Genomic DNA, 72,089 nt, shown 5'->3' on the forward strand with positions numbered 1-72,089 from the left:
TGTGTGCTCTCCGAACTGCAGCCATTTCGGCAGCAGCTGTAGGAGGCCACACATCTCTGTGTAAAAAAACCTCGATTACATTCTACTCTCGTCTCGCCGTAATTGATAGTGCATCAATTTATTACACGGAGATTTTACAAAGATGGATCTCCGCATCAAGCCTGATCGCCTGCAGCTGCATCCTCAAGCAGACAACGCCAAAAAGGACTTTGCACATTGGCTAGCTTGCTTTGAAGCATACATCGGATCTGCGACAGACCCAATCCCAGAAGCACAGAAGCTCCAGATTCTGTACATGTGGCTGAGCTCCGATGTCTTTCCCCTCATCCAGGACGCGCCTACCTACGCAGAGGCCATGGCGCTACTGAAGGAGAACTACGCTCAGCAGACCAACAAGATCGACGACAGGCACCTCCTGTCCATGCGGCACCAACTTCCCGGTGTAAGGTTTTCGGGCAATTCGGCCCTTTTTGGACTGCCCAAGAATAAAACCCAGAGACTGTAAACTGGACACTTTTCAGCCAAGGGAACGTAACCAAATTTCCCAGCAGGCTTGGTCCGCTGAGCCGAGTAGGGGCATAGGTATTTACAAACCCCCCCCCAGGAGCTACAAGGAAGAAGGAGCCAGACAACTAGATAAGATTAAAACACAGACAAAGGGGCACGGGAATACACAAGGGGCCTGCCTGCAAGCAGGACAATGGGATGGTCATAGCCCCATGCAGATGTAAATGACTATGCCTCCACCAGAGCAGAATCCAATCAACACCCCATCAACATAGCAGCGATCTCCAGAGCAGATGGAAGACTTTGAAAATCTTCACAAGGGAGCTCAACCTCGTTATCTCAAAAAGCAGACTGGAGGCGGACCTAGGGGAGGTACTCCTATCTTGACAGGTCTGACCGGCTCAAAGGGGGCAGGACCAGCGGGAACTTTAAACCTTATGGATTCAATGCAAAAGGGGCTGGCCGAACACAGGAAAAAGCCAGGTAAAACGGATATAAAAGGGGCTGTGTTTCGATTGAGGGGCTCTTGGCTTGACCTCTCCACCTTTGACTTGACCTCCTGCAGCCTGTGACTGTAAGTACCCTGCAGCAGCTTGCAAAACTCCCTTGACCTTGATAGTGGTTGAGGCTTTGGGGAAGGGGACTTGATTTGTGTTCTGTGCCATTGCTAAAACTGTGTAACAATAAGATTTTACGTTGTGTCCGTTATAGTACTTTCTGAATAGACTTAGTTTGTGTTCGAGTTTAAGATTTTATTATAATTTCTTCTGTTTGATGATTTTGACCTGGGTTTTGCAATAAACCTTGATTTGCTGATAATTGGAGTCGTTTAAATTCTTCAATCTCTCACCAGTGATCTCTGACCAAGTCATTGTTAAGATATTCCTCACCTTAATTCCGGGTTCGAGAATCTAGGGTCATCTTGAACGATTCACTCAGGACAGGCTGCTGGTTAGGTAATAAACAGCAGTGTCCTATTCTCTCTCTTGGGAAAGCTACTTCAGCGAAGTAGGAACCGGGTGGGTGTTGCACCACCGGCAAGAGAGAGAATCACCTGGGCATTGGTGGGGGTCTGGATATCTGTGTGATATAAGCCTCAGGCTTCCAGTTAGGGATAAACGGCAGGCTTGATTCAGTGCTCTCTTCCGTGGAGGTGTCCCAGTGCGGCATCCCCTGGCCTCTGAAGTTTCAGTGCCAGCTGGAGAGAGACACACACAGATACTCAAACCCCAGATATCGGCCCAGTAGTGGAGTAGCAGAGATGGCACCCTCTACAATGGCAACCGGGGCAGGAGCCCGGTGGTTTGGAGTATGTGACTTGGCAGAGGGGGTGAGGGAACGAAGTAAAATGGAGGAGAGAATCTCCTCGTATATGTGGCAAAAGGTCAACCTCACCAAACCTTGGGTCTCAGAACTAATCAATGCGGAGCGACCCGTAATGGCGGCGGCCGCATGGACAGAAAGTAAGGCACACAAAAGGCACTTGGAGAAGGCAGTTTGGCTGGTCTGCTTGTCCCAGCAGGTAGCCAAAACAGAGCGAAGGGTCGAAGAATTAGAGCAGGAGTTGGGAGAAGTTAGGGCCAGCGCAGGGGACAGCGCTAGCGCAGCGGAACGACTGCGGGAGGAATTGGCAGAAATGAAACAGGACAGCCTACAGGAAAGCGAGTCTAACCGGTGCGAGAAGGAATATCTCCACTGCCAGATAGTGGAGGGTAAGACAAAGGAATGGAGGCTCCAGGAACTCTATGCTCGGAGTACAGAGCAGTGTAGGAAGCTGGAGGGGAAGTTCCGGGACATCCAGGCAGCGTACCGAGTGGCTCGCGAGGAAGTAGGGGACTGTGCTCACGGGCCGTGCCAGGCACGGATAACGGAGTTGGAGGAGACCTTGTCCAAGGTCAGGGGACAGGTACACCTGGTAGGTCCAGGGGGGTTCCCAAGGGGCAAGGGGCTCCTCGCAGCGGATGATTCCCCAAAGGCTAAGGGGAATAGACCGCCTCCTGAGGCGCCGGGATTGTGTCCGGGTCGGCAGGGCGGGATCGGACTGCACGTTCAGGGGCAAGTCCAAGGGGGGTCGGCAGGGTACCCCCAGCTGGCGGCGTGGCCGCCTGGTTTCGTATGTGGGTCCCCATGGGATGGGGACAGACCGCTGCCTGGGATGCCGGTGATGGGGCCGGGTCAGCAGGTAGGGTTCGGACCGCCCGGTCAGGGGCAGGTCCAAGGGGGGTCAGTGGTGTATCCCCAGATAGCAGCGTCTCCTATATGGGTAGTTAGCCCGGGGACAGGGGGGCTACCCAACGGGGCAGGAGAGCTGGACGCCGGGGAGGCGGAGGAGCAGGAACCCCAGGTAGGGCAGATGTGCCCTGTCAGGCAGAGAAGGTATGGTCCCCCGGCGGGGCTGGCGAATAGGGGACCGGTTGAGGGCGACATTATCATTCCTCATGGGGCATCCGCGCTCAGGGGGATGGTGGCCCACGTTCCCAGGCTAACTCCAAAAGGGGATCCGTCGCTTCATTTTATGGAGGTGGAGCAGGCTGCCAGCATTAATGACTGCGACGAGGGGGAGCAAATAAGGATGCTCCTGATGACCCTAGATCCCCAACTATGCAGGGCAGTGACCTCCGGGAATGGGGGACGACCTGACACATGGGTGGCAGCACGGACTGCTGTTCTGGAGGCAATGGGCTTGAATCTGGGGAGCCCTTTCATGAGGGTGGGGGAAACCAAGCAGCAGCTAGGGGAATCGCCAAATATGTTCGCAGACAGGCTGTGGACTGTCTATGTGGAGGCGTGTGGGACTCCCGCGGATAGGCAGAATTTAGATGAGAGAACAGCCCACTGGCTGAAGACCCTCGTAGCTAACTGTCTCCCTCACGTTAGGGCAAAGGCCGAACACTGGTTCGACCCGCGGAGTCCGGACCTTAATGAGGCAGAGGTCCTTAGAAAACTCACCCTTGCATATCGCAACGGGGAGAGGGGTGAGGACAAGCCCCTTAAGGGTCAGGTGCATGGAATCACACCAGCACCCCCTAAGAGAGAGTGGAAGCATGAGGGCTCCCGGACCTCCGACAAGAGACCGGTATGCTACGGGTGTGGTAAGGCCGGGCATTTCAAGAGGGAGTGTGAGAACCCTAGCAAGGAGGAGAGGGCTCCCGTAGTAGAGAGTCAGACCCCGGCGGCAGGAGCAGCTGCCCCGGAAACCATCGATTTAAAAAAACTTTTAGCCTTTTTGCAGAGCCTAGCAGCTGGGTCGGGACGGGTGGCAATGGCAACGGGCCAGGACCTGCCCGCACCCACACCACAAGAACCCGTATGACTACCCAGGGAGCAGCCTCAGGAAAAAGGGAGCGCAGGGGTAGTTCTAGCCCCAGACCCTGGTCCGGTCCAGGTGCAGGGTCCCATTCTGGAGGCTGCCTCAGCGGCTATTTGCAGTTTAAATCCCTTAAGGTGGGACCCATGCGAACACCACATCAGTCAATTTAAATTGTTCCACCCCATAAGGGCAAGAAAGAGCAAGGTGGGGGGAAGACTGGGGGTGGTAGTGGAGAAACCCCCCGTAGAATTAACGACGGTGGGGGAGGTCCCTGACTCCACGGTCACACAACCGGTGACAAGGTGCTGTCCCGAAGGGGCAGTCCCAAAGAAACCGACAGTGCTGCAAGCACCCAGCCCAGGGGCAGTAACGATTCCCAAGCCATTACCTGTGGGTCAGGTGGCCTGCCTTAGTATAGAGGCTAGGGAGGCAGAGGAGAGGGAGGTATCACCTTGGGCGTGGGAACCATCCAGGGGACGAAGGAGCAATCGGGTCTCCAAGCCCCCGGTAAGATGGTCCCCAGTAGAAGGGAACGGTGAGGGATGTAGGACATTATCCAGTGCTGCCACAGGTAGCCCAGTCTCCGGAGGGAGCAGAAAGGGATCCCCGAACCCCTTTGGGGAAGGAGAGGCAAGGGGCAGTCCGGACCCCCGGGAGGGGGAGGTCTGGCCCGAGCCGTTGGTCCAAACAGGTGAACAGTCCCAGTATAGCGGGGTCCAGTTTTAATTTGGCCACCCGGAGACGGGTGGCATTGTATATAGCATTCCCCCCCTGTTAGTTCTAATTAATGTTTAGTGGTGTGTGGGTTATTTAGGATCGTGGGATCACAGAAGCGTATAAGTGCAGTGATATAATGATTGAGCAGCAGGCACTAGGACCCTGGTGGAGCCGGGCTGTGGACACAGAACCACAGACAGGCTGCGGCAATTTCATGTCGATTTCCCAACTTCAAAGCGGGAGCTGCTGCTGCCGCTGGATAGGAGCCATGCACTTTAAGGTAGGTAGTTCTGTAGAGGCAAGGATGTGTTTTGTCTGTTTTACAGATGGGGCACCCGACGATGTGGAGCTTGCTGATGATCTTGGCGATGGTGGGACCGGGAGAACTCCGCAGAGGCGAGACAGAAGAGTCCTTCGTCTATGGGTGCTCTGGCGGCAGAGCCCCTCTTGTCACTACCGGACAGGGAAACCAGGTGGCCACAGAGCAGACCCGCTACTCACACCTGGGGAGGTGGCCTGGGTGGCTGGGGTCGAACTCGACCAGGTACTCCAGCCACCAGAGCTTCACCTATGGAGAGGCCTCTGTACTCTGCGAGGAGATACAGGTGGCGACTGACCGGGTTAGGGTGACTGAGGGCAGGCGGGTGTGTTTAACCTGTAAGGGGGACGTTCCTTTGGGGAGATGGTGGTGGCCCAGGAAGCTGAGCCTGGACATGAGGGATCGGTCCTCGGACTGGGAACGCCTGGACAACAACACCTACCGGACCATCACGGGGTCACCGGGTAGGATCACCGTTTGCTGGGATAAGTGGTGGGCTTCTGACCAGGGCATTTATTTGTGTTTATGGGGGTCTACCAAGGCATGTCCACAAGGGGCATCGATCACTTTTGTAAGGTGATGGCAGAACCCAGGGAACGGGATGAATTGACCGCAGTGGGGAGGGATGTGTAACGCCCAGGGAAGGGATGACTGTAAAAGCTACCGAACTGCTGGTTCAGGTAAAGAGACCCCTGCCCACAGTCCAACCAATCAACCCTCACAACTGTCCGATCACCACCAGGGGGGCCTGAGAATGGTTTAGTGTTTGTCCCCACAAAGAAAATGTTGTACCAGGGGGTACATTATGCTGTCGCCTCAGTTGTACTGAACCTCTCAGCTGCAGGTATCGACGATGGAGGAAAAATGAAGAGCCTTCAACGGGAAGAAGCGAAGTGCAGCCCAGAAAAGAGGATCCTTAGTGAAATAAAGAGATTCAAATGTAAATAGTTGTATGGATTCGCGGGTTTCAGTTACTTGATTGTGATATATGTACAGGGACCCTTACGTTTGGGGTTCCGGTGAAATGTGTGTATGTTACTGTGTGTTTGAATTAAGTATGGTCTTGTCTTTCCCTTTCAGTGAAATTAGGGGTAGCCTAGATTAAGGGAACTGTCTTGGGACTTGTAGTTTCGCATGTTGTTGAGGGGGGCCTACGGTCCACACAAAAGGAAATGATTGCCCTTCACCTGTGTCGATACGGTCCAAGCAGGTAGGGACGTATCGAAGGGGCATCTGTAAGGTTTTCGGGCAATTCGGCCCTTTTTGGACTGCCCAAGAATAAAACCCAGAGACTGTAAACTGGACACTTTTCAGCCAAGGGAACGTAACCAAATTTCCCAGCAGGCTTGGTCCGCTGAGCCGAGTAGGGGCATAGGTATTTACAAACCCCCCCCCAGGAGCTACGAGGAAGAAGGAGCCAGACAACTAGATAAGATTAAAACACAGACAAAGGGGCACGGGAATACACAAGGGGCCTGCCTGCAAGCAGGACAATGGGATGGTCATAGCCCCATGCAGATGTAAATGACTATGCCTCCACCAGAGCAGAATCCAATCAACACCCCATCAACATAGCAGCGATCTCCAGAGCAGATGGAAGACTTTGAAAATCTTCACAAGGGAGCTCAACCTCGTTATCTCAAAAAGCAGACTGGAGGCGGACCTAGGGGAGGTACTCCTATCTTGACAGGTCTGACCGGCTCAAAGGGGGCAGGACCAGCGGGAACTTTAAACCTTATGGATTCAATGCAAAAGGGGCTGGCCGAACACAGGAAAAAGCCAGGTAAAACGGATATAAAAGGGGCTGTGTTTCGATTGAGGGGCTCTTGGCTTGACCTCTCCACCTTTGACTTGACCTCCTGCAGCCTGTGACTGTAAGTACCCTGCAGCAGCTTGCAAAACTCCCTTGACCTTGATAGTGGTTGAGGCTTTGGGGAAGGGGACTTGATTTGTGTTCTGTGCCATTGCTAAAACTGTGTAACAATAAGATTTTACGTTATGTCCGTTATAGTACTTTCTGAATAGACTTAGTTTGTGTTCGAGTTTAAGATTTTATTATAATTTCTTCTGTTTGATGATTTTGACCTGGGATTTGCAATAAACCTTGATTTGCTGATAATTGGAGTCGTTTAAATTCTTCAATCTCTCACCAGCGATCTCTGACCAAGTCATTGTTAAGATATTCCTCACCTTAATTCCGGGTTCGAGAATCTAGGGTCATCTTGAACGATTCACTCAGGACAGGCTGCTGGTTAGGTAATAAACAGCAGTGTCCTATTCTCTCTCTTGGGAAAGCTACTTCAGCGAAGTAGGAACCGGGTGGGTGTTGCACCACCGGCAAGAGAGAGAATCACCTGGGCATTGGTGGGGGTCTGGATATCTGTGTGATATAAGCCTCAGGCTTCCGGTTAGGGATAAACGGCAGGCTTGATTCAGTGCTCTCTTCCGTGGAGGTGTCCCAGTGCGGCATCCCCTGGCCTCTGAAGTTTCAGTGCCAGCTGGAGAGAGACACACACAGATACTCAAACCCCAGATATCGGCCCAGTAGTGGAGTAGCAGAGATGGCACCCTCTACACCGGTGAGTCTGTGGAAGATTTCTGGCATGCCCTGCTCGCCCTTGTGAGGGACTGTGATTGCCAGGCCGTTTCAGCCGCTGAACATTCTAACCTGCTAATGAGAGACGCGTTCATTATGGGCATAGGGTCGGCCTACATCCACCAGCGCCTCTTAGAAGGGGATATGCTTGACCTCGCGGCGACCAAGGAAACTAGCGCTCTCGCTCACAGTCGCCTCATGCAATGTACAGGCGTATGCCCCCGACCGCACTGCCCACCCCTCCTGGGCATCGTGGACCCCGCCAGCGGCCACCCTATCATTGACCCCATCAGCGACTGCCCCAGCCATGTGCGGCCCGTGGGCGCCACCATGTTCCCCTCCTCAGGACCCCTGCCAGTCGGGCACCTCATCGGGACGCTCATCGCCTGCAACCGCCGCCGACCCCAGCCGCATCTTGCCTCCGTCACGATCGACCAGTCCCGACCGCACAACCTCGCGACCGCGTCGACAAAGGTGAAGGTCAACGGGCATGAGATATCCTGCCTTCTGGACTCCAGGAGCACTGAGAGCTTCATCCACCCCGATATGGTAAGGCGCTGCTCCCTCGCGGTACACCCCATTAACCAAAGAATCTCCCTGGCCTCTGGATCCCACTGCGTGGCGATCCGGGGGTACTGCATCACCACCCTCACCATCCAGGGCGTAGAGCTCAGCGGCTTCCGGCTCTACGTCCTCCCCAACTTCTGCGCTGCCTTGCTACCCGGCCTGGACGTCCAGTGCAACCTCCAAAGCCTAACCCTGAAATTTGGCGGGCCCCTACCAACCCTTACTGTATGCGGCCTCACGGCTTTTAAGGTCGACCCGCCTTCTCTGTTTGCAAACCTCACCCCGGATTGCAAACCCGTCGCCACCAGGAGCAGATGGTACAGCGCCCAGGACAGGACCTTCATCAGGTCTGATGTCCAGCGGCTGCTGCGGGAAGGTATCATCGAGGCCAGCAGAGACCCTGGAGAGCCCAGGTGGTAGTGGTGAAAACGGGGGAGAAAAACAGGATGATCGTTGACTACAGTCAGACCATCAATCGGTACACGCAGCTCGACACGTACCCCCTCCCACGCATATCTGATATGGTCAATCAGATTGCACAGTACCGGGTCTTCTCGACAGTGGACCTGAAATCTGCCTACCACCAGCTCCCCATTCGCAAGGCGGACCGCCCGTATACCGCGTTTGAAGCAGACGGCTGCCTTTACCATTTCCTTAGGGTTCCCTTCGGCGTCACTAATGGGGTCTCGATCTTCCAACGGAGATGGACCGAATGGTTGACCGGTACGGACTGCGGGCCACTTTCCCGTACCTGGATAATGTCACCATCTGTGGCCACGACCAGCAGGACCACGACGCTAACCTTTCCAAATTTCTCCACACCGCCAAACTCCTTAACCTAACCTACAACAAGGAGAAGTGTGTGTTCAGCAAACCGATTAGCCATCCTCAGTTATGTGGTTCAGAACGGAGTTCTAGGGCCCTACCCCGATCGCATGCGCCCTCTCATGGATCTCCCCCTTCCCCACTGCCCCAAGGCCCACAAACGATGCCTGGGGTTCTTTTCGTACTACGCCCAGTGGGTCCCTTACTATACGGACAAGGCCCACCCACTCATCCACTCCACTGGTTTCCCACTGGCGGCCGATGCTCACTAGGCCTTCAACCGTATCAAGGCCGACATCGCCAAAGCCACGATGCACGCGGTCGACGAGACGCTCCCCTTCCAAGTCGAGAGCGTTGCATCAGACGTCACTCTGGCCACCACCCTGAACCAGGCAGGCAGACCCGTGGCATTTTTTTCCCGCACCCTCCATGCCTCCGAAATTCGGCACTCCTCCGTCGAAAAGAAGGCCCAAGCTATCGTTGAAGCTGTGCGGCACTGGAGGCATTACCTGGCCAGCAGGAGATTCACTCTCCTCACAGACCAACGGTCGGTTGCCTTCATGTTTAACAACACACAGCGGGGTAAGATCAAAAATGATAAGATCTTGCGGTGGAGGATCGCGCTCTCCACCTTTAATTACGAGATTTTGTACCGCCCCGGTAAGCTCAACGAGCCCCCCGATGCCCTATCCCGAGGTACATGTGCCAGCACACAAGTGGACAGACTCCGGACCCTGCACAACGATCTCTGTCACCCAGGGGTCACCCGCTTTTATCACTTCATTAAGGCCCGCAATCTGCCCTACTCCATCGAGGAAGTCAGGGCTGTCTCCAGAGACTGCCAGGTCTGCGCGGAGAGTAAACCGCACTTCTAACGGCCAGATCGTGCGCGCCTGGTGAAGGCCTCCCGCCCCTTTGAACGCCTCAGTGTGGACTTCAAAGGGCCCCTCCACCGACCACAACACCTATTTTCTCAATGTGGTCGGCGAATATTCCAGATTTCCCTTCGCCATCTCATGCCCCGATATGACTTCTGCCATCGTCATCAAAGCCCTCAACACCATCTTCGCTCTGTTTGGTTTCCCCACCTACGTCCACTGCGACCAGGGATCCTCATTTATGAGCGATGAGCTGCGCCAGTACCTGCTCAACAGGGGCATTACCTCAAGCAGGATGACCAGCTACAACCCCCGGGGAAGCGGGCAGGTGGAGCGGGAGAATGGGACGGTCTGGAAGGCCGTCCTGCTGGCCTTCATGAAAATCACAAACAGCAGAGGACCCAGAACTGATCCCTGCGGTACGCCACTGGCAACTGGGATCCAGGCTGAATATTTGCCATCCACCACCGCTCTCTGACTTCTATCGGTTAGCCAGTTCGTTATCCAACTGGCCAAATTTCCCACTATCCCATGCCTCCTTACTTTCTGCAGAAGCCTACCATGGGGAACCTTATCAAATGCCTTACTAAAATCCATGTACACTAGATCCACTGCTTTACCTTCATCCACATGCTTGGTCACCTCCTCAAAGAATTCAATAAAATTTGTAAGGCAAGACCTACCCCTCACAAATCCGTGCTGACTATCCCTAATCAAGCAGTGTCTTTCCAGATGCTCAGAAATCCTATCCTTCAGTACCCTTTCCATTACTTTGCCTACCACCGAAGTAAGACTAACTGGCCTGTAATTCCCAGGGTTATCACTAGTCCCTTTTTTGAACAGGGGCACGACATTCGCCACTCTCCAATCCCCTGGTACCACCCCTGTTGACAGTGAGGACGAAAAGATCATTGCCAACGGCTCTGCAATTTCATCTCTTGCTTCCCATAGAATCCTTGGATATATCCCGTCAGGCCCGGGGGACTTGTCTATCCTCAAGTTTTTCAAAATGCCTAACACATCTTCCTTCCTAACAAGTATTTCCTCGAGCTTACCAGTCTGTTTCACACTGTCCTCTCCAACAATATCGCCCCTCTCATTTGTAAATACAGAAGAAAAGTACTCGTTCAAGACCTCTCCTATCTCTTCAGACTCAATACACAATCTCCCGCTACTGTCCTTGATCGGACCTACCCTCGCTCTAGTCATTCTCATATTTCTCACATATGTGTAAAAGGCCTTGGGGTTTTCCTTGATCCTACCCGCCAAGGATTGTTCATGCCCTCTCTTAGCTCTCCTAATCCCTTTCTTCAGTTCCCTCCTGGCTATCTTGTATCCCTCCAATGCCCTGTCTGAACCTTGTTTCCTCAGCCTTACATAAGTCTCCTTTTTCCTCTTAACAAGACATTCAACCTCTCTTGTCAACCATGGTTCCCTCACTCGACCATCTCTTCCCTGCCTGACAGGGACATACATATCAAGGACACATAGTACCTGTTCCTTGAACAAGTTCCACATTTCACTTGTGTCCTTCCCTGACAGCCTATGTTCCCAACTTATGCACTTCAATTCTTGTCTGACAACATCGTATTTACCCTTCCCCCAATTGTAAACCTTGCCCTGTTGCACGCACCTATCCCTCTCCATTACTAAAGTGAAAGTCACAGAATTGTGGTCACTATCTCCAAAATGCTCCCCCACTAACAAAGCTATCACTTGCCCTGGTTCATTACCAAGTACTAAATCCAATATTGCCCCTTCTCTGGTCGGACAATCTACATACTGTGTTAGAAAAGCTTCCTGGACACACTGCACAAACACCACCCCATCCAAACTATTTGATCTAAAGAGTTTCCACTCAATATTTGGGAAGTTAAAGTCACCCATGACTACTACCCTGTGACTTCGGCACCTTTTCAAAATCTGTTTCCCAATCTGTTCCTCTACATCTCTGCTACCATTGGGGGGCCTATAGAAAACCCTAACAAGGTGACTGCTCCTTTCCTATTTCTGACTTCAACCCATACTACCTCATTAGGGTGATACTCCTCGAACTGCCTTTCTGCAGCTGTTATACTATCTCTAATTAACAATGCCACCCCTCCACCTCTTTTACCACCCTCCCTAATCTTATTGAAACATCTATAACCAGGGACCTCCAACAACCATTTCTGCCCCTCTTCTATCCAAGTTTCCGTGATGGCGACCACATCGTAGTCCCAAGTACCGATTCATGCCTTAAGTTCACCCACCTTATTCCTGATGCTTCTTGCGTTGAAGTATACAAACCTTCAACCCATCTCCGTGCCTGCAAGTACTCTCCTTTGTCAATGTTCCCTTCCCCACTGCCTCATTACACGCTTTGGCGTCCTGAATATCGGCTACCTTAGTTGCTGGACTACAAATCCCGTTCCCATTCCCCTGCCAAATTAGTTTAAACCCTTCCGAAGAGTACTAGAAAACCTCCCTCCCAGGATATTGGTGCCCCTCTGGTTCAGATGCAACCCGTCCTGCTTGTACAGGTCCCACCTTCCCCAGAATGCGCTCCAATTATCCAAATACCTGAAGCCCTCCCTCCTACACCATTCCTGCAGCCACGTGTTCAACTGCACTCTCTCCCTATTCCTAGCCTCGCTATCACGTGGCACCGGCAACAAACCAGAGATGACAACTCTGTCTGTCCTGGCTTTTAACTTCCAGCCTAACTCCCTAAACCTGTTTATTGCCTCCACACCCCTTTTCCTACCTATGTCGTTGGTACCAATGTGCACCACGACTTCTGGCTGCTCCCCCTCCCCCTTAAGGATCCTGAAGACACGGTCCGAGACATCCCTGACCCTGGCACCTGGGAGGCAACATACCTTCCGGGAGTCTCGCTCGCGACCACAGAATCTCCTATCTATTCCCCTAACCATTGAATCTCCTACAACTATTGCTTTTCTATTCTCTCCCCTTCCCTTCTGAGCCCCAGAGCCAGACAGTGCCAGAGACCTGGCCGCTAGGGCCTTCCCCCGGTAGGTCATCCCCCCAACAGCATCCAAAACGGTATACTTGTTTTGAAGGGGAACGGCCACGAGGGATCCCTGCACTGTCTGCCTGTTTGTTTTTTTCCCCCCTGACTGTAACCCAGCTATTCTTGTCCTGTACCTTGGGTGTGGTTACCTCCCTGTAACTCTTCTCAATCACCCCCTCTGCCTCCCGGATGATCCGAAGTTCATCCATCTTCAGCTCCAGTTCCCTAACACGGTCTTTGAGGAGCTGAAGTTGGGTACACTTCCCGCAGGTATAGTCAGCGGGGACACCGGTGGTATCCCTCACCACCCACATGCTACAGGAGGAGCATGCAACTGGCCTAGCCTCCATCCCCTTTTACCTGACAGAATATAGCTGCCCTGTGGACTAATTAGATCTCCGCCCTCCGACTCTGCTCCCAGTCAGCTACATTTTCTGTAAACTCCTGGCTCTCTTCGCACTCTTTGTGGAAATGTAGGAAACAAAATGAAAGGAGCACCTTACTCCCTCCTCACCTAACTCCCTCGGTCACCAAACTCTTACTATAGCTCTCAAAATGCACCAAATTCAGCACTCCCTCGGTCACCAAACTCTTACTATAGCACTCAAAATGCACCAAATTCAGCACTCCCTCGGTCACCAAACTCTTACTATAGCACTCAAAATGTACCAAATTCAGCACTCAGTGCAAACAAAGTCTGCACTGTAGGGGATCACTTTTATACTGTGAATCTAGCCTCTGAAAACTGGCCTAATCCAATTAACTAATTAACAAGCTCCAGCTGCAAGTGCCTACAAGTAGAAGCTTGTTTAAAGCTGATTGAAAATTCACCTTCTTCTAAACCAAACAGAAACTTTTAAGTTAATTAACTTAATAAAAGAAAGACTAAACTTTAGATAAAAATGAAGCCTTATACTCCCTCGGTCACCAAACTCTTACTATAGCACTGAAAATGCACCAAATTCAGCACTCAGTGCAGACATGTCTCATCGTAATTGATAGTGCATCAACGTCCCAGCAGTGGTGCAGTGGTTTAATATCCATAGGCTGCAGAATTTTATTTTAATGCATTTTCAGAATATAGGTATCACTGGCAGGGCAGGCATTTGTTAACCATCTCCAGTTATAGATGTCATAGAGTCATGGATGTTTACAGCATGGAAACAAGCCCTTTGGCCCAGCTTGTCCTTACCGCCCAGTTTCTATCACTAAGCTAGTCCCACTTGCCCGCATTTGGCCCATTTCCCTCTATACCCACCCTTCCCATGTAACTGGCTAACTGTTTTTTAAAGAAAAAAATTGAACCCGCCTCTACCACTGCCTCTGGCAGCTCATTCGAGATGCTCACCACCCTCTGTGTGAAGAAATTTCCCCTCTGGTCTCTTTTGTATCTCTCCCCTCTCACCTTCAACCTATGCCCTCTAGTTCTCGACTCCTCGACCTTTGGGAAATGATGTTGACTATCAGTTGTCCTGACTGAGTTGCTTGCTACACAACTTCAGTGAGCTAGTAAGAGTGAGCCATGTTTGTGTAAGACTGGAATTGCATATAAGCCAGAATGCATAAGGAGGGCAGGTTTTCTTCCCTAAATGACATTACCCAAATAATTTTTTGCACAGACTTCAGTTTAAACTTTCGTCAGCCATCCAAATATCTCCATCTTTGGCCGAACACATTTTTACTGATTGCACCGTTGCAAAGTGCTTTGGTGTTATTGCCCCCTGGGAAGTAGGGGAGTGTGCACCATCCGGTTCCCATTAATTCATAACGAGTATGAACTCTCCATGTACTTGGGGAGGAGCTTTCCCCTAAACAGGGAACGCTCCACAGTATAAAAACCCCAGCTGGGGTGAAGGTCGCGGAAAGGGTGACCCTTTGGGGAGTGGGAGTTTAGTAGTGTATCTTTATTACCCTCTGTCTTTGTATTCTACCGTGTGTTCTATGTGTGTTTCTCGACCATCGTTTTCTGTTTTCTACACTTGGGATAGTTATGTTAAATCTATGTTAAAACGTGATATACAACAGCAAGTTGTTATTTTCTAATCAGTAGCTCACTCTTATGAGGAACCACATTATTTGACTGATAATACTTTCTTTACTTCCAGATTTAAATTGAATTCAAATTCATAAACCACCAGCAGGTGATTTGAACTGAGAGGGCACATGCCAACTTGGTTTAACTTGTCCATCTGAAAGACCTCTGACAGTGCAATATTCCCACAATACTGCAATGGAGTAATGCTAATAAAGCATATTAATCACTGGTTACGCTCCAGCTGGAGAATTGTGTCAGTTTTTGGGCATCCTGCCTCAGGAAGAATGCCAAGGCCTTGGAGATGGTACAAAAGAGATTGATTAAGATGATATCGTGGATGAGGGAATGGAGAAGCCATGACATTTTTCACTAAAAGAGGTCTGATGGGATGTCTTCAAACTATGAGAAGCTTTGATGAAGTAAATGGGGGGAAATAATTATGCTGATTGCTGAGTGGCGAAAAGAGGACATAAATCAAATTGTTTTAATTGAGGATGATAAGACAGCTAATCTAGTTCTGACTGACACCTACTGGAAAATGTATGCATGTGGAAGTCAACTGGAAACGGTAACCAGCTAAGAAGTGATGCCCTGTAAAGTTAAATAGATGTCTGATACTTTTCCCCCTTATTCTTTGATGAGGTAGGGGTGTCACTGGCAAGGTCAGCATTTTTTGCCCATTAAGATGTCCTTAAACTGAGGGCAGTTAAGAGTCAACCACATTGTTATAGGTATTGTGTCACATGCAGGCCAGACCAGGTAAGGGTGACAGATGTCCTTGAACCAGATGGGTTTTTACAGCAATCCACAATAGTTGTCATGGTCACCATTACTGAGACTAGCTTTATAATTACTGATCTTATTAACTGAATTCTAGTTCAGAAGCTGCCATGGTAGGATTTGAACCCATGTCCCCCGAGCATTAGCTGGGCCTTTGGATAACTAGCCCAGTGACATTACCATGCTACCATCTTTCCCCATTTTTCGCTGTTGGGGCACCCACATTGCACGGGATTCTATCTCAAAGCCCCGCCCTGTCATGACCCTTTATCTGCAAGTCCAGACAGCTTTCAAATACAAGAGCATCTGCACCCCAAAGGAAACATTGACAGCTCAAGCTCTCTGATCTCTGTGTTCAATTTCACAATGTTTGTTAACATAAGTTAAGTGGTTTCAATGGTTAGTTGTTTCTGTTTTTTGAAACTTCAAACGGCCTAGATGATTGAGACCATTGCTAGATTGCAGTCCAGACTTTATTTTCAAGGCTAGGAGGAAGTTATCAATGGGTTACTTTTACCAAAGCTATTTATCTACACATACCACTTTGCACTTTGGGGTTCATTGGTTCCAAAAAGTGTACAGTGAATCACTGGGCACAGAGTGTCATAGTTTGGCGACAGATGAATGAGGGGCCTGAGGGGGTGGGTGGAAGAGCATGGGGACATGAGGGGATATAGGCATGGATGGGGCCAAAAGGAGAGAAATGGTATGGAGGTGGAAATGGGGGTCAGCGGCAAATAGTGGCCAGGAGAATGTGAATCCAGTGTTAAAAAAAAATTGAAAGGCATGATAAGCTCTGGAAAGGTGAGTGGCAAGAGAAACCTGGGTCTCAAAACTCTGTCTTTGTACACTGCAGCATATACATAATCGGAGGAGATTGAGCACTTATAGGTCTCTTTCACATTGTCAGAGCAAGTGGACAGTTGTATCACTGAGACATCAGCCATTCTCACATACAGGGCACAATTGAGAAGGATACATCTCTGAGCAACACAACTTCTCACATCATTGTGTGCGGGGATAGGTGATGGAGGTCAAGCTACTCGTAAATAATTCACTCCTCACCCTGCAGGTAAAGAGAGTACACAACTAAAAGAACAAAGAAAGACCAAAGAAAAGTACAGCACAGGAACAGGCCCTTCGGCCCTCCAAGCCTGCGCCGACCATGCTGCCTGTCTAAACTAAAATCTTCTAAACTTCCGGGGTGCGTACCCCTCTATTCCCATCCTATTCATGTATTTGTCAAGATGCCCCTTAAATGTCACTATCGTCCCTGCTTCTACCACCTCCTCTGGTAGTGAGTTCCAGGCACCCACTACACTATGTGTAAAAAACTTGCCTCGTTCATCTCTGAACCTTGCCCCTCACACCTTAAACCTATGCCCCCTAGTAATTGACCCCTCTACCCTGAGAAAAAGTCTGTGACTATCCACTCTGTCTATGTCCCTCATAATCTTGTCGACCTCTATCAGGTCGCCCCCTCAACCTCTGTCGTTCCAGTGAGAACAAACCAAGTTTATTCAACCTCTCCTCATATCTAATGCCCTCCATATCAGGCAACATCCTGGTAAATCTCTTCTGCACCCTCTCTAAAGCCTCCACATCCTTCTGGTAATGTGGCGACCAGAATTGAACACTCTGCTCCAAGTGTGGCCTAACTAAGGTTCTATACAGCTGCAACATGACTTGCTGATTTTTATATTTAATGCCCCGGCCAATGAAGGCACGCATGCCATATGCCTTCTTGACTACCTTCTCCACCTGTGTTGCCCCCTTCAGTGACCTGTGGATCTGTACACCTAGATCACTCTGACTGCCAATACTCTTGAGGGTTCTACCATTCACTGCATATTCCCTACCTGTATGAGACCTTCCAAAATGCATTACCTCACATTTGTCCGGATTAAACTCCATCTCCCATCTCTCTGCCCAAGCCTCCAAACGATCTAAATCCTGCTGTATCCTCTGACAGTCCTCATCGCTATCCGCAATTCCACCAACCTTTGTGTCGTCCGCAAACTTACTAATCAAACCAGTTACATTTTCCTCCAAATCATTTATATATACTACGAACAGCAAAGGTCTCAGCACTGATCCCTGCGGAACACCACTAGCCACAGCTCTCCAATCAGAAAAACACCCTTCCATTGCTACTCACCATTGTTTTCTATGTCCTAGCCAGTTCTGTATCCATCTTGCCAGCTCACCTCTGATCCTGTGTGACTTCACCTTTTGTACTAGTCTGCCATGAGGGACCTTGTCAAAGGCCTTACTGAGGTCCACTGGCCTTACACAACATCCACTGCCCTACCTGCATCAACCATCTTTGTGACCTCTTCGAAAAACTCTATCAAGTTAGTGAGACACAACCTCCCCTTCACAAAACCGTGCTGCCTCTCGCTAATACGTCCACTTGCTTCCAAATGGGAGTAGACCCTGTCTCGAAGAATTCTCTCCAGTAGTTTCCCTACCACTGACGTAAGGCTCACTGGCCTGTAGTTCCCTGCATTATCCTTGCTACCCTTCTTAAACAAAGGAACAACATTGGCTATTTGTAAACTCTTGGTAAATGGGGCGTGCAGACATATATACTCTGACTCTAATGGCGGCGATATTGCTGTAAATTATGAGGGTGCCATCATAGCAAGTCGCCAGTGACACCGAGATGAAGAGCAGGGTCATTTTATTAACTCTATCTTCAGGTGAAGGCATAGCGGAAAGTCCTGCTCAGTGTTCACTATGGCTCTTTGATTCCCTATCATCTATGGATTTGGTTATTCTGAACAGCCCAAGTTCCCATCAATATAGGCCCAGTGAAGGGGAGCTGAATGTCCCAGCACAGTCGTTGGCGTGGGGTGTCCACAGAGCCAGCACTATCACATCATACCTCTGCACCTTTCACCAGCGCAGACACACTCACCTGGGATGGGCATCAATCAATGTCATAATATACACCAATATATCATGGTACAGGCACACACTGATGGACACACAGTGGGACCAATCAACACACACAACACCGCAGCCAATCACCAGTGAGAGCACACACACTATGAAGGCAGGGGGCATCAGAGTTCCCGCTGATTCGAATAGCAGCTAGCTAGGAGCACAGAGCTCACAGCCTGCAACACAGACATTCACCATGTGCTGAGTGCATCAACAGGTTAGGACAAGGCAAAGGTCTTTAATTAAAGCTGATATCGTATTTACCCACAGTTCAAGTATGTTTAAATAGTTAACCTTTTAATAAAATAGTGTTGCACTACTTCAAGTGTTGGTGACCTGTATGTGATCCAGAACACCCAACACATCAGTCAAGATTGGAATATGGAGCATTGTATGAAGCATACAGCAGGAGTGGGCAGAAAGAGAGGAGTCGGCAGAAAGAGGAGAGTGAGGCACAGTTAGCCGACTCCTCTCTTTCTGCCCACTCCTGCTGTATACTTCATACAATGCTCCATATTCCAATCTTGATGAATGCAATGGGATTATTCCGGTCCCTGGATCGCTGCAATTATCTGGATGCATAAAATTCAGTGCCACGGTGATCTTGATGGGTTGCAGGTTTGCTTTGGAGGTGGTGAGCACAAATATCCCAGACCAACAACCTGCCTTACTGGCACTAGCATCCTGTCATTTACAGGTATCTGTATCTTGGGCAGTACACCTGATGTTTTGGGTAGCATCTCCTGCCTCTTGCAGTCCCTTCCTTGGCACCCTGGCATCCTTCTAAGAGGATGCCACTGCTGGAACTCCACCCTGCCACTCTGCCCAATCTTAGATTAGCCTGCTCCCACTAAGGCCCTCAGCTGGTGCTCTGCGGTCTAAATGAAGCCAGCTGCCTCACGTTCCTCTCAGGGTCCTACCTCTCACTGCTTAGAAAATCAAGCCTCTCAGTTCCAGCAATGACAGCTCTATGCTACTGGTTCAGCAGCTCAGTATTATTCTCATCTTCTCAAGTACGTTGACCAGTGCCTCTATTCGCCCTATTGGCTGCCTCCTGTGTTCATAACAGCTGCACTCTGACATCTCCCAGACACTGCATGATCCTCGTGCCTCCTGATTGAAAATTTAAACCTGCTACTCTGAAGCCTTCTAATGAATTCAGCAATGAGCTCGACAACCACTTAACTGGAGGCGTGCTGGTGCTCGCCTTCCATTCCCTTTGAAGATCATGTCACATTCCGAAGGTATCGGGACCCACTGATTTTCACCTGTACCCATGTTCATCTCTCACCAGCAATCGGAAATCCAGCCCATAAAGTCATTACTGAAGGAGGCCACTCAATCCATTGAGACCATGCCATGAAAAAGTGATAGTGATTCATAGAATCATAGAATTTACAGAGCAGAAGCAGGCCATTCAGCCCATCGAGTCTGCACCGGCCCTTGGAAAGAGCACCCCACTCAAGCACCCACCTCCTCCACCCCATCCCCTTAACCCAGTAAGGGCAATTTAGCATGGCCAATCCACCTGACCCGCACATCTTTGGACTGTGGGAGGAAACCGGAGCACCCGGAGGAAACCCACGCACACACGGGGAGAATATGCAGACTCCACACAGACAGTGACCCAAGCTGGGAATCGAACCAGGGACCCTGGTGCTGTGAAGCAACTGTGCTAACCACTGTGCTACCATGCTGCCCATTGTCATATCTTTACTCTTGATTCAAAGCTGGGTCTGTTTTAACCAAAATATTAATTCTTATTGAGCACTTAAGGGTCAATCTACATGGAGAGAAATAAAGTTCAAGTTTCAGATCGGTGACCTTTTGTCAAGAGTTCTCTCTCTCCATGTATGTTTTTGAGTATTTTCAGCATTTTTGGTTCATATTACATGGTAACGTTGCTAGGAGTCTCTGCTGAACTCAAACTGAACAATCCCACACTAAGCCTCTAGTTTCCTCTGCCTGATGTGTAGCTGGGTAGAGCAATGCCAAAATTTTAATGGGAGTTGAATTAGCGTTACCAGAAGATTAGGTAGCTTCCTCCTTAGCATTGCCACCTTCCCCAGTTCCTTAAAACAAGTCATTTTTCAATAAATGGATAATACGTTTTTTTTCAATAAGTCTGTGAAGATATCTGAAATAAACGGTGTAGAGCAGTCATTTTCAAACCAAGGCGGGTGCGGGAGAGCTGCGGGCCCTGTGTCACAGCGTTCCCGATTGCGGGGCCACGTGTCACAGCGTTCCCGATCGCAGGGCCCTGTGTCACAGCGTTCCCGATCGCAGGGCCACGTGTCACAGCGTTCCCGATCGCGGGGCCACGTGTCGCAGCGTTCCCGATCGCAGGGCCACGTGTCGCAGCGTTCCCGATCGCGGGGACACTTGTCACAGCGTTCCCGATCGCGGGGCCACGTGTCGCAGCGTTCCCGATCGCAGGGCAACATGTTGCAGGGTTCCCGATCGCGGGGCCACATGTCGCAGGGTTCCCGATCGCGGGGCCACATGTCGCAGCGTTCCCGATCGCGGGGCCACTTGTCGCAGCGTTCCCGATCGCGAGGCCACGTGTCGCAGCGTTCCCGATTGCGGGACCACGTGTCGCAGGGTTCTCGATCGCGAGGCCACGTGTCGCAGGGTTCCCGATCGCGGGGCCACTTGTCGCAGCGTTCCCGATCGCGAGGCCACGTGTCGCAGCGTTCCCGATCGCGGGGCCACTTGTCGCAGCGTTCCCGATCGCGAGGCCACGTGTCGCAGCGTTCCCGATCGCGGGGCCACTTGTCGCAGCGTTCCCGATCGCGAGGCCACGTGTCGCAGCGTTCCCGATCGCGGGGCCACTTGTCGCAGCGTTCCCGAGGCCACGTGTCGCAGCGTTCCCGATCGCGGGGCCACATGTCGCAGGGTTCCCGATCGCGGGACCACGTGTCGCAGGGTTCCCGATCGTGGTGCCACTTGTCGCAGCGTTCCCGATCGCGGGACCACGTGTCGCAGGGTTCCCGATCGCGGGGCCACATGTCGCAGCGTTCCCGATCGCGGGACCACGTGTCGCAGGGTTCCCGATCGCGGGACCACTTGTCGCAGCGTTCCCGATCGCGGGACCACGTGTCGCAGCGTTCCCGATCGCGGGACCACTTGTCGCAGGGTTCCCGATCGCGGGACCACTTGTCGCAGGGTTCCCGATCGCGGGGCCACATGTCGCAGCGTTCCCGATCGCGGGACCACGTGTCGCAGCGTTCCCGATCGCGGGACCACATGTCGCAGCGTTCCCGATCGCGGGACCACGTGTCGCAGCGTTCCCGATCGCGGGACCACTTGTCGCAGGGTTCCCGATCGCGGGACCACGTGTCGCAGGGTTCCCGATCGCGGGGCCACATGTCGCAGGGATCCTGATCGCGGGGCCACATGTCGCAGCGTTCCCGATCGCGGGACCACTTGTCGCAGGGTTCCCGATCGCGGGGCCACGTGTCGCAGGGTTCCCAATCGCGGGGCCACATGTCGCAGCGTTCCCGATCGCGGGACCACTTGTCGCAGGGTTCCCGATCGCGGGACCACGTGTCGCAGCGTTCCCGATCGCGAGGCCACGTGTCGCAGCGTTCCCGATCGCGGGGCCACTTGTCGCAGCGTTCCCGATCGCGAGGCCACGTGTCGCAGCGTTCCCGATCGCGGGGCCACTTGTCGCAGCGTTCCCGAGGCCACGTGTCGCAGCGTTCCCGATCGCGGGGCCACATGTCGCAGGGTTCCCGATCGCGGGACCACGTGTCGCAGGGTTCCCGATCGTGGTGCCACTTGTCGCAGCGTTCCCGATCGCGGGACCACGTGTCGCAGGGTTCCCGATCGCGGGGCCACATGTCGCAGCGTTCCCGATCGCGGGACCACTTGTCGCAGGGTTCCCGATCGCGGGGCCACTTGTCGCAGCGTTCCCGATCGCGAGGCCACGTGTCGCAGCGTTCCCGATCGCGGGGCCACTTGTCGCAGCGTTCCCGATCGCGAGGCCACGTGTCGCAGCGTTCCCGATCGCGGGGCCACTTGTCGCAGCGTTCCCGATCGCGAGGCCACGTGTCGCAGCGTTCCCGATCGCGGGGCCACTTGTCGCAGCGTTCCCGATCGCGAGGCCACGTGTCGCAGCGTTCCCGATCGCGGGGCCACTTGTCGCAGCGTTCCCGAGGCCACGTGTCGCAGCGTTCCCGATCGCGGGGCCACATGTCGCAGGGTTCCCGATCGCGGGACCACGTGTCGCAGGGTTCCCGATCGTGGTGCCACTTGTCGCAGCGTTCCCGATCGCGGGACCACGTGTCGCAGGGTTCCCGATCGCGGGGCCACATGTCGCAGCGTTCCCGATCGCGGGACCACGTGTCGCAGGGTTCCCGATCGCGGGACCACTTGTCGCAGCGTTCCCGATCGCGGGACCACGTGTCGCAGCGTTCCCGATCGCGGGACCACTTGTCGCAGGGTTCCCGATCGCGGGACCACGTGTCGCAGGGTTCCCGATCGCGGGGCCACATGTCGCAGGGATCCCGATCGCGGGGCCACATGTCGCAGCGTTCCCGATCGCGGGACCACTTGTCGCAGGGTTCCCGATCGCGGGGCCACGTGTCGCAGGGTTCCCAATCGCGGGGCCACATGTCGCAGCGTTCCCGATCGCGGGACCACTTGTCGCAGGGTTCCCGATCGCGGGACCACGTGTCGCAGGGTTCCCGATCGTGGTGCCACTTGTCGCAGCGTTCCCGATCGCGGGACCACGTGTCGCAGGGTTCCCGATCGCGGGGCCACATGTCGCAGCGTTCCCGATCGCGGGACCACGTGTCGCAGGGTTCCCGATCGCGGGACCACTTGTCGCAGCGTTCCCGATCGCGGGACCACGTGTCGCAGCGTTCCCGATCGCGGGACCACTTGTCACAGGGTTCCCGATCGCGGGACCACGTGTCGCAGGGTTCCCGATCGCGGGGCCACATGTCGCAGGGATCCCGATCGCGGGGCCACATGTCGCAGCGTTCCCGATCGCGGGACCACTTGTCGCAGGGTTCCCGATCGCGGGGCCACGTGTCGCAGGGTTCCCAATCGCGGGGCCACATGTCGCAGCGTTCCCGATCGCGGGACCACTTGTCGCAGGGTTCCCGATCGCGGGACCACTTGTCGCAGGGTTCCCGATCGCGGGACCACTTGTCGCAGGGTTCCCGATCGCGGGGCCACATGTCGCAGGGTTCCCGATCGCGGGACCACGTGTCGCAGCGTTCCCGATCGCGGGACCACATGTCGCAGCGTTCCCGATCGCGGGACCACGTGTCGCAGCGTTCCCGATCGCGGGACCACTTGTCGCAGGGTTCCCGATCGCGGGACCACGTGTCGCAGGGTTCCCGATCGCGGGGCCACATGTCGCAGGGATCCCGATCGCGGGGCCACATGTCGCAGCGTTCCCGATCGCGGGACCACTTGTCGCAGGGTTCCCGATCGCGGGGCCACGTGTCGCAGGGTTCCCAATCGCGGGGCCACATGTCGCAGCGTTCCCGATCGCGGGACCACTTGTCGCAGGGTTCCCGATCGCGGGACCACGTGTCGCAGCGTTCCCGATCGCGAGGCCACGTGTCGCAGCGTTCCCGATCGCGGGGCCACTTGTCGCAGCGTTCCCGATCGCGAGGCCACGTGTCGCAGCGTTCCCGATCGCGGGGCCACTTGTCGCAGCGTTCCCGAGGCCACATGTCGCAGCGTTCCCGATCGCGGGGCCACATGTCGCAGGGTTCCCGATCGCGGGACCACGTGTCGCAGGGTTCCCGATCGTGGTGCCACTTGTCGCAGCGTTCCCGATCGCGGGACCACGTGTCGCAGGGTTCCCGATCGCGGGGCCACATGTCGCAGCGTTCCCGATAGCGGGACCACTTGTCGCAGGGTTCCCGATCGCGGGGCCACTTGTCGCAGCGTTCCCGATCGCGAGGCCACGTGTCGCAGCGTTCCCGATCGCGGGGCCACTTGTCGCAGCGTTCCCGATCGCGAGGCCACGTGTCGCAGCGTTCCCGATCGCGGGGCCACTTGTCGCAGCGTTCCCGATCGCGAGGCCACGTGTCGCAGCGTTCCCGATCGCGGGGCCACTTGTCGCAGCGTTCCCGATCGCGAGGCCACGTGTCGCAGCGTTCCCGATCGCGGGGCCACTTGTCGCAGCGTTCCCGAGGCCACGTGTCGCAGCGTTCCCGATCGCGGGGCCACATGTCGCAGGGTTCCCGATCGCGGGACCACGTGTCGCAGCGTTCCCGATCGCGGGACCACGTGTCGCAGCGTTCCCGATCGCGGGACCACTTGTCGCAGGGTTCCCGATCGCGGGACCACGTGTCGCAGGGTTCCCGATCGCGGGGCCACATGTCGCAGGGATCCCGATCGCGGGGCCACATGTCGCAGCGTTCCCGATCGCGGGACCACTTGTCGCAGGGTTCCCGATCGCGGGGCCACGTGTCGCAGGGTTCCCAATCGCGGGGCCACATGTCGCAGCGTTCCCGATCGCGGGACCACTTGTCGCAGGGTTCCCGATCGCGGGACCACGTGTCGCAGGGTTCCCGATCGCGGGGCCACATGTCGCAGAGTTCCCGATCGCGGGACCATGTGCCGCAGCGTTCCCGATCGCGGGACCACGTGTCGCAGGGTTCCCGATCGCGGGGCCACATGTCGCAGCGTTCCCGATCGCGGGACCACTTGTCGCAGGGTTCCCGATCGCGGGACCACGTGTCGCAGGGTTCCCGATCGCGGGGCCACATGTCGCAGGGTTCCCGATCGCGGGACCATGTGTCGCAGCGTTCCCGATCGCGGGACCACGTGTCGCAGCGTTCCCGATCGCGGGGCCACGTGTCGCAGCGTTCCCGATCGCAGGGCCACGTGTCGCATCGTTCCCAATCGCGGGGACACTTGTCACAGCGTTCCCGATCGCGGGGCCACGTGTCGCAGCGTTCCCGATCGCAGGGCAACGTGTCGCATCGTTCCCAATCGCGGGGACACTTGTCACAGCGTTCCCGATCGCGGGACCACGTGTCGCAGCGTTCCCGATCGCAGGGCCACGTGTCGCATCGTTCCCGATCGCGGGGCCACGTGTCGCAGCGTTCCCGATCGCGGGGCCACGTGTCGCAGCATTCCCGATCGCAGGGCCACATGTCGCAGGGTTCCCGATCGCAGGGCAACATGTCGCAGCGTTCCCGATCGCGGGGCCACGTGTCGCAGGGTTCCCGATCGCAGGGCAACATGTCGCAGGGTTCCCGATCGCGGGGCCACGTGTCGCAGGGTTCCCGATCGCGGGGCCACATGTCGCAGGGTTCCCGATCGCGGGGCCACTTGTCGCAGCGTTCCCGATCGCGAGGCCACGTGTCACAGCGTTCCCGATCGCGGGGCCACTTGTCGCAGCGTTCCCGATCACGAGGCCACGTATCGCAGCGTTCCCGATCGCGGGGCCACTTGTCGCAGCGTTCCCGATCGCGGGACCACGTGTCGCAGGGTTCCCGATCGCGGGGCCACTTGTCGCAGCGTTCCCGATCGCGGGACCACGTGTCGCAGGGTTCCCGATCGCGGGGCTACATGTCGCAGCGTTCCCGATCGCGGGGCCACGTGTCGCAGGGTTCCCGATCGCAGGGCAACATGTCGCAGGGTTCCCGATCGCGGGGCCACATGTCGCAGGGTTCCCGATCGCGGGGCCACATGTCGCAGCGTTCCCGATCGCGGGACCACGTGTCGCAGCGTTCCCGATCGCGGGACCACATGTCGCAGCGTTCCCGATCGCGGGACCACGTGTCGCAACGTTCCCGATCGCGGGACCACTTGTCGCGGGGTTCCCGATCGCGGGACCACGTGTCGCAGGGTTCCCGATCGCGGGGCCACATGTCGCAGGGATCCCGATCGCGGGGCCACATGTCGCAGCGTTCCCGATCGCGGGACCACTTGTCGCAGGGTTCCCGATCGCGGGGCCACGTGTCGCAGGGTTCCCGATCGCGGGGCCACATGTCGCAGCGTTCCCGATCGCGGGACCACTTGTCGCAGGGTTCCCGATCGCGGGACCACGTGTCGCAGGGTTCCCGATCGCGGGGCCACATGTCGCAGAGTTCCCGATCGCGGGACCACGTGCCGCAGCGTTCCCGATCGCGGGACCACGTGTCGCAGGGTTCCCGATCGCGGGGCCACGTGTCGCAGCGTTCCCGATCGCAGGGCCACGTGTCGCATCGTTCCCGATCGCGGGGACACTTGTCACAGCGTTCCCGATCGCGGGGCCACATGTCGCAGCGTTCCCGATCGCAGGGCCACGTGTCGCATCGTTCCCAATCGCGGGGACACTTGTCACAGCGTTCCCGATCGCGGGACCACGTGTCGCAGCGTTCCCGATCGCAGGGCCACGTGTCGCATCGTTCCCGATCGCGGGGCCACGTGTCGCAGCGTTCCCGATCGCGGGGCCACGTGTCGCAGCATTCCCGATCGCAGGGCCACATGTCGCAGGGTTCCCGATCGCAGGGCAACATGTCGCAGCGTTCCCGATCGCGGGACCACGTGTCGCAGGGTTCCCGATCGCGGGACCACATGTCGCAGGGTTCCCGATCGCGGGGCCACTTGTCGCAGCGTTCCCGATCGCGGGGCATGTGTCGCAGGGTTCCCGATCGCGAGGCCACGTGTCGCAGGGTTCCCGATCGCGAGGCCACGTGTCGCAGGGTTCCCGATCGCGGGGCCACGTGTCGCAGGGTTCCCGATCGCGAGGCCACGTGTCGCAGGGTTCCCGATCGCGGGGCCACGTGTCGCAGGGTTCCCGTTCGCGGGGCCACGTGTCGCAGGGTTCCCGATCGCGGGGCCACTTGTCGCAGGGTTCCCGTTCGCGGGGCCACGTGTCGCAGGGTTCCCGATCGCGAGGCCACGTGTCGCAGGGTTCCCGATCGCGGGGCCACGTGTCGCAGGGTTCCCGTTCGCGGGGCCACGTGTCGCAGGGTTCCCGATCGCGGGGCCACGTGTCGCAGCGTTCCCGATCGCGAGGCCACGTGTCGCAGGGTTCCCGATCGCGAGGCCAGGTGTCGCAGGGTTCCCGATCGCGGGGCCATGTGTCGCAGGGTTCCCGATCGCGGGGCCACGTGTCGCAGGGTTCCCGATCACGGGGCCACTCGTCGCAGTGTTCCCGATCGCGAGGCCACGTGTCGCAGGGTTCCCGATCGCGGGGCCACGTGTCGCAGGGTTCCCGATCGCGAGGCCACGTGTCGCAGGGTTCCCGATCGCGGGGCCACTTGTCGCAGCGTTCCCGATCGCGGGACCACGTGTCGCAGGGTTCCCGATCGCGGGGCCACATGTCGCAGGGTTCCCGATCGCGGGGCCACTTGTCGCAGCGTTCCCGATCGCGGGACCACGTGTCGCAGGGTTCCCGATCGCGGGGCTACATGTCGCAGGGTTCCCGATCGCGGGGCCACGTGTCGCAGGGTTCCCGATCGCGAGGCCATGTGTCGCAGGGTTCCCGATCGCGGGGCCACGTGTCGCAGGGTTCCCGATCGCGGGGCCACGTGTCGCAGGGTTCCCGATCGCGAGGCCACGTGTCGCAGGGTTCCCGATCGCGGGGCCACGTGTCGCAGGGTTCCCGATCGCGAGGCCACATGTCGCAGGGTTCCCGATCGCGGGGCCACGTGTCGCAGGGTTCCCGATCGCGAGGCCACGTGTCGCAGGGTTCCCGATCGCGGGGCCACTTGTCGCAGCGTTCCCGATCGCGAGGCCACGTGTCGCAGGGTTCCCGATCGCGAGGCCACGTGTCGCAGGGTTCCCGATCGCGGGGCCACGTGTCGCAGGGTTCCCGATCGCGGGGCCACATGTCGCAGCGTTCCCGATCGCGGGACCACTTGTCGCAGGGTTCCCGATCGCGGGACCACGTGTCGCAGGGTTCCCGATCGCGGGGCCACATGTCGCAGGGTTCCCGATCGCGGGACCATGTGTCGCAGGGTTCCCGATCGCGAGGCCACGTGTCGCAGGGTTCCCGATCGCGGGACCACGTGTCGCAGGGTTCCCGATCGCGGGGCTACATGTCGCAGGATTCCCGATCGCGGGGCCACGTGTCGCAGGGTTCCCGATCGCGAGGCCACGTGTCGCAGGGTTCCCGATCGCGGGGCCACGTGTCGCAGGGTTCCCGATTGCGGGGCCACGTGTCGCAGGGTTCCCGATCGCGAGGCCACGTGTCGCAGGGTTCCCGATCGCGGGGCCACGTGTCACAGGGTTCCCGATCGCGGGGCCACGTGTCGCAGGGTTCCCGATCGCGGGGCCACGTGTCGCAGGGTTCCCGATCGCGGGGCCACTTGTCGCAGCGTTCCCGATCGCGGGGCATGTGTCGCAGGGTTCCCGATCGCGGGGCCACGTGTCGCAGGGTTCCCGATCACGGGGCTACTCGTCGCAGTGTTCCCGATCGCGAGGCCACGTGTCGCAGGGTTCCCGATCGCGAGGCCACGTGTCGCAGGGTTCCCGATCGCGGGGCCACGTGTCGCAGGGTTCCCGATCGCGAGGCCACGTGTCGCAGGGTTCCTGATCGCGGGGCCACGTGTCGCAGGGTTCCCGATCGCGGGGCCACGTGTCGCAGGGTTCCCGATCGCGAGGCCAGGTGTCGCAGGGTTCCCGATTGCGGGGCCACGTGTCGCAGGGTTCCCGATCGCGAGGCCACGTGTCGCAGGGTTCCCGATCGCGGAGCCACTTGTCGCAGCGTTCCCGATCGCGGGACCACGTGTCGCAGGGTTCCCGATCGCGGGGCCACATGTCGCAGGGTTCCCGATCGCGGGGCCACTTGTCGCAGCGTTCCCGATCGCGGGGCCATGTGTCGCAGGGTTCCCGATCGCGGGGCCACGTGTCGCAGGGTTCCCGATCACGGGGCCACTCGTCGCAGTGTTCCCGATCGCGAGGCCACGTGTCGCAGGGTTCCCGATCGCGGGGCCACGTGTCGCAGGGTTCCCGATCATGGGGCCACGTGTCGCAGGGTTCCCGATCGCGAGGCCACTTGTCGCAGCGTTCCCGATTGCGGGACCACGTATCGCAGCGTTCCCGATCGCGGGGCCACTTGTCGCAGCGTTCCCGATCGCGGGACCACGTGTCGCAGGGTTCCCGATCGCGGGGCCACGTGTCGCAGGGTTCCCGATCGCGGGGCCACTTGTCGCAGGGTTCCCGATCGCGGGACCACTTGTCGCAGCGTTCCCGATCGCGAGGCCACGTGTCGCAGGGTTCCCGATCGCGGGGCCACTTGTCGCAGCGTTCCCGATCGCGGGACCACGTGTCGCAGGGTTCCCGATCGCGGGGCCACATGTCGCAGGGTTCCCGATCGCGGGGCCACTTGTCGCAGCGTTCCCGATCGCGGGACCACGTGTCGCAGGGTTCCCGATCGCGGGGCTACATGTCGCAGGGTTCCCGATCGCGGGGCCACGTGTCGCAGGGTTCCCGATCGCGAGGCCACGTGTCGCAGGGTTCCCGATCGCGGGGCCACGTGTCGCAGGGTTCCTGATCGCGGGGCCACTCGTCGCAGTGTTCCCGATCGCGAGGCCACGTGTCGCAGGGTTCCCGATCGCGAGGCCACGTGTCGCAGGGTTCCCGATCGCGGGGCCACGTGTTGCAGGGTTCCCGATCGCGAGGCCACGTGTCACAGGGTTCCCGATCGCGGGGCCACGTTCGCAGGGTTCCCGATCGCGGGGCCACATGTCGCAGGGTTCCCGATCGCGGGGCCACGTGTCGCAGGGTTCCCGATCGCGGGGCCACGTGTCGCAGGGTTCCCGATCGCGGGGCCGCATGTCGCAGGGTTCCCGATCGCGGGGCCACGTGTCGCAGGGTTCCCGATCGCGGGGCCACTTGTCGCAGCGTTCCCGATCACGAGGCCACGTGTCGCAGCGTTCCCGATCGCGGGGCCACTTGCCGCAGCGTTCCCGATCGCGGGGCCACTTGTCGCAGCGTTCCCGATCGCGGGGCCACGTGTCGCAGGGTTCCCGATCGCGAGGCCACGTGTCGCAGGGTTCCCAATCGCGAGGCCACGTGTCGCAGGGTTCCCGATCGCGAGGCCACGTGTCGCAGGGTTCCCGATCGCGGGGCCACGTGTCGCAGGGTTCCCGATCGCGAGGCCACGTGTCGCAGCGTTCCCGATCGCGGGGCCACATGTCGCATGGTTCCCGATCGCGGGGCCACGTGTCGCAGGGTTCCCGATCGCGGGGCCACGTGTCGCAGGGTTCCCGATCGCGGGGCCACATGTCGCAGGGTTCCCGATCGCGGGGCCACGTGTCGCAGGGTTCCCGATCGCGGGGCCACTTGTCGCAGCGTTCCCGATCGCGAGGCCACGTGTCGCAGCGTTCCCGATCGCGGGGCCACTTGTCGCAGCGTTCCCGATCGCGGGGCCACTTGTCGCAGGGTTCCCGATCGCGGGGCCACGTGTCGCAGGGTTCCCGATCGCGGGGCCACTTGTCGCAGCGTTCCCGATCGCGAGGCCACGTGTCGCAGGGTTCCCGATCGCGGGGCCACGTGTCGCAGGGTTCCCGATCGCGGGGCCACGTGTCGCAGGGTTCCCGATCGCGGGGCCACGTGTCGCAGGGTTCCCGATCGCGGGGCCACGTGTCGCAGGGTTCCCGATTGCAGGAAGAAGTGCCCAATGGTGTGACTGGATTTTAAAAATGCCAGCCGCAAGCGGCTTTCAGAATGCTGGCCGTTGAGTGCATGCGTGTCCCCTCAGCACTGCGCAGGCCCAGATCCCAGCGGGGCACAACACCTCCGCCTGAAGTCAACGCACTGACCCAGGAGCAGATTTTTAAAAAATCGCTGGAGTCTGCCTGGAGCGGTGACAGAGAGCAGGTCACGCGCCCTGTACACTGACGTCACATGTTCTGGGCGCGCGAGCAGTGCTGGTGTGAGCTCCAGGGCCTCTGGTCAACAACACATGAAGAAGAAGCTGAAAACAGGTACAAAGCAGCATAAAGATGATTTCTGAATTCGTTATCAGAAATGTAACATTGAATTATGAAGCAAGTGAGATCGTGAGGACTAAGCAGGTCACCTGTCACATTAAAGATAAGTGAAAATGGTGAGTCGTGAAGGTCGGCTGGCGTGGGTCGCGAAGGTCGGCCGGTGTGAGTCACGAAGGATCACCGGTTGGTAAAAATGGGTCCTGGGCAAAAAGGTTTGAAAAACACTGGTATAGAGTGCCTTCCTTCAATGAAGTAGGCAGCCCATGGCATTGGATGCTGAGCAGTAACCGGCAAGTTAAGAGAGATAAGTGAATGCATGTTGTCAGGGGGCTTTTAAAGGAAAGGAGTGGACATGGACTGAACCTCAGGACTGAAGAAAGCTACATAGCAAACTAAATTGCACTCAAGAAGATCTCACTGTATTACAATAAGAGCCTGCTTTAATGACCACAGATGAGTCCAAGGCTAGTTGATAAGAGAAACTAGTTTTATTAATAAGTAATACAATGACTTCCGGGTGCGGCAATGACCAGCTGAGTCGCACGTTTCGGCAGCTCCCATTGGAACGGACTTTTGGGCTCTTAATAGGAGCCCCAACGGCAATTTAAACGGCAAAAACACTGTGCGGTAAACCAGAAGGGAATCCCCCCGGACACGCATAGAAATGGGAGAGGATAGCGGCCGGATTGCGGAGGATCCTCTGGAGCAGCGGCCAGGAAGGGAAGCTCAAAGCAAGATGGCGTCGGAAGGTGGCCGTTTGCTATGGGGCCCGGAGCAGCAAGAGTTCCTGCGGCACTGTGTGGAAGAGCTGAAGAAGGAGTTGAAGAAGGAGCTGTTGGCCCCGATATTGCAGGCGATTGAAGGACTAAAAGAGGAGCAGAGGACCCAAGAGCTGGAGCTTCGGGTTGTGAAGGCAAAGACTGCTGAAAACGAAGATGAAATACAGGGCCTGGTGGTGAAGGTAGAGACGCACGAGGCACAGCATAAAAGGTGTGTGGAGAGGTTGGAAGTACTGGAGAATAACTCGAGGAGGAAGAATTTAAGAGTCCTGGGTCTTCCCGAAGGCGCAGAAGGGGCGGACGTCGGGACATATGTGAGCATGATGCTTCACTCGCTAATGGGATCGGAGGCCCCGACTGGCCCTTTGGAGGTGGAGGGAGCTTATCGAGTTCTGGCGCGAAGACCAAAGGCTGGAGAAATACCTCGAGCTATAGTGGTGAGGTTTCTCCGCTACAATGACAGAGAGACGGTTCTCAGATGGGCGAAGAAAACTCGGAGCTGTAGGTGGGAGAACGCGGTGATCTGCGTATGCCAAGATTGGAGTGCAGAGGTGGCGAGAAGGAGGGCAAGTTTCAATCGGGCTAAGGCGGTGCTTCACAAAAAGAAGGTCCAGTTTGGAATGTTGCAACCGGCGAGATTGTGGGTCACACACCAAGGGAAGCACCACTATTTTGAGACGGCAGAAGAGGCGTGGACATTCATTGTGGACGAGAAGCTGGAATAGGCTGGCGAGAGAAAGAGCTTTTGGGACAAAGTGGTGGTGTGATTACAGGGGACGGCGGGGGGGGATGATTTTTCAATTTGTTAATTTTGTGATCTGTAACTTTTCTCTCTTCCCCATGTTGGGGGGGGGGGGGCGGGGGGAGCATGAGGAACTGTGGGCGCCGGCCATTAGGGGTGGGGCCGAGTGGGAAACGCGGGCTTTGTTCCCGCGCTATGGTAATTATGGCGGGAACAGGGATGCTGGAAGGAGGGGGCCTCACACAGTGGGGGCCGAGGACAAGGGGGGAAGCCGAGGTCAGCCAGAGTTCGCTGACTTCTGGGAGCAACATGGGGGTTGCAACTACGCTAGAGGGGGATCTAGCGGAGGGGGGGGGGTTAACTGGGTTGCTGCTGCTAAGGAGAAGGGGGAGCTGTTATGGGATGGGGTGGTCGAGGCGGGAGGGCACCGTCGGGGGGATATACGGGTACGTGGGAACCGGGTGAGGAGCTGGGTTAAAAAAGGGGATGGCTAATCGACAGGGGGGGGGGGGTAAAGAGCCCCCCAACCCGGCTGATCACGTGGAACGTGAGGGCTGAATGGGCCGATTAAAAGGGCACGGGTACTCGCACACCTAAAGAAATTAAAGGCAGATGTGGTTATGTTGCAGGAGACACATCTGAAACTGATAGTCCAGGTCAGACTACGTAAAGGATGGGTGGGGCAGGTGTTTCATTCGGGTTTAGATGCGAAGAATAGGGGGTGGCTATCTTAGTGGGGAAACGGGTACTGTTTGAGGCAAAGACCATAGTGGCGGATAGTGGGGGTAGATATGTGATGGTGAGTGGCAGATTGCAAGGGGAGGCGGTGGTTCTGGTGAACGTATACGCCCTGAACTGGGATGATGCAAATTTTATGAGGCGTATGTTGGGACGTATCCCGGACCTGGAGGCGGGAAAGTTGGTAATGGGGGGAGACTTCAATACGGTGCTTGATCCAGGGCTGGACCGGTCGAGGGCCAGGACCGGGAGGAGGCCGGCAGCGGCCAGGGTGCTCAAGGACTTCATGGAGCAGATGGGAGGGGTAGACCCCTGGAGATTTAGTAGGCCTAGGAGTAAGGAGTTTTCATTTTTCTCCCATGTTCACAAAGTATACTCACGGATAGACTTTTTTGTCTTGGGAAGGGCACTGATTCCGAAGGTGACAGGGACGGAATATACGTCCATAGCCATTTCGGACCACGCTCCACATTGGGTAGACCTGGAGGTAGGAGAGGAAAAAGAACAGCACCCACTCTGGAGAATGGATATGGGCTTATTGGCGGATGAGGGGGTATGTTTAAGGGTGAGGGGGTGTATTGAAAGGTACTTGGAGCTTAATGACAATGGGGAGGTTCAGGTGGGAGTGGTCTGGGAGGCGTTGAAGGCGGTCAGAGGGGAATTGATATCCATAAGGGCACATAAAGGGAAGCAAGAGGGTAAAGAAAGGGAGCGATTGTTGAAAGAACTTTTGAGGGTGGACAGGCAATATGCAGAGGCACCGGAGGAGGGACTGTACAGGGAAAGACAAAGGTTACATGTGGAGTTTGACCTGCTGACCACGGGTAAGGCAGAGGCACAGTGGAGGAGGGCACAGGGTGTACAGTATGAGTATGGAGAGAAGGCGAGTCGGCTACTGGCCCACTAATTGAGGAAGAGGGGAGCAGCGAGGGAGATAGGTGGGGTGAGAGATGAGGAGGGAGAGATGGAACGGGGAGCAGAGAGAGTTCAAGGCATTCTATGAGAGGTTATATAAGGCTCAGCCCCCGGAAGGGAAGGAGGGAATGAGGTGTTTCCTGGATCAGCTGGAATTCCCGAAGGTGGAGGAGCAGGAGAGGGCGGGACTGGGAGCACAGATTGAGTTGGAGGAGGTGGTAAAAGGGATTGGGAGCATGCAAGCGGGGAAGGCCCCGGGACCGGACGGATTCCCGGTGGAATTTTATAGGAAATATATGGACCTACTGGCCCCGCTTTTGACGAGAACCTTTAATGAGGCCAGGGAAAGGGGGCAGTTGCCCCCGACCATGTCGGAGGCGACGATATCGCTCCTTTTGAAGAAGGATAAAGACCCACTGCAGTGTGGGTCCTACAGGCCCATTTCCCTTTTAAATGTAGATGCTAAGCTCCTGGCCAAGGTGATGGCGACGAGGATAGAGGACTGTGTCCCGGGGGTGGTCCACGAGGATCAAACTGGGTTCGTGACGGGGAGACAGCTGAACACGAACATACGGAGCTTGCTAGGGGTAATGATGATGCCCCCACCAGAGGGGGAGGCGGAGATAGTGGTGGCGATGGACGCCGAGAAAGCATTCGACAGAGTGGAGTGGGATTATCTGTGGGAGGTGCTGAGGAGATTTGGTTTTGGAGAAGGGTTTATTGGATGGGTACAGCTGCTATACAGGGCCCCAGTGGCGAGTGTGGTCACGAACAGGCAGAGGTCTGACTACTTCCGTCTTCATAGAGGGACGAGGCAGGGGTGTCCCCTGTCTCCGTTACTGTTTGCATTGGTAATTGAGCCCCTGGCCATAGCACTGAGGGGCTCCAGGAAGTGGAGGGGAGTACTCAGGGGAGGAGAAGAACACCGGGTATCTTCGTATGCAGATGATTTATTGCTGTATGTTGCGGACCCAGTGGAGGGGATGCCTGAGATAATGCAGACACTCAGGGAGTTTGGGGAATTTTCGGGGTACAAATTGAATATGGGGAAGAGTGAGTTGTTTGTGGTGCATCCGGGGGAGCAGAGCAGGGGAATAGATGATTTACCGCTGAGGAAGGTAATAAGAGATTTCAGGTACTTAGGGATTCAGATAGCCAGGAGTTGGGGAACCTTACATAGGCTTAATTTAACAAGATTGGTGGAACAGATGGAGGAGGATTTTAAGAGATGGGACATGGTGCCCCTGTCACTGGTGGGTAGGGTGCAGGCGGTCAAAATGGTAGTCCTTCCGAGATTCCTTTTTGTGTTTCAGTGCCTTCCAGTGATGGTCACAAAGGCTTTTTTCAAGAAAATTGAGAACAGTGTCATGAGTTTTGTGTGGGCCGGGAAGACTCCGAGAGTGAGGAGGGGATTCTTGCAGCGTAGCAGGGATAGGGGGGGACTGGCACTACCGAGCCTAAGTGAATACTACTGGGCCGCCAATATCACAATGGTGTGTAAGTGGATGGGAGAAGGGGAGGGAGCAGCGTGGAAGAGATTGGAGATGGCGTCCTGCAAAGGAACCAGCTTACAAGCACTGGTGACGGCGCCGTTGCTGTTCTCCCTGAAGAAATACACCACAAGTCCAGTGGTGGGGGCAACGCTAAAAATTTGGGGGCAGTGGAGACGACATAGGGGAAGGACGGGAGCCTCGGTGCGGTCCCCGATAAGAAATAATCATAGGTTTGTCCCGGGGCGAATAGATGGGGGATTTGGAGCATAGCAGAGAGCTGGGGTTGTGCAACTGAGAGATCTGTTCGTAGACGGGACGTTTGAGAGTCTAGGAGCGCTGATGGAAAAATATGGGTTGCCCCAAGGGAATGCATTTCGGTACATGCAACTGAGGGCATTTGCGAGGCAACAGGTGAGGGAATTCCCGCAGCTCCCGACGCAGGAGGTGCAGGATAGAGTGATCTCAGGGACATGGGTGGGGGATGGTAGGGTGTCGGATATATACAGGGAAATGAGGGACGAGGGGGAGATCATGATGGATGAGCTGAAGGGGAAATGGGAAGAAGAGCTGGGGGAAGAGATTGAGGAGGGGCTGTGGGCTGATGCCCTACGTAGGGTAAACTCGTCGTCCTCGTGCGCCAGGCTAAGCCTGATACAATTCAAGGTTTTGCACAGGGCGCATATGACCGGAGCAAGGCTCAGTAAATTTTTTGGGGTAGAGGATAGGTGTGGGAAATGCTCGAGAAGCCCAGCAAACCACACCCACATGTTTTGGTCATGCCCGGCACTGCAAGGGTTCTGGGTGGGGGTGGCAAAGGTGCTTTCGAAGGTGGTGGGGGTCCGGGTCGAGCCAGGCTGGGGGTTGGCTATATTTGGGGTTGCAGAAGAGCCAGGAGTGCAGGAGGCGAAAGAGGCTGATGTCTTGGCCTTTGCATCCCTAGTAGCCCGGCGAAGGATATTGCTTATGTGGAAGGAAGCCAAACCCCCGGGCGTGGAGACCTGGATAAACGACATGGCAGGGTTTATAAAACTAGAACGGATAAAGTTCGCACTAAGGGGTTCGGCTCAAGGGTTCACCAGGCGGTGGCAACTGTTCATTAACTACCTCGCAGAACGATAAAGGAAATGGGAAGGCAACTGCAGCAACCTGGGGGGGGGGGGGGGGGAGGGCTCGGGCAGGTCCTCAGGGGTGTTTTTGTGTTTTTGTATAGATATTTGTACTTGGTTATGTATATTGGATTGTTTGATTTTATCTCTGGAGAGTTATTATTTTTGTTATGGCAGTTGCCATTTAGTTTATATATTATTTATTTATTTGTTAAAACGGTCACTGTTATATATATTGTTTTATTGTTGTAAAAAGGTAAACCTTTGTATTGTTTTGTTTGACCGGAAAAAATTTGAATAAAATATATATTTTTAAAAAAGTAATACAATACACTTCAGAGCCGGGCCTGAGGTGTCGGTTCCAAACCCGGTGGGCCAGGTTATTAGTGTCCCACGAGCTGCCCTCCCTTAGCGGGGGAGCTTGTACTCAACGAAACTCATGGGGAGGTTAATTGCTTCTACCCCGTAGGTCTCGTGTGGGTTATAACATATTTCCCCCCAAAGACTGAAGACTCTTCCGATGACAGTGGCGTGGGAAGATATCTACAGCTCTTTCATAATGGCTGTGCCTCTGGTGCTGGACCAGGCGGCCTGTACCTGGATGGTGAAGGTCGTTTCCGCACCGAACGCCACGGTGAAGGTGTTGTTGCAGGCTGAACGGCTTGTACCCCTTTGGAAATTTCCGACGCCTTGGTCTCCTTGTCAGAATCCGTATCAACGACCTCACACATCTCTGTATCTGACTCCCTTGGGGCAATGCTCTCGGCTCTCGAAGAGTTGGGATAGGTTATTCAGCAATTGGCTGCTACCGAGGAGCTCTGTGTACTATTGGTCTGCTTTCATGACACGAGCTTGTGCATGAACTTAGTACAATACCAACCCAGTCTGGCGAAGAACTGTTCCCGAGATCCACTGAGCGCCGTCTGCGAAGTTCCGAACATAGACTGCATCACCTGACACAAACAGTCTTGTCCGCTTGTGTCTGTCTGGGTGACGCCCTTGTTGCTCTTGATTGTGGCGTGCTCTCCTGCCAATATCTAGGAATGTACGACTGAGGTGGTCAGTAGCCTCCAGTCCATCAATAATTCTGTCAGTGCTACCCCGGTTACTGCATGTGGTGTGGTCCGGTAACAGAACAGGAATCTGGCCAGTCGATTGTCCATTGATCCCAAAGTTTGCTTTTTTAACCCCCCATTTAAATGTTTGCACTGCCCTTTATGCTAGCTCATTCAAAGATGGGTAATACTGGGGGCGGAGAGGGAGGGGGAGGTGGTATGGATATTCCATACCCTGTTCACCTTCAGAACTCCTGTGAACTCGCTGGTAAAGGGCGTCCCATTGTCACTGACCAACCCTTCTGGGACCCAGTGCTTGCTGTATTGAGAGCCGTAATGTTTCAATGGCCGCCCTTGAGGTAGTCGATGGCATTGTGTGGATCTCAAGCCATTGCAAATGGGCATCCACTATAATCAGGAACATAGATTGTAGGAAAGGATCGGCAAAGTTGGCATGTAGCCCCGCCCCGGCCACTGCCAAGGGTGAAGCCATGCGGCGAGTGGAAGCTTCTGCTGCTCTTTACAAACCCTTCGTTGTTGGGACACCTTCTCTATCTCTCTGCCCAGGCCCGGCCACTAAACATAACTGCACCTGGGTGACTGTATGTAAGTCCAGCAAGATGGAGTCCTGGCCCTTGCTTGGAATGACGACGGGTGTTCCCCACAGCAGGATGTCTTCTTCAACACTGAACACAGACAGTTTGGTGAAAATGCCTGTAGTTCCTTGGGTAATTTTCAATGTTGTCTCCTGTACAGAACTGTGTGGCGGACTTTGGACAATGTGGGATCCATCTGCATCCATTCCCGTAGCTGGGACACCACAACCAGCAGCGTGTTCATAAAGTTTCACGTGGCCACCACTTCATCGGACTGAGGGGGAGACAGAGGGCTTAATGCATTCGCATTCGCGATTTGGGTACCTGGACGATGCTCAAACAAGTACTCATATGCTGTCAGTAGATGGGCCCATTTCTGTATTCTGGCAGAAGCAATGGGAGGGATTGCTTTGTCTTCTTTAAAAAGTGCCAATAGTGACTTGCAGTCCATAAGGATTGTGAACTGATGGCCATACAAGTACTGGTGAAACCTTTTTACAGCCCACAACTCTTTCTCAATCTGCGCATAGTCTTGCTCTGCTGTGGCCACTGTCCCGGAGGCAAATGCAATCGCCCACTCTGCCATTGCTCATGTAATTGGTCAAAACGGTTCCAAAGTCATATGGCGAGGCATCACATGAGACTATGAGCAATTTAGCGAGGTCGTAATGCGTGAGCAAACGTTTCCTGAGTTGTGCTCTCCATGCCCATTCCTGGGTTTTTTTTTTTTGCAAGAGGTATAGGGGGGGCCAACATAGTTACGAGACGGGGGATGAACTTTCGAAAGTAGGTTACTAACCCTAGGAAGGAATGCAGTTCAGTCATGCTATCGGGTGTAGAGGCTTGCTGGATAGCCCTCACATTTTCTGCGTAGGGTGTAACCCATCCTGGTCCACACGGTAGCCCAGATAAACTACCTCCTTCATGTGGAACGTACATTTTTCCTTCATGAACGAACACCCATCACTGAGAGGCAGCGGAAAACCTCATCCAAATTGCTCAGGTGTTCCTGTACTGACATCCCAGTGACCAAGATGTTGTTGAGATAAACCGCCACACGTGGCAATCCTCACAGTATATTCTCAATGACCCTCTGGAAAATAGCACAAGCTGACGATATGTCAAAGGGCAGCCTGGTACATTCATAAAGGCCCATATGAGCATTGATAGTGACATATTTCCATGTTGGAACTCGAGCTGTAGATATGAATGGCTCATGTCTAATTTTGTTAATTAATGACCGCAAGCCAGCTTTGGGTATAAATCTTCGATGCAAGGCATCAAGGTGTCTATCCAACCGGGAAGCCCTATTTACCGCCAGCTTGTAGTTACTGCTGAGCCTGACTGAGTTGTCCAGTTTAGGCATGAGAACCACTGGCGCCGACCAATTGACAAATCGTACCGGCCTGATAATATCGAGGCCATCTAGCCGGTTTAATTCAGCATCGACCTTTTCGACTAGCGCATAAGGAACCCGGCAGGTCGTGAATTCGGATCTACCTGTATCATTGCTATGGCTCCCTTAATTTTCTCTAATCCTGGCTCGAAAACCTACAGGTACTTCCCCAGCACATTGTAGAGGCCTCCAAGCCCCATCTGAAAAATGTGTTGCCAATCACGGCCTACCAGACTGGGGCCGTGTCTCTTCACAATCAGTGGGAATGTCACCAACTGTGCCCATAAAACTCTGGAGTTATGCTGGTCCCCGCAATGACGAGTAGCTCATTCGTATAAGTTGCCACACCCGCCTCCATGTCCTGCAAATATGATTGTTGAATCCCAGATTTTATGCTATCGAACGTCTGTCGCCCAATGACCGAAACTGAAGCACCTGTATCTAGTTCCATCTCTGAAGGATGGCCGTTGACTCTCACGGTGATCCTGATGGGTGCCACTCTGGGTGCCGCAATGTAATTTAACTGCATACATTCCTCATCCTGCCGGTCAATGTGAAAGATATGGCCTCTGGGCTGGCACCTGCCTCTATTGGGATGGGGGGGCGCTGCTGGCTACTTCGCCTACATCCCACATCGCCGGGGCTCCCCTTCTACCGACTCCGGGATGGTGTCGTGCCTGGGTGCCTCGGCCCTAGACCAATGGTCCGGACCTCTATGATAATTGACCCATGATGGGGTTTCCATCCTGGGGAGTGCTACTCGCTGGGAGGGAGCGACCCAATAGCATTCACCTCCATACTCTGGGGTTCCTGCACCCATTTTTCAGCACTTTCCCACGACAGCGAAATCTGCACGAGCTGCTTTAGGTTTAAAGATGGCTCAGCCAACAATTTCCTTTGGGTTGCCATATTATTGATGCGACAGACCATGTGGTCTCATAGCATCTCCGAGAGTGAAGCGCCAGACTCACAAAACACGGCCAATTTTCTCAACTATGTTAGAAACTCAGTCACGGGCTCTCCTGAGGTCCTCTCTGCCGTCTTAAAATGGTATCTCTGCGCAATGACTATTGGCCTGGGATTATAATGCTGTGCAACCATGGTCACTAGTTCTTCGAAAGTCTTAGTGTCTGGGGCTGCGGGATACGTCAGGTTTTCTATCACCCTTTAAGTGTGGGCCGCACTGGTGCTGGCATTTGCCCGGAAAAAGTAACGCATACGTTCAGAATACTGCGTCCAATCGTGAATTCCTGCATCCAATCTTCTGATTAACGGCATCTTGGAAAAATAAATTCCAACCTTAAGTCTTGTAGTGCAGAGGAGGCGGTTGTTCGTCCGATGGTCAGCCACATCGTTAGTAGCTACACTTTTATTCTCGTCGCCAGTTTAGTGACCACAGACGAGTCCGCGGCGGAAGGATAAGAGAAAACTAGTTTGATTACAAAGTAATGCATGTATAATACTTTTCAAATCCCAGCCGGGTGTCAGGTGTTGGCTCCAAAGTTGGCTGACCTTTATATTACAGGTTATTGGAGACCCATGGGCTCCTCGCCCCTCAGCGGGGGAGCTCGTGTTCAATGAGGTTCATGGGGAGGCTAATTGCTTCTATCCTGCCGGACTCGTGTGGGTTATAACACCTGTCACTTTATAAATGCAGTCCTTCCTTGCGGTTCAAAGCACAGAATTTGTAAGTCAAATGCTATAATGTTGAGAAGGAATGGATAGTGTTGTCAAATTATGCCCAGAATCAGAAATAATTTTGTCCCTTAATTTATCAATACGGCTCTCAAGAAATTTCTGAGATTACCCTCAATGTCAGAAGACAAGCTTTCAGTATTGCCCAAAATAAAGCACAGTGCATTTCAAAATAAATATATCCAGATTCACTTCAGCTTCAGTTAGGTTAACTACAATAAAAGTAATGCAGCAGGAATGTTTGATAGATTTATATGCCTGACTTCTTTTAACTATTAAAATATTAGGGATGAGTAGTTTAGATCTTCAGTTCAGGTCAACCCAAACTGACTTGAGCGCACCAGACACTCAGAACCACAGAAACTGTTGATGTGGAAACAATGTGGAAAGCAAGATTTTCACAACCTCTAACTTCCTATTGTTTGTCGGTTTAGATTTTGTGGCAACCAAATATGGAAAAAAAAACATTTGTCGCTCAACCAACGGTCAAGTGGGTTCACTAAAACCACTCCTACTAAATGGGAAACGGAGGAAGCATTCAAAGTCCGAAGTCTTGTGTTATTGCTGCTTTTTCCCCTCTTATTTGCATGCCAAGCTATAATGACAGCAGGTAGGGCTGTATTTACCGGTCTATTCAACAAAAACAAAATTAAACCCAGCATTTTGTCCTTGAACAATATCTTAGGTTGGCCTCATTTAGAATAGTGTACCTAACTTCGGTCCCTTCACATGGTGGGTGAAATTGAGGCTTTTGTTTAATGCTGAGACTAGAACAAGATTGATTTGATTTAAAACATGACCCTCAGATAGGCTGAAAATTCTGGGCTGGATTCTCTGGTCACCGACGGCGAAATCACGGTCGCCGATCGGCCGGAGAATCCAAGTTCCCGACCAAATCGGGGGCGACGCCGCTTTCGCGATGCTCCGCCCCCTCCAAAGCAGCGTACTCGGAAAGTACGCCACGCCGCGTATCGACGGCCTCAGAACATTGTCTGAGGCCCACGCCCCCATGCTCCGCCCCCAACCGGCCGAGTTCTGGACGGCGTGGGACATGTGTGGTCTTACCCGTCGGGAGCTCAGCGTGGCGGCTGCGGATGCAGTCCAGGGTCGGGGGAGGGCCAATTCGCGGGCGGGGGGGGGACATTATTCGGGTCTGGGGGCATTGTGGAGGGGTGGTCTGGGGTGCGCTAGCCAGCTGAAGGGGGGACAATTTTGTGGGCCGGGTCCGCGAGTGGCCTCCACCATGAAGCACGTGTGCATGCGCGGCCACAGACGTGGCATCTCTTCGGGGCGGATCGGCAGTTAGAGCCGGGTGCTCTACGCTGCCGTCCTGCCAGCCCCCAGCAAAATGGGGAATCAGTGGCCGTTTTGCACCTGTTTTTCTGGCGTAAAACGCCACTTTTCCCACACCGGCGTTGGGACATAGCCCTAGAATCAGAGAATCCAGCCCTCGGTGTCCGTATTTTTTAGGGAAGTGCACACTTGAGCGATTTGGTTCAGGTATAAATAATGAAATCACAACATTGCATTCCCACTGTTGGTTAGGTGTGAGAGGGTGGCAAGTCCAGGGTGATAGTTGGGAAGATGAAGATTTCATGGGGCGGGGGCTTCATGGAAATGGACAAGACAGGTGGCTCAGATAACGGGAGCAGGGATGAAAGTTGGTGGGTGACAGAGGGAGGGTAAAAGATGGTAGAGCTAGCCTGGAATGTGACATTCACCATTGTTGTATTCTCCGCAATACAGGGTTGTCACTCTGAAACTGTGATCCCTCAAAGTGGGAGGGTCTTTTCAGGTGGATGGAGTTGAAGGTCAGCACAGTTGGTTGACGAAAGGGACACCCCCCAATGGCTTTGGAGCAACTGGATGACAACCATGCTCAGTTGTGTTTTCCTCTTCGTGTTCAAGCCCACACGGCAGCAGGATTCATGGCTGTCATAAGATTGAGATCCCAGCGAGGTCTGCAGCTGTCACTCATTCTGTGTGATCTGCTATTCGCTGCTGTTAGAGGCAAGGAGGGAAGGTGGATACCCCCAAAGGGACACAGCTTGTGGATGGCAGCAAACTCCCAACTCCAAACTTCGATCCTCCCAGATGAATGATCATGGCTGACAAGGGTTTATGCGATAAGTCTTTCTATGCTGCCAAGACAATGCTCTCTCTTTGGTCTTTGAAGTGAGTGGACTGCAATGGTCTCTTGAGGGTAATGAAGGCAAGTTGACTAGTGTCTGAGGAAGAGTTTTCACAGATAGGGCAGGATTCTCCAATCTTGTCAGTGGCGGGATTCGTTGCAAGCAAGAACAGAAAATATGGCGTTCCAGTAAAACGTCACTCCCAGCAGCACCAGAGCATCCCAGCCACGAACAAAGACGGAAGATTTTGGCCATTGTTGTCATTGCCCCAGTCAAAGAGCAATGCACAGTCATGTATGAATGGGAGGAAAACTCGTCCCTGTTCCTCCAGGACGTCCTTTACCTGGAAGGGGTCGAGCGGGAATGCCATGTCTAGATGGAAGCCAGGCACAAAGCTTAGCATCGGTCTGGTGGTTCAGAGATGAAAGCAAAGAATATGCTCACTGGATTGATTACTGCAATTCATTCATAGATCCACTGAGGCCTAGTTGTTGCAGGCTCCAGACAACCCTGCCTTACTCCGAGCTCTCATCAAGATGAGGAGGAGGAGGGACTGATGCAGGTCGGCACAGGTGAGAAGGAACAATGGCCTGAGCAGCGAGAGGTGCCACCTCAAAAAGGTATTGGTGACCAGGAGCCAGTGCAATGGTGAACATGGATATATCAGCATGGGCAGCACGGTAGCACTGTGGATAGCACAATTGCTTCACAGCTCCAGGGTCCCAGGTTCGATTCCGGCTTGGGTCACTGTCTGTGTGGAGTCTGCACGTTCTCCCCGTGTGTGCGTGGGTTTCCTCCGGGTGCTTCGCTTTCCTCCCACAGTCTAAAGATGTGCAGGTTAGGTGGATTGGCCATGATAAATTGCCCTTAGTGTCCAAAATTGCCCTTAGTGTTAGGTGGAATTACTGGGTTATGGGGATAGGGTGTGGAGGTGTTGACCTTGGGTAGGGGGCTCTTTCCCAGAGCCGGTGCAGACTCGATGGGCCGAATGGCCTCCTTCTGCACTGTAAATTCTATGATAATCAGAAGTGGTGCACCTGCCCACAGATGAGTGAAAGGAAATGCCAGAGGCACTGAAGCATGCCGTGAAATATGGTTTCTGACATCTGCAAGCTTCTCAACAAGGACCACAAGGATTTGTTGACAGTCCAGTGACATTAAAGGTTACTGCCGCCTTAAACCTCTTTGCCAAAGGCTCCTTCCAGGGCTCCATTGGGGAGCTGTGCGACATCTCCCAGTTAGTGACACACAAGCGCATCCAGGAGATGACAGATACCATTTTCAAACGAGCACACAAATTCCACCTGGATACAAAAAGCCGAATACATTCAGTTTTGCAATCCTTGCTGATTTCCCACAAATTGCACAATTGGCCTGGAGAGTTCCCTGGCAACAGTCCAGGTGCCACATGTTTTTGAAGGACCTCTGCTGGCTGGCTGTTCCTGGCTGGCTGCTCGGGAACAAGGGACACATCTAAAAGACCTGATTGACAACATTAATTTGCCTTCCCTGAGTGTTGCTGAGGAGAGGTACAATGCCACACAATCCTCCAAAAAGTTCATGATTGAACAGACCATAGACCTTCTAAAGATAAGATTCAGATGTTCAGACAACTCAAGCAGGCCTCTCCAATACTCGCCACAGAGAGTGCCTTGGATCACCGCTGTCTACTGCACCCTGTACAACCTCACGCTGGAAAGGAGAGATATGTTGGCTGAGGGAGACAAGGAGAACCAAGATATCTCCTTGATGATGAAGACTGTGAAGGGGATGGTGATGACGAGGGCCAGGATGTCACAAAGGCAGATGCAGAGATCATAGCAATGTAACAACATGGCAGACAGGTCCGTGGCATTGTAAGGTGCTGGTACACTTCTATTACTAATTGGTTAGTAGCTGGAAGGCTGTAGTTCATTTCTGATAACTGACATTATACTTCGCTCTCAGGTATCTTGATTTATGATTTAGGGCGGTACAGTAGCACAGTGGTTAACACAGGGTCCCAGGTTAGATTCCCGGCTGGGTCACTGTCTGTGCGGAGTCTGCACCTTCTCCCCGTGGCTGCATGCGTTTCCTCCGGGTGCTCCGGTTTCCTCCCACAGTCCAAAGATGTGCAGGTTAGGTGGATTGGCCATGCTAAATTTCCCTTAGTGCCCAAAAAGCTTAGGCGGGGTTACTGGGTTACGGGGATAGAGTGGAGGTGTGGGCTTGGGTAAGGTGCTCTTTCCAAGGGCCAGTGCATGCTCGATGGGCCGGATGGCCTCCATCTGCTCTGTAAATTCTATGATTCTATGATAGCTGAATTAACTTGCACTCCTTAACATCTGCCCTGCTGCTAGTTTGACCCTTTGCCTGTGCCACGCTGTGCTGATACACAACCCTGGCATTATATGCATGGATTAGAACGTGTAAATCACTCTGTTCTCCCCTGATCTTGGGCACCTGTGAGTAGAATTAAGATTTTTCCAATGTCCAACCAGTCCACCTGCATGAGAACTTGAAAACAATATAAAATCTTACCTCAGCCTTAAGTATACTCATGTCACCTCTGACATGGGGGCCTCAATTATTCACGCGATGCATTAACGGCTTGGGTGATGGCATAGAAAGTCATATATCCAAATTTGCTGATGATACGAAGTTGGTGCCATTATAGGCAGTCTAGATGACAGCATAAAATTACAAAGAGATACTGACAGAGGTGAATGGGCAAAATTCTGGCTGATGGTGTAAGCAAATGTGAGGTTATCTATTTTGGACCAAAAAAGGATGGAAGAAGGTTAGGTACAGTAGATGTCCAAAGAGATTTCAGAGTTCAGGTGCATAGATCCTTAAAATGTCAAGAACAAGGGCAGAAAATAATCAAAAAGGCTATTGGATTGCTAGCCTTTATATCTAGAGGACTGGAGCATGAAGACACAGGGGTTATGCTGCAGCTATACAAAACCCTGTTAGACCCCCACTTGGGGGTCCTGTGAGCTGTACTGCACACCACACCTTAGGAAGGATAGATTGGCCTTGGAGGGAGTGCAACGTAGGTTTACAAAAATGATACCTGGATTATAGGGGTTGAGGTTGAGGAGAGATTACACAAATTCGACCTGTTTTCGCTCAAATTTAGAAGGTTTCGAAGAATTTAGAAGGTGATCTGATTGAAGTATTCAAGATAGTAACAGGATAGATAAAGGTAAACTATTTCCATTGGTTGGAGATTCTAAAACTAGGAAGCAGAGTCTAAAAATTAGGACTCGACCATTCAGGAGAGATGTTAGGAAAAGCTTCTTTGTGATCGAATTGGATGGCGGGACAGGCACGAGGGGCTGAATGGCTTACTCCCACACCTTCTTCCAATGGTGGTGTGCAGGTGGCAGGGTGGCGGGGGTGGCAAACCTGGCAGGAAGTTTTTTCAGGCGGAACTTGTTATATGGATGCAGAGGGAGGAGCAGCATGAGAACACCTTTTGGCCCCTTGAGATTACTCCTCCATGCAGAATGATCAGCGAAGATCCTGTTTCCACCCCACTGATCGTCACTCAGTCTTAATAAACTGATATCACTGAACACCTTTATCATCTCAAAAAGTTTTGATTTTACTTTGAAGTCCAATCCTGGAGAGTACTTCACCTACACTGTAGGTTGCTGAGTGGCGACCATCCTGGAACACTCCTATTGCATCGACTCCTAAAACTCTCTGTCCCAAGATGTCCTTAGTATTAGTGTGAGACAGTGACCATTATTGTAGGCACCTCAGCCAAGTTAAACATTTTTCCCACATGGATCCTGCAGAGTCCTGTAAGAACTACTCTTGCTTCATACGATAACTTCACAGTCCCCGGCACAGTCCAGCACACAGGCCAATCCTACTCTCGCCCCCCTCCTGGAATAATATCCCATTCCTTCAATGAGGTCTGGTGGACTTTGATTGCAAATGCTTTACGTGAGATCTACTGCAACCCAGGCTCTGCAAATCATGAGAAGTCTCATAAAGGCGTCAGTCAGCTGCACACGTGGCCCTTAAATCCTGCACTCAAATCCCTCTTGCAGTCAAGACTAACTTGTCCATTGCCTCCTTCCTTGCAGCCTTCATCTGCCACGTTAGCTTCAAATGACAAATCACCAAAGGTGGCCAGTAACGATTGGACGTGCCAATTATGGCTTTGCCCAAAAATGTTGGGAAACCTTTCATTTTCTATTGTTAAGAAAATAATGTAGATCCTCCCTCTTCCAACCCTCAAATTTCATCCATGGTGTTCCTTGCCACTTAGCCAGGCTGTTAAATTTCCCTCGAGAACTCTTGGCATCCACCCACATTTCAGGGCAACATCAGCATAAGATGCAATGACCTCACTGAACACATTTTCAGAGGTCAGAACACAGTGAACTGCAAGTAAAAGCTTGCATAATGCCTGGCCAGGCAGCACACTCACAAATGATGGCCAGTGCTTAATCATGCACACGTGCAATTATTCAATGATCACTATGTTGACTTTGAACAAATCTAGCAGCTCAAAACTTGCCATCCATGAGGCGCTGTGAGCCATCAGCAGCAGCAGAATTGTACTCAACCACAATCTGTAACCTCATGGCCAGGCATATCCCCCACTCTACCATTACCACCAAGCCAGTGGATCAACCCTGGTTCAATAAAGCGTGCAGGCCAGGAGCAGCATCAAGCATACTGAAAACTGAGGTATCAACCTGGTGAAGCTACCTGTGTTCCAAAACAACATAAGCAGCAAATAGTAGGCAGAGCTGAGTGATCTAGGCTCGTTGGGCTGAGGGTATGATTCTCGCTTTGGGGACGAAGGGATTGATTAAGAACGGGAAAGTACAGTACGAAAGGAAGCTTGTAGGGAACATAAAGACTGACACTAAGAGTTTCTACAGATATGTGAAGAGAAAGAGATTGGTAAAGAGAAATGTAGGCCCACTACAGGCAGAAACAGGGAATGCATAATAAAGGACAAAGAAATGGCAGAGCAATTGAACTCATACTTTGGTTCTGTCTTCACAAATGAGGACACAAATCGGATCCCAGAAATGTTGGAGAATGAAAGGTTTAGTGAGAGGGAAGAACTGAGGGAGATCAACATTAGTAGAGAAATGGTGCTGGGAAAACTGATGGGAATGAAGGTGGATAAATCCCCAGGGCCTGAGAATCTGCATCCCAGAGTGCTTAAGGAGGTGGCTCTGGAAATAGTGGATGCATTGGTGGTCATCTTCCGGGATTCTATAGACTCTGGAACTGTCCCTGCAGATTGGAGGGTAGCTCACGTCACTCCGATATTCAAAAAGGGAGGTAGAGAGAAAGCAGGGAATTATAGACCAGTAAGCCTAACATCGGTAGTAGGGAAAATGCTTGAATCCATTATTAAGGACTTTATAGCGGAACATTTAGAAAGTAGTGGCAGGATCAGTCAGAGTCAGCATGGATTTATGAAGGGAAAATCATGCTTGACAAATCTGTTGGAATTCTTTGAAGAGGTAACTAGTACAGTCGACAAGGGGGAGCCAGTCGATGTGGTATATTTGGACTTTCAGAAGGCTTGACAAAGTCCCGCATAAGAGATTATTGTGAAAAATCGAAGCGCATGGGATTGGGGGAAATGCATTGAGGTGGATAGAAAACTAGTTGGCAGAGAGGAAACAAAGAGTAGGATTAATGGGTCCTTTTCAAATTGACAGGCAGTAACCAGTGGGGTACCACAGGGATCGGTGCTGGGACCCCAGCTATTCACAATATATATTAATGATTTGCATAAGGGAACAAAATGCAACATCTCAAAGTTTGCAGATGATACCAAATTAGGTGGGAGGGTGAATTGTGACGAGGATGCAGGGATCCTACAGCAAGATCTAGACAGGTTGGGTGAGTGGGCAAACCAATGGCAGATGCAGTATAATTTGGATAAGTGTGAGGTTATTCATTTTGGAAGCAAAAACAGGAAGGCTAATTACTACCTGAATGGCTGTAAATTGGGAGAAGGGAGTGTGCAGCGGGGCCTGGGTGTCCTTGTGCACCATTCGCTGAAGGTAAGCATGCAGGTGCAGCAGGCGGTAAAGAAGACTAATGGTATGTTGGCCTTCATTGCAAGAAGTTTCGAGTATAGAAGCAGGGATGTGTTGCTGCAATTGTACAGGGCCTTGGTGAGGCCACACTTGGAGTATTGTGTGCAGTTTTGGTCTCCTTCTCTGAGGAAGGATGTTCTTGTTCTCGAGGGAGTGCAGCAAAGGTTTACCAGACTGATTCCAGGGATGGCGGGACTGTCATATGAGGAGAGATTGACTAGGTTGGGATTGTTCTCGCTGGAGTTCAAAAGAATGAGGGGGGATCTCATAGAGACTTATAAAATTCTAACAGGACTAGACAGGGTAGATGAAGGGAAGATGATTACCAATGATGGGTTTGTCCAGAACCAAGGGTCACAGCCTGAGGATTCAGGGTAAACCATTTAGGACAGAGATAAGGAGAGATTTCTTCACACAAAGAGTGGTGAGCCTGTGGAATTCATTACCACAGGAAGTAGTTGATGCTAAAACTTTGAATATATTCAAGAGGCGACTGATATAGCACTTGGGGAGAATAGGATCAAAGGCTATGGGGAGAAAGCAGGATTAGGCTATTGAGTTGGATGATCAGATATGATCGTGATGAATGGCGGAGCAGGCTCGAAGGGCCAAAAGGCCTCCTCCTGCTCCTATCTTATATGTATCTATGTATCTCTGATCCCACAATCAACAGATCAGATCTAAGCTCTGCAGTCCTGCCACATCCAGCCATGAATGGTGGTGGACAATTTAACAACTCACTGGAGGACGAGGCTCCACAAATATCCCCATCCTCAATGATGGAGGAGCCCAGCATATATGTGCATCAGACAAGATTGAAGTATTCACAATAATCTTCAGCTAGAAGTGCCGAGTGAATGATCCATCCCAGCCTCCTTCACAGGTCCCCAGCATCACAGATACCAGTCTTCAGCCAATTTGATTAATTCCATATGTTATCAAGAAATGGCTCAATGCACTGAATATGATGCGCCCTGCCAATATTCTGGCAAAATTACTGACGACTTCTGCTCAAGAACTTGCCGCATAACTAGACAAGCTGGACAAGCTGACAGTCACAACACTGGCATCTACCCAGTAATATGGAAAGTGCCCAGGTATGTCTTGTACTCAAGAGATAGGAAAAAGCCAACCCGGCCTAGTCTACTTTTGATCTTCAGTAACGTGATGGGCGGGGTCATCAACAGCGCTATCAAACAGCATTTATTCAGCAATAATCTGCTCGCGGATGCTCAGTTTGGGTTCTGCCAGGGTCACTCAGTACCTGACCTCATTCATGGATAAAAGAGTTGAAGCCAAAGGTGAGGTGGGAGTGACTGCCCTTGACATCAAGGTAGCATTTGATCGAGTATGGCATCAAGGAACCTAAGCAAAACTGGAGTCAATGGGAATCAGGGGGGAAACCCTCTGCCAGCCAATTGGAGTCATAACTAGCACAGAACATCACTGCAGGAGTTCCGCAGGGTAGTGTCCTCGGCCCACCATCTTCAGCTGCCTCATCAATAACCTTCCTTCCATCATAAGGTCAGAAATGGGGATGTTCGCCAATGACTGTACAATGTTCAGCACCATTCGCGACTCCTCAGATGCTCAAGCAGTCCACGTGCAAATTCAGCAAGACCTGGACGATATCCAAGCCTGGGTTGACAAGTGGCAAGTAACATTCATGCCACACAAGTGCCAGATAATGGCCATCTCCAAGAGAGGATCTAACCATTGCCCCATGACATTCAATGGCATTACCATTGCTGAATCCCCCACTCTCAACATCCTGGGGATTACCATTGACCAGAAATTCAACTGGACTAGCCATATAAATACTGTGGCTACCAGAGCAGGTCAAAGGCTAGGAGTCCTATGGCGAGGAACTCAGCTCTTGACTCTCTAAAGCCTGTGCAACATCTACAAGGCACTTGCCTGGATGAGTGCAGCTCCAACAACACTCAAGAAGATTGACACCATCCAGGACAAAGCAGCCCACTTGATTGCTACCCCTTCCACAAACATTCAAATTCTCCACCATTGATGCACAGTAGCAGCAGTGTGTATACCATCTACAAGATGCACTGCAGGACCTTACAAAGGTTCCTCAGGCAGAACATTCCAAACTCACGACCACGACCATCTAGAATTACAAGAGCAGCTGATACCTGGGGGCAACACTATCTTGAGGTAGTGTTGGGCTTGCTGTGATGGGATCTATATAAGACACAATATAAGGGGCGTGATTCAACCGGAAAATTTCACAGTCCAGTGTTGGGCACATTTGACAGAATGTCTTGAGACGGTGTTGGCGAGATCATGCCCCGTATTCAATGGCACTTAGTGCCAAAATGGAGCCCCCACAAATATCTCAAAATTACTGGTTCCTCGCTGTCTAATTCGCCTGGCTCGTGCCTCAGCTTGTCACTGCTAACAAGGGGGAACTGTTTTTAAAAACGTTTTCCAATTAGTGGGCAATTTAGCTAATCCACCTACCCTGCACATCTTTGGGTTGTGGGGGTGAGACCCATGCAGAATGGGGGAGAATGTGCAAACTCCATACGGACAATGACCCGGGGCTGGGCTCGACCCTGTGTCCTCGATGCCGTGAGGCAGCAGTGCTAGGATGATCTGCTTTTAAGCGCTCCCTCACCACTCCCTCCCAGTCAACACACGAGGATGACAGCGCGCAGACCTGCTCCTCGCTTTGGGGATGGTGCCCTCACACGGCTTCTCGGCGCTGTGGATGAGTGGCAGCCACCATGTTCCCCCAGAGGGGCTTGGAGGACCAGCAGCAAGGCCAGCAATGCCACCTGGGAGGCAGAGGCCGCGGATGTCAGTGTGGGCAGCATGACAAAGAAGACCACCATCCAATGTAGGAAGAAGATGAACCACCTCCAATAAGCTGCAAGGATAAGTTACCATGTCTCTCCTGGCCACCTGCTATGGACCCCCCGACCCAGCTCACAATGTCCTCTCTTTATCCCTGTTGGAGAAGGTAGCCCATAATAAACAGGAAAAAAGGCCAAGTTGCGGGTTGGGGAGGGGTGGAGACCTAGAGATTTGACTCCTCACCCCTACGAGAAAAGGGCCCGGGAAATGGAGGTGTTGCCTAAGGAAAAAGCAGTCATGAGGTTGGCCTGCATCAGAGAAGTGAGGATCCACTGACCCTTCACTGACAGGTGGCCTGTCTCATGTGTGTACTTCATGTCAGACAAAATGATCCTTCCCTCTCACTGACCACATGTCCATTGTCTCATAGGATCGGCATCTGATGAGGCCGGGCCATCTGGAATCGTTCCCCCCCTCACCAAGCAAAGAAACACCTTGGATGAGAGCTCTGGAGAGACCACTGGAAAGGTGTCACAGCTGTCGCCCGTAGTTTCCATCAGCGCAGAGACACCTCTGTGATAGTGGAGTCGGACTCTTTAGGAACCTTCAAGCGGTTATTGGATAGGCACATGGAGCACACCAGAATGACAGGGAGTGGGATAGTTATTGAATAGGCTTCTGGGGTACAATCTGGTGAGTACCACACAGTTGCTGATGCACATCAGGTGTAGGCAGGAACATCCAAGGTAACCAGCAGTCAGAGGTCTGCTGGATCCCAGGACACAGTCAGATGCCAAGTCTCTGGACAAGGTTCTCCCAGAGTTCATGCAGATGATAGGCCAGAGCCGTAAGATTCAGGACGGGATGTCAGTGGAGTCCCAGCGACTGCAAGGCCCATTGGAGGAGATTGCGGGGCAAGAAGCAGAGGGTGGTGGTAGAGAGGTGTCTTTCTGACTGGAAGCCTATGAACAGAGGGGCCCCGCAGGGATCGGTGCTGGGGCCCTTGCTTTTATGGTTTATATAAATGCTTTAGAATTAAGGAGGATTGATCAGTACATTCGCGGATGACACTGTTACGACACGCTGGGCTAGTGCGCGGTCGATTCCGGCCCCACAGACCCCGGAGTCCCAACACAAGTGAATTAACCAATGATTCATATATAGGTTCTGAGATCTTTGGCATTGACTGCTCCAATGGCTTACAGACACCAGCGGCTGGATTCTCTGTTTTTGGGACTATGTCCCCACACCGTCGTAAAACCTGTGGTCTTTTATGCCAGAAAAAACGGCATCAAAAGGCCACAGATTCACTGTCTTCAAGAAGGCTAGCAGGCAGCTGTCGTAGAACATAGAACAGTACAGCACAGAACAGGCCCTTCGGCCCTCGATGTTGTGCTAAGCTTTGTCCGAAACCAAGATCAAGCTATCCCACTCCCTGTCATTCTGGTGTACTCCACGTGCCTATCCAATAACCGCTTGAAAGTTCCTAAAGTGTCCGACTCCACTATCACGGCAGGCAGTCCATTCCACACCCTAACCACTCTCTGAGTAAAGAACCTACCTCGGACATCCCTCCTATATCTCCCACCCCAAACCTTATCGTTATGCCTCCTAGGAACACCTACATCCACAAGCTCACAGCTCTAGCTGCTAATACGGCCACCCGTACTTCTGGGTCAGAAGCTGCAACTGCGCATGACGGCGACCTCTAGCGGCCACGCCTTATTCCATGGCGGACTCAGCCCAGGACCTGGACCACCAAAATAGTGCCCCGCATCGGCCCACGCCCACCCCGGACCGCCCGCGCACATAGCCCCCAGTACCGAATGAAGCCCCTCGCCCTCCGATTGGCCCTCCCCTGACCATGGCTGCCCCGGACTGATTCCGCAGCCACCGCGTGAGGTTCCCAAATGGCAGGTCCATGTTAGAGCCACGCGGTCGGGAATTCAGCCAGTCGAAGAATAGCGGGGCCGGCTCAGGCATTGGCCTGAGGCAGTTGATACTTGGGGAGTATGCCGCTTTTCAGAGAGCGGAGAATAGCGGAAGCGGCACCGGTCCCAATTTTGTGCGGGGAAACGTGTTCTCCGCCCCGTCGCCGAACCCGATTTCGGCGGCGGGGTGTAGAGAATCCAGCTCCAGATTTGTACGTGAAACACAATAACTGATTATTTAAAACAAAACTAGGGATAAGGCATGCAATAATTATAATAGATTAATGGCCAGCTAATCTACTACTGCCCACTTTTACCGTCCCACCCTCTACCCAAACACACACAAGACTGAAACACACAGAGGGAGGGGGAGGGGTAAAAATATTAAGAGGATTAATATGGAATGGAAGATGAGTGTCCTGACTTCAGATGTTGAAGTCGTTGCAGCAGCAAGCTATCCTTCCAAGATGCGGAGTGATTGGAACCAACGGCTTGATCCCTAACGAGGATCTTCTGGCAGCAGCATTCAGTCAGAACTCCCAGTTGTAGGATTCCCCAACAGACTCAGGCCTGTGTACTTCTCATTTGTTTCCAACTCCACCAGAATGGCTAACAGCCTTTCGGGGGCAAGAATAGAGTTCCCACGCAAGGATTTTAAACTACTGACCCTGCCTTCAGCTGGTGGATTGTCTGGATTGCCTCAAGATTTTCTTTGTCGCCCCTCAAACCCAGTTCTCAGCCTGGGGTTTTACTCTTATTTGGTTTCTACTCTCATTAGGCTGACCTCCACTGAGGAGAAAACAGACTCCAACCAGGTGTTTGAGAGAGGTTTACACTTTCAGGGAGGAAGAAACTCAAAAGAGCCTCCTTCAGCTCTGAGTTCAAAATGAAAACTAAAAGCAAGACACAGTCCCACAGAGGATGGAACATTCCAGAACGGTCAGCAGCAATCATCATCGAGTATTAGCTAAGGCCCGAAATTTTAAAGCAGCTCATTGGCCATCAGTCAAGTCCATCAAGTGGTGTCATCACTGATGTCAGACCAAATAGCACATCCAACAGGAGTATCATGCTTTTAAAAAAATTAAAAATGAAGTCCATCTTAAAGGCATAGGTCCCATTAATTGCCCAGGTGCAAAAATTGAAATAGTGGAATAACAGAAATTAAAAGGGAAAACAAGGGATAAACACGGATTAATAGGAGGATCTTACAATTCAAAAATTGGTGGGGTGGTAAATAGTGGGAAGAATAGCCCTAGATTACAGGAGGATATGGGGATAGGGTGGAGGTGTGGGATTGGGTAGGGTGCTCTTTCGAAGAGCTGGTGCAGACTCGATGGGCTGAATGGCCTCCTTCTGCACTGTAAATTCTATATAGACAGGCTGGTCAAATGGGCTGATCAGTGACAACTGGAATTCAATCCAGATAAGTGTTAGGTGAAGTATTTGGGCAGGACAAACAAGGCAAGGGAATACATGATAAGCAGCAGGATCCTGAGAAGCACAGAGGATCAGAGGGACTTAGTGTGCATGTATACCGGTCCATTAAGGTAGCAGGGCAGGTGGATACAGTGGTTAAGAAGGCAGATGGTATACTTTCCTTTATTACACGAGGAATAGACTTTAAGAGCAGGGAGGGTTTTAGCTATAAAGGGAGATTGAATATACTGGAGTTGTTTTCCTTGAAGCAGAGGAGACTGAGGGGAGATATGATTAAAGTGTATAAAATTATGTGGGGCACAGATGGGGTAGACAGGAAGAAACTTTTCCCCTTAGTGGAGATGACCAGGGGGCATAGATTTAAGATAAGGGGCAGGCAGTTTAGAGGGCATGTGAGGAAAACCTTTTTCACCCAGAAGGTGGTGGGAGAATGGAACTCCCTGTCTGAAAGGATGGTGGAGGCAGAGACGCTCATAACATTTAAGAAGTATTTAGATGTGCACTTGCGATGCCAAAGCATACAAGGCTATGGGCCAAGTGATGGAAAATGGGATGAGAATAGTTAAGTGGTTGTTTTTTACCAGCGCAGACGCAATGAGCCAAAGGACTTTTTCTGTGCTGTAGACCTCAATCACTCCATGACTTTGCTCACAAACCTATTGTGCAGTACTGCATCAGATGCCTTTTGGAAGTCCATGTCTAGTCCGTAAACAGCATCACTCTCATTAACTCTCACCTCTTCAAAAAGCTCAAGCAAGTTAGTTTAACAGGCTTTTCTCTGCTGGCTTTCCTTAATTAACCCTCATTTATCCATGTGACTATCAATTTTGTCCCAAATTATTGCTTCTCGAAGTTTCTCCACCTCTGAAGTTAAACTGACTGCTCCATAGTCGCTGGGCTTGTCTTGATACCCTTTTTGAATAAGGGAGGAGCATTTGCAATTCTCCAGTCCTCTGGCACCACCCCTGACTCTAATGAAACTGAAACTTTATGGCTGGTGCCCTCCCCAATTTTTGCTTTCACTTCCCTCAGTTTCATTGGATGCATCTCATCCTGTCCTTGTGCCTTATTAACGTCAACAGCAGTTTAAATTTAAACAAAAATTGGCAGTTAACGATTCCCTGGTGAATTCTCCAAGGCAATGCCTCCACCAATCTAATTACCAACCAAGTCTAGTTACCAACCAATCAATATAATGTGGAAAAGTGTGAGGTTATTCTCTTTGGTCGGAAGAATGGAGGCACGATGGGGGCGATTCTCCGATATGGCGGGCAAGTGTTCGCGCCGTCGAGCACAGGGGGCCAGCACGGCGCTGGAGTGGTTCACACCACTCCAGCTTCCGTACGCAGCACCATATGGGCTCAATCCTGCGCATGCGCAGTTGGGCCGCGTTATCCTGCGCATGCGTGGGGAACTTCTTACGCGTGCCGGCCCCGACCCAACCTGGGGCCGTGTTCAGGGGCCGGCCGCGGCGGAAAGTAGACCCGGGGGCGAGAGGCTGGTCCGCCGATCGGTGGGCCCCGATCACGGGGCAGGCCCCTTCGGAGGCCCTCCTGGTGAAGGAGCGCCCCCCCCCCCCCCACAGGCCGCCCCCCGAGCATTCCCGCAGAGTTCCCGCCGGCAGCGACCAGGGGTGAACGGCGCCGGCGGGACTCTGTCGTGTTGGAGCGGCCGCTCGGCCCATTCGGGCCGGAGAATCGGCGTCCCCGCCGATTCCAGTGGCCCCCGGCCAGCGCCGCGCCAAACGCGGCAGCGCAAACGGCACCGATTCTTCGCACCTCGGAGAATCGCGCGCCGGCGTCGGGGCGTAGGGACGCGGTCGCTCCGATTCTCCGGCCCGGCGCGGGGCTCGGAGAATTGCCCCCATACTGTTTTCTAAATGGGAAAAGCCTTAGGAAATCAGAAGAACAAAGTGACTTAGGAGTCCGAGTTCACGATCTCTTCAGGTTAATGTGCAGATTCAGTTGGCAGTTAGGAAGGTAAATGCAATGTTAGTATTCATGTTGAGAGGGCTAGACTAGAAGAGCAGGAATGTACTGCTGAGGCGGTAGAAGGCTCTGGTCAGACCCCATTTGGAGTATTGTGAGCAGTTTTGGGCCCGGTATCTAAGGATGGATGTGTTGGCCTTGGAAAGGGTCCAGAGGAGGTTCACAAGAATGATCCCTGGAATGAAGAGCTTGTCGTATGAGAAGCGGTTGAGGACTCTGGAGTTTGGAAGGATGAAGGGGATCTTATTGAAACTTGCAGGATACTGAGAGGCCTGGGTAGAGTGGACGTGGAGAGGATTTTTCCACCAGTAGGAAAAACTAGAACCTGAAGGCACAGTCTCAGACTGAAGGGTCAATCCTTTAAAACAGAGATAAGGAGGAATTTCTTCAGCCAGAGGGCGGTGAATCTGTGGAACTCCTAGCTGCAGAAGGCTGTGGAGGCCAAATCACTGAGTGTCTTGAAGACAGAAATAGATAGGTTCTTGATTATAAAGGAATGAGGGGTTATGGAGAGAAGGCAGGAGAATGGGGATGAGAAACATATCAGCCATGATTGAATGGCCTAATTCTGCTTCTATGTCTTATGATCTATATTCATAAAAGACTAACAGACAGCCTCTCCAATACATCCTCCTTCTCAATTTTAATCGCTTTTAATGTCTGAATTTCCTCCTCTTTTACCATGGCTTGGGTAGCATCTTCCTTGGTAAAGAGAGATACAAAGTATTCATTTAATATTTCAGTTATGCCTTCTGCCCATTGCAGTAAATGCAATATGTGGGCTGCGATTCTCCGCTCCGGCGACAGAGTGCGGGCGCGTTTTACCTCACTGCTGGCACCCGTTCCGAGACGGCATTCTCCGGCCTACAAGGGGGCTAGCTGGGGCGTGGCGGGAAGCGTTGGGACGCGGCCTCGGAGACCCGGCGCCACGTAAATGACACAGCGCCATGGCGCACAGCAGGTGACACGAGCGCACAGGCCGCCGACGGGGGACCATGGCGCCACGCCGAGCAGCGCCCAGGTTCACACACCACGACCTGGAGACGCTGCTGGATGCCCTCGAGGAGAGATGGGGATGTCTGTACATCGGACCCGGCCAGAGGGTGCCAGCCAACGTGGCCCGGCGTCTGTGGAGGGAGGTGAGCGCGGCCGTGAGTGCCACCGTGGTGACACCCAGGACTGGCGAGCAGTGCCGCAAAAAGCTCCACGGCCTACTGAGGGCAGCCAGGGTGAGTACCCAGCAATGGGCCCATGGCACCAACCCCCCTAACCCCCCCCCATTGTGACGGACAGACAGGGCACGACACCCAGGGAACCTCCGACCACAGGTCGATGAAGCCACTGAGGTTGCATCACAGCTATCTCCTCCACTCCCCTCCATCGCAGAGACACTCACCTCGGTTGGCCATGTTAGTAGTGAGGCTTCTGGGACACTAACTGGTGCGCACCACACAGCCGCTCTGGTACAGCAGATGAAGGTAGGAGCAGCCGAGGGGCCAGATGGTGGGAGGGCAGCCCAGCCCCGGCAAACACATGTCGCCCGGACGGGTCCCGGGTCCCTGGCGATCCCCTGCCCACCCATAGACCTGATACAGTCGGGGACCCAGGGGCATGAGAAGGTGACTGCCGGCTTCCAGCACCTGCTGATGCAAGTGCAGGAGTGCATCCGCGTCCAGGAGCAGGAAATGATGCCGGTCATGAGTGCCACACACCGCATGGGTGGCGTCCGCGGTGGAGGCAATAGTGGCGACGGTGTCGGGCATGGGTCTGAGCCTTCAAGGCCTGGGGCTATCCGGGCACGCGGACTCCGCCGCCTGGGACAGGGCTGCCGTCGCACAGGAAGCCATGGGCCAGAGTCTGCTGAACATCGCCGAGGTGCTCAACAACCTGGCCCAGTCCCAGCAGGCCACGGCCCAGTCCCAGCAGGCAAAGGCCCAGTATCTGCAGGCCACGGCCCAGTCCCAGCAGGCCATGGCCCAATCTCTGCAGGCCATCGCTGACAGCGTTGTACAGAGCCAGACACGGATGGCGCACTCCCTGAGCTCCATGGCCGCGAACGTCCAGATCCTGGTCGATACCAACGTGGGCCTCCAGGACTGGCAGTGCCAGGTGATGCTGGTGCCCCAGGTGCTGGATTCATCCCATGGAGAGCCCCGAGGACCACCGGGCACCCCAGAGGGTGTGGGGGGGGGGGGGGGGGGGAGAAGGTGCTGGGGCCCGTCCCGGGTCCCCCTGCAGGGGAGTCCCGGAACCCCACGCTTCTTCCGCCCCCCCCCACCACCACCACCACCCCTGTTGCACCTGGTGGACAGCGGGCAGAATAGGGTGGCACCACGCCATCCCAATTGCCCGAGGAGCGGCTTGACCCATCCAGTCCGGGCCACCCCAGGAAGCGGTCGCTGACGGGGACCCCAGCCACAGGGCAGGAATCGCAGGAGTCCACCTCCAGTTCTGCTGTACCATCTGGGAGAACATGTAGACGCAGTCATAGGACCCGTAAGGCCAGAAAGGTAGACACGGATGAGTGAATCGACACGGGTGCAGGGCACAGATTGCATGCACAAGGGCACATGGGCAGGATGTCTGTTATTAAACATTAAACACATTCCACACCGATGCGAACTGCGCCTGTACTCTGTCCGATGCGTGCGGGGGTGAGGCGGGGACTGTGTGCCAGTGTGTGTGTGAGGGGTGCTGCGATAGAGTTTGGGCTCCGGTGCGTGTGACCTGCGACCCCCCCCCCCACCCCATGGTTCCCCCACGCCAGCAGACCACAACGAGGCGGCTGACCCTCTCCGATGGGTACTGGAGGGCCCCTCCAGAGCGGTCCAGGCATCTGAAGCGCATCTTGAGCAGCCCGAAGCACTTCTCGACCACACCCCTGGTCGCTGCATGGGCATCGTTGCAGCATTGCTTCACATCGGCCTGGGGCCTCCGTGTAGGCTTCATCAGCCACGACCTTAACGGGTAAGCCCTGTCGCCCAGAAACCAGCCCCACAGCCAGGGGAGGTGGGGGGGGGGGTCCCTCGAACATGGCAGGAATGAACGATTGGGCCAGTGTAAAGGAGTCATGCACCCTGCCAGGGTACCTGGCGCAGACGTGCAGGATTGTCATCCTGTGGTCACAGACAACCTGCACGTTCATTGAATGTGTCCCCTTCCTGTTCAGGCACATGGTCCTTTCCTCCGAGGTGGGCCGCATGGCGATGTGCACTCCATCGACCACCCCTGCAGCATGGGCATCTGGGCAACAGTGGCGAACCCCGCTGCACAGGCATACTGGTGGGCGCGGTCTGCAGGGAGCTGTATGTTCTGGTCCGCGATGTCGTACTGGGCGTAGGTGACGGCCCGGATGCACCTGTGCACCAATGGCGGGGAGATGCCGGACAGGTCCCCACTCGGCGACTGGAACGACCCCATCACGAAGAGGTTGAGGGCGACCTTCACCTTGATGGCCACCGGGATGGCATGTCTACCCCCTGTCCCGCGTGGTGCCAGGCTTGCCATCAGGTGGCAGATCTGGGCAACGGTCTTGCGGCTCATCCGCAGTCTCCTCCTGCGCGCCCTGTCCGGGAGGTCCTTGAAGGACATGCGGGGCCGGTACTCACGGTGTCGCATCGGACGCCTCCGTGGCTGTGGCACACCCTCCTCCTCCTCCTCCTCCTGCACCTCCTCCACCTCCTCATCCACCTCCTCCTCCTCCTCCTCCTCCCCCTCGGCACCCCCGTGCTGTGGCTCCTGCACGGCGTGGAGCTCCTCCTGCACCTTTCGGGAGTGTGGCCCTGCGGCCTGGGCAGCCTGCACGTGCCCCACTGTATGTCACTGCCCTACACCAGGCTCCGCCACCTCCCTGTCACGCCCGTGCTCCAGCTCCCACTGGGCCTCATGCTGGTCAGCAGCAGTCTTCAACAATGCTGGAAGATGGCTGAACATTGTACGAACTGTAGGGGATGGGAGTAGACAGGGCTTCATCATTGGCATACCCCCCTCCACAACCAGGTGCCATGGGCAGTATGGCTGGCCTGGTTGCCAGCACGCGCCCCACCCCCGCTCCTTTGGTGCCCTGGCACCTGTCATCGTCGCCCCTGCCAGGGCCACCGTCCGCTGGCACTTCCCTCATGGGGGGTCAGCCATGTGTGGCCGCCCTGGAGCCACCCGCAGCCAGCCGATGGGTGCTGCCGGTCTGGAGGGGAGGGGGGGGGGTGGAGTCTGGCACACATCTGGCACATGCCAGGACGGCCGGGCCCCCTGGGCCGTGATGGCGGACGGGCTGGGTTGACGAACGCGTGTCCGCTGTCATGGTGGGCCGTGGCCCCCCCACAGCCTTCAGCGCCCCCACTGCCCCCACCGCCACCCCCACCTCCCCCACCCCCACCCCCGGCAGCGGATGTGTGGGGCCACCCCCACCCCCAGCCTTCCCCCACATTTCCAGGGGCCTCCCCCACACCGCCCGCAGACACGGCTGTCCCACCCCCACCCCCAACGCCGTTGCACCCCCCCCCGGGGGGCTTCCCCACGCCGTTACCCACCTCCTCCCGCAGCGTCAGGCAGCACGACTGGCTGACGCTGTTTTATAGCATGTTGGAACGGCACCAGCGTGACATCCAGTCGCGCCGACGGGACTTCGGCCCATCCGGCCCGGAGAATCGCTGGCCCACCGGAGAATCTCCACTACGACCGTTTGAGGCGATTCTCTGTGCGGCCCGGCGCCATCCGCGCGTGGCTGTTTTCACGGGGGTGGGAGAATCGCGTCCCGGCGTCGGGGCGGCGGGGGGGTTGGAGATTCCCGCCTGTGGTTTCTATGGCATACCTGAATAAATCTGATCAGATAACGGCCACAATATACTGACAGACCTTTGAGGGATATGTGTGCCAAATGCAGAATAATCCATGCGACAGCCTCACCACACTACCCCTGATCCAGTGGTCTTGCCGAGCAAATGATTTTCACCATTCAGGCATTAATTATGAAGTGGAGGGAAACAAAATCTTCATATTCCCACATAAGAGCAACAGTTTTCGATAAGGGCTGACTGTCACCAGTGGAAACCATGTTTGGAAGGCAGGTTAACAAAACCTTGCCAAGCCACGACCTGCCACATTTCTCAGAAACACAGGAGAAATGTCTCAAGTAACAAGGGAGAATGAAGATGGCATATTACCAACCTGCATGTGTGGAACTCTCCAGTCTACACGTAGGACAAAAGATTTGAGTAATACATCCTAGCCAGGGAGCTTGGTCACTGACCGAAGTACCCAACGTTTGCAGTGAGCCTATGCAAAGCATGCAATGAGGCCACAACACTGAATGTGTCGATGTTCAGGAGTAACAGAAGCCAGCTAAGGGAATTGTACGAATGTGCTCTATACCCCTCCAACCTTCAACTCCCCGTACTTAGGTCTCCAGGTTCTGGTTGCAGAACCTGGTTGCACTTAATCCCAGGGACTCAGTCACGCTGCTCCTCTGGAACATTCTGCCATGACAATGAATTAAGCACGTGAATGCTATGATTAACTTTATGCTATGCTGCTCAATACCTATGTGCAACCACCTGCTGGAACCTTCTTGAGTGTTAGTCTCCTGCTGAGATTGTATCCATACTCAACAATCCAGTGTTTATATGAGTCAAGGTCAGGGTAGGACTGAGTGCTGCACCCAAAGCCTCCCCCGGCTCAGTAAAACTGCTCAACTCTTGCACAGTGTGCTGAAAGAGTGCTTTGATTGTCAGGTAAGCTCTAATGAGACAAACAGTATTGATTTTAACACTGGAATTCCCCCTGCTCATCCAATTCAAAATAGTTCCATTGAGAGTTCAGTAAGAAGCAAGGTTCCATAAAACAAGGTGATTGGAATGTGCTCTGTGCGGCATACTGACCTGATTTCGATTGATTTGAATTTATGATATCACTATGTACCCATGTACTAACACGCCAACCTACTGAGTTTTTGAAGCAGGTTCTCATTTATCATTCCTCTCTCAAAGAATGTCAGCTGCACTTTCAGACAGGATGTTTTGCTGGAGGCTAGGTCTACCCCCACAGCCAGGCGGAGTCAATTTAGAAGCGTGCGCGACTCCTATTTTGAGGTATGCGGGAGGGGTTTGATTACATTGGGATAAACCGAGCCCAATGCCTTTTCCAATGTGTGCGGATGCTGAGAATCAATGACTTATTTGATCATATAGGCTATCACATCAGGATCCCAGTGACCTTACATGACATCTCAATGTGTACACTCTCCAGAAAAAGTCATTAGCTTGGCATCAGAAGTGGAGAAGTGGATGTCGTGACTTAATGTTTCCCTTCCCTAGCCCAGGGCTGGCGAGATTAATTTGTCATCCTACTGTTGCCTCAGCTGATCAGTAAACACATGACAAATGGGTATTGAACCTGGAGCTATCCTGGCTTGCATATCTCAGTAGCACTCCAGGCAGTGTTTCAACCCACAAAGCCATTAGGAGAGTTTGTGCTTCTCTCTTCAAAAGAGATTAATAGACATCTGGGAATTGTTGCAAGCAATTCATCAGCAGCTTCAGATAACATCACAGCCCACAGTACATTGTAACTTTGAAATCACTACCCTCTGTTAGCTATTTAAAATAATACACTCATATGGGTACCAAGGAGATAATTGTATTCCAAAAACGATTGCATGCGATGTGCTTAGTGAATGCTGGTGTCTGCACCTCGGGGTAAATGATTGTGATATTATTCATACAAGTATTTATTGCATGAGTATGTGCATTTAACAGAGGATCTCAGGACATTGCTCAATATATATACACCTCTTCCTCCTTCCTAACCTCTTTTAAAACATCTCTTTGGCAAAGCTCTTGGTCACTTGACCTACTGTCTCCTTTTATTTTATGATGCTCTTATAAAGTGCCTTGGAATGTTTTTATTATGTTAAAGGCACTATATGCATACAACCCGAACAGGCGCCCGAATGTGGCGACTGGGGGCTTTTCACAGTAACTTCGTTTGAAGCCTATTTGTGACAATAAGCGATTTTCATTTTCATTTCATTTTCAGTTGTTGCTTAACAAGGAAGGGTTGCTGGGAAATTAAATGACCACTGAAAAGTTTGTGAGAGACCACAATTGTTGAAGGAAATGTTGCCGAAGCTTTTCATCTTGCACTCATCAGGACATTCTCCGCGATTGCTTGGAGTCTGTGGACTGGTCCAGATTCAAGGCTGCGGCAGCTAACCTGGACGAGTACACAACCACCGTCACAGACTTCATCAGTAAATGTGTCGAGGACTGTGTACCAAAGAAGACAATACGGGTGTTCCCCAATCGGAACCCTGGCTCAACCAAAGGATCCACTCCCAGCTGAAGTCCCGGATGGAGGTGTTCAAGTCTGACGACCCTGACCTATATAAAAAATGGGGTGGGGTAGTTGGGAGGGGCTTAGTTGAGGGGTAATCAGAGGTGTAGTCAAGGGGGCTGGAGAGAACAGTTAGGGTCCTGCAAGAGATCCAGGGATCCTGTTTGGTGTTAAGTACATTGTTTACTGTTTATGGGATGACCGTTGATTCTCCCCATTGAGGGGGGGGGGTGGATTGACAGGTTAGCTGGGGGTGGGGAGGAGTAATCGGGGAGGGGCGATTTGGGGGATTAATTGGGTTTGTATAGCCGGTGGGCCCCATGGGAGGCGTTGGGAGGTAGTCAGTCTTTTTTTTTATTCTCCTAATTTGCCACATTTTCATCTAATACACAACAAAAGATAACCAACAATAAAGTCCAAAATCAACCCCCCAACCTGCATCCCCTTCAACACACAAACCCTATCATCACCCCTACATTCCAAATACAACAAAACAAAAAGAGCAAAAGAGAATCAGCAGACATCCCATATCCCATACACAATAAACAATATACTCAAAACCCCCCAATAGCTCCCACCCCCCTAATGTTCGATGACATCCAATTCTTGAAAGCACAACATAAACAATGCCCATGAATTGTAGAACCCTTCCATCCTTCCCCTCAGCTCGATCGCCACCTTTTCGAGCGTCAGAAATTCCAGCAGGTCCCCCCTGACAAGCCGAGGCACAGAGCGGAGAAGCTGACCTCCACCCCACCAGGACCCGCCTCCGGGCAATCAGCGAGGCCAAGGCTGACATCTGTCCCCGCACCCGCCTGCAGCCCGGGCCGGTCCAACACCCTGAAAATGGCTTCTAGGGGCCCTGGCTCCAAATTCACATGTACCACCCCCGAGATGGCCTTAAAAACCTCCCTCCAATAGCCTTCCAGCTTCGGGCAGGATCAGAACATGTGAACATGGCTTGCGGGGCTCCTCCCACAGCGCTCACATACATCCTCCACCCCCCTCAAAGATTCGGCTCATCCTCGCCCTGGTGAGGTACGCCCTATATACCACCTTCAACTGTATCAGCCCCAACCTCATGCACGAGGTTGAGGCGTGTACCCTCCGGAGCACCTCACACCACTGACCATCTTCCATAACCTCCCCCAACTCTTCCTCGCACTTAGCTTTAATTTTCTCTAAGGATACCTTGTCCTCCCCAGAATCGTCCCATAAATCGCAACACCACCCTTCTCCATTTCCCCTGTCATCAATACTTTTTCCAACAAAGTGAAGGCCGGTGCTGTCATAATGTCCACTCATGTATATAATGAGATGCATACAGGCAGTGATTGACACATAGGATGACCAGTAAGCATACAACACAGCTCAGCCAATCACCAGACAGGACACTACCACTATAAAACCAGAGGGCACTAGGTTTCCCGCTCTCTCAGGACCCAGCTACTGAGACAGTCAGAGTCCATGAGCTAGCAAGCACAAACACCATGCGGTAGCTAGTAAGTCTGGTCAGGCTACTACAAGGTCACTAATCTAATCAGTATAGTGTTGACCCACAGCTGAATATGTACCGCAGTTCATCTAGTTGAATAAAACAGTGTTGGATCTTCTCCTGTGTTAGACGTTTGTTTGTAACTTCCCTGCATCGAGTGCAGTCCACATCGAACCAACCTGCCTAACACATCATGATACCAGAGTGATATTGATCTTGACGGACCTACCTCGAGTGAATCAGCATTGACCAGCAAGCAGCCATCCAGCGAAATGGAAAACACCAGCCTCCTCCTCAACTCCACATCTCCGGCAACCTCGGCGCCAACTGGAAAATCTTCAAGCAAAAGTTCCTCTTGTACATCGAGGCCTCCGACCTCGAGGCAGCATCGGATGCCAGGAAGATTGCGCTATTTCTCGCCACTGCGGGGGACCACGCCATCCATATCTAAAATTCACTTACGTTCGCCGACGGCGAAGACAAAACGAAATTCAAAACAGTCCTGCTGAAGTTCGACAGCCACTGCGACATTGAGGTGAATGAAAGCTTTGAACGGTACATCTTCCAGCAGAGGCTTCAGGGTAAGGATGAACCTTTTCAGTCCTCCTTGACCCATCTCCGCATCCTAGCGCAGTCATGTAACTATGACTTGATGGCTGATTCCATGATCTGGGATCAGATTGTTTTCGGGATCCACTCCAACTCCCTGAGGCAGCAGCTCCTTAAAATCAAACAGTTGACCCTCTCTGTCGCTATCGAGACGTGCTTTGTCCATGAGCATGCCAAGAATCGTTATTCCCACATCAGGGCGGCAGTAACTGCAAAGCTGGCCTCCCACGAGGCAGAAAGGGTGCAGGCCATTGCACAGATGCAGGGCCTGAGCATCAAGGAAAGTGGCGTCCCTGCTCAGTGCTCGCGCCTGCAAGCTCCTGAACCTGGTTCAGCGAGTCCACACCATGTCATCGTCACCGGCGACGGCCTCGCCCGATGAAAATTTGCAAGCCGACATAGACGACATTATCACACAGTACCACAGTGTATTCGATGGAATGGGCACGCTCTCGTACTGATACAAAATACTGCTCGAGCCGAATGCCACCCCTGTAATCCATGCACCACGCCGGGTGCCGGCGCCCCTCAAGGATCGTCTGAAAAAGCAACGACAGCACCTCCAGGACCAGGGCATCATCTCGAAGATCACGGAGCTATCAGACTGGATCAGCTCCATGATCTGCGTAAAGAAGCCAGGGGAGCCCCGCATTTGCATTGATCCCAAGGATCTAAACCGCAACATCATGCAGGAGCACTACTCGATCCCAAAGCGTGAAGAGTTAACCAGTGAGATGGCTCATGCCAAATTCTTCACTAAGCTGGACGCCTCCTGGGGTTTTTGGCAAATACAGCTGGACGCGTCCAGTCGCAAGCTGTGCACGTTCAACACCCCGTTCAGCCACTACTGTTACAACCGCATGCCTTTCGGTATCATATCTGCCTCTGAAGTGTTTCATCGCATCATGGAGCAGATGATGGAGGGCATCGAGGGGGTACAGGTATACATGGACGACGTGATCATCTGGTCCACAATGCCCCAGGAACACATTGCTTGCCTCAAGCAGGTCTTCCAGCGAATTCATGAACATGGTCTTCAGCTCAACAGGGCCAAGTGCTCATTCGGTCAATCTGATATAAAGTTTCTAGGTGACCACATCTCACGACAGGGTGTGCGGCCAGACGCCGACAAGGTCTTGGCGATCAACGCCATGAAGACCCCGGAGGACAAGTGACGAATGTGATATAAAATAGTTACTGTAGAGATATTAGTTAATGTAATGTAGAGGTAGGCCAGTCTAATTCTGGTTAGTTCACAGACAAAGGATTTCAGACCGCATGGAAAAGCAGGAAGAGGTGTGTCCACCAAAGCAGGAGAAAAGGATGCTGGGTAATAGGGGCCAGAGGAAGGGATTGGAAGTGAGTCAATCAGAATAGATCAAACAGGTCAGGAGGGATATAGGATGACCTATGGGCATTGAGTATGTGAAACTTGATGCCATTTGAATGTATCAGTACAGTTTCTTTTGTTCCATATCCTCACTTGATTCCAGAAGTCCATGGAGCAGTATGTGCTTCATGCTCCTGAGAATTGAGGAACGCTTGCAAGCAAAATAAAATAACTAATGCTGTACCTGCAAATCCATCTCGACTTTTATTGAGGCCAGACTGACGGGTAAAGAAATTTGGGATTCTACATTTGGTGCCGAAAACCCGGGATTTCTCAAGACGGTTCTGACCAACTGCGAAATCAGAGTTAGACTGATTATGAACAGGAGGATGGGGAAAGAGGGCCCACAATGCAGAACTGGAAAATGACCACGCATTGATTTTTCCCCTCTTCTTATCATCTGATTAGTTTGGTCACTCGCGTTGGTACGGAAAGATCATCTCGACAAAATCAAAGGTCAGTCTGGGGATTAGCAATTTAATTGATGGGATTTCATATTGTTGATTCGGCTTGGGTTAAGGTTTTGGGTTGATGTGACATCTCAAATGATGATTCAATTCCAAGTATAAGTGTTTTTAAGGCTGATGCGACTTCAGTAGTGAAGGTTCAGTCTATTATATGGGTTCAGAGGCTGATGGGACTTCAGTAGTGAAGGTTCAGTCCAGTATAACTGTTTTTAAATCTGAAGATGGTTCAACTCCATGTATGAGTTCTGATTCGGCTTGGGTTAGGTTATGGGGTTGATGGGACATTTGAAATTGAAGATGGTTCAACTCTATGTGTGAGTGTTTTAAATATATAGTTGATTAAGCTAAAATTGTACCCTTGGACTGTGGTGGCGAAGGGCGCGTTTCTGAGGACTAGTTGAGATTGTGGGGAATGCTGCATATTGGTTGAAGCAGAAGTCTCTCAAAGGGTTAACAGCAGCAGCCAAAATTAAAGACGACAGACTGTGCTTCTCACTCAGGCCTTGAGATAACAGCAGCAGCCTGTAGTGTAATCGGATACCTTTCCTTTGAGTCAGTGAACTCCAGCAAAGTTACGTTTTGAATTAATTAAAGGAAACCAGTGGGTTTCTCCACCTCTTTGATAAAAGTTATTATTTTCGAAAGCAATTGATTGAAATTGCCAGAATCTTAAGTTTTACTTACTTGATATAATGTTTATCTCATTTTATCTGGAGATTAATAGAAACTTAAAGAAGATCACGGACACCATTTTAAAAAGTGTAAATCTGGAGATGATAGTTGACTTTGCCAACATGTTTGTGAATGTAAGAAAAACTTGTTAAAATAAAAATTGTTAAGATAAAGAATTAATTAAGTTGTAAATGTTATACAAGTTTGTGTTAAGCAAATCGTAAATTTAGTTCTGAGTTGAGATCAGAGCTAAGCTTGCAAGTTGCAGTAATTCAATTTGAATTTTCAAACATTTTTAAGTTTAAAAAAAAAACACTGTTAGAACCTTTTCAATCGCTTTGCCAAGAAAAAAAAAACGCGGAAGTAGAGACAGGAAAGGCACGGGCCAAACAAAAGATGAGCTACGTAGTTCAATGGCTGGCCTTGAATTGACAGAAAATGATAAATTCAATAATTTAGAAAATGTTCACTAAAAGTTCCAACTGCACCTGTAGCATTGTCTGCACTAATTCCAGAACCACCAGAGTATAATAATTGATATCCAATCACTGCTCCCAGATTCCAATTATGCCAGTAACTCAAGCCCTTTTGGGTGATAGTATGGGTCCTGATTTACCATCTTCACGATCAGTAGAGAAAGAGGAGCTCTGTTCCGCAAGCCCAGTTAGCTCTAGGACCAGATCTCGGACAGCGAGAGAAGGGCTTGATCCTCACCAGAAACAATTAAGTATACCACCTAAGTCCCTCCAAACTAAGGAGAAACCGCAAGGTTTGAGAACAAAGGAAGCTGCAACAGATGATTTTGAAGAGAAAGAACTCCCTCTAGTGACAGGGAGAGACGTCGAAGAACCAGAGGAAATAGCTAGAGTGCCCCCTGGTGAGATTCGGAGACAGTTGCCGATTAGAAAGATACCAAACCCACCCAAAGGGACCCTCAGCTCCTTTTTATGGCCCACCGTATGCATCAACAGCTTTACAACCGCCGCCCCCTCTGAGGGGCCATTGGTCTACTGGGAGAAGAGGACGGGGCAGATATAGAGGGAGCAATGCATGTTTTAATTGCGGCCGTGCAGCTCACTGGCAACAGGAATGCCCCTTTAAAAGACAGGCAGGGAAGGAGATTATCCGACCCAAAGGAAGGGGTACCCATCAAGGGGAGGACAGACGAGATACACTGACTTCTCCCAGGCAAACCCTTTCCCAACACAGGATTGACTAGCTAATTTAGTCATAAGGACTCTCCAATCGGACAGGGAACCTATTATCTCTCTGCAGATAGGAGATCAACATCACTCATTTGTAATCGACACTGGAGCAGCCATGTCTTCTGTGCAATCAGAACTTCGACTACCACTATCCGACCACACGCACCAATTGTCGGGGTTCCAAGGACAGGTGTGTGAGTATCCTATTTCTGAACCTGTGACAGTCACTTACGAGAATAAGTCTGCAGATCATCAGTTTGTAGTGACTACTGGATTGGACTGTAACTTGTTGGCCCGAGATTTACTGTGTATCTTCCAGCTACAGCTAGAGTGCAGAGACGAGGGGGTAACGGTTAAATCATGGAGGATGAGACAACAGTGCTATATTTCTATCACCCCCCAGTAGTGGACGTTAGACATTGAACATTCACTGCATCACGTTACCCTGGCCTATGACAGAACCGGACAAAACAGGGAGTTGGAGGACAAATACCGGCCATTAATTGGGACCGAATGGCCAGTCAAGGTTACAGCCACAGTCACGGGAAAAGAAGGTACAGCTGATTTTGTTACAATATCACCACATTTATGGCCACAGTCAGCTTCGGTAAGCCCTCATATTACACGTCAGTTCCACGACCA

The sequence above is a fragment of the Scyliorhinus torazame genome, chromosome 19 (genome assembly GCF_047496885.1).
Source record: "Scyliorhinus torazame isolate Kashiwa2021f chromosome 19, sScyTor2.1, whole genome shotgun sequence".
NCBI lineage: Eukaryota > Metazoa > Chordata > Chondrichthyes > Carcharhiniformes > Scyliorhinidae > Scyliorhinus > Scyliorhinus torazame.